At 41.9% G+C, this 53,893-nt stretch overlaps 1 protein-coding gene across 2 annotated transcripts; it reads left to right on the top strand.

The window, feature by feature from the left end:
• The first annotated feature begins 6,723 nt into the window (after window positions 1-6,723).
• Mtmr1 (myotubularin related protein 1) lies at window positions 6,724-40,146 on the top strand. 2 transcript variants are annotated; one of them, XM_032885532.1, is made up of 16 exons: window positions 6,724-7,011; window positions 8,803-8,908; window positions 15,099-15,149; window positions 19,142-19,217; window positions 22,077-22,171; window positions 22,433-22,540; window positions 23,734-23,835; window positions 24,274-24,357; window positions 24,629-24,778; window positions 25,442-25,630; window positions 29,894-30,079; window positions 31,155-31,361; window positions 32,193-32,285; window positions 36,382-36,495; window positions 37,304-37,480; window positions 38,590-40,146. In XM_032885532.1, the coding sequence occupies exons 1-16, from the start codon at window positions 6,869-6,871 to the stop codon at window positions 38,752-38,754; spliced, it is 2,046 nt and encodes a 681-aa protein (XP_032741423.1). In that variant the 5' UTR covers window positions 6,724-6,868; the 3' UTR covers window positions 38,755-40,146. The 2 variants fall into 2 exon arrangements, with proteins under 2 accessions (XP_032741423.1, XP_032741424.1); XM_032885533.1 differs by lacking the exon at window positions 15,099-15,149.
• Window positions 40,147-53,893: the final 13,747 nt, after the last annotated feature.

The raw sequence follows: 53,893 nt of genomic DNA, 5'->3' as shown, positions 1-53,893 counted from the left end.
ATAAGCTAATCTGTACTTTTTTGCTAATACCTTTTACCAGTGAGTACTCACAAAGTCTATAATGTTCAGTCAGAATTTTATAACTCAGAATGTTACTTTCTCATTCCATCCATTTTCCTACAATATACATGATGTTCTCATTTTTGATAGTTGAAGAATATCCCATTGTGTAAATGAGCCACACTACATGTTTGCACTCTCTGGTTGAGGGAAACCTGGGTTGCTTCCATTCCCCTGCCATTATGAATATGGATGCCATGAACATGGTTCAGCGCATGTATTGTAGTGCAGGGTTTTTTTTTTTTTGTTTTTTTGTTTTTTTTTTTTTTTTTTTTTTTTTTTTTTTTTTTGGGCTGGGGACCGAACCCAGGACCTTGTGCTTCCTAGGTAAGTGCTCTACTACTGAGCCAAATCCCCAACCCCAGTGCAGGGTTTTTAAATAAAACTATTTACAATTTTCTGAGGAACTGCCAGATTGATTTTCAGAGCGGTTGTAAATATTTTTAATCCCACTAGCAATATATGAATGTTACTCTGTCACCCGATCTTGTTAGCACCTGCTGTCTGTTACTTGGGATTCTAATGGTTGATTTTATGATTGGTGTAAGGTAGAATTATGGTCATTTTAATTTGCATTTCCCTGGATGATAAGGATGTTGTATATTTCTTTTTTCCCCTCCATCTTTATTAACTTGGGTATTTCTTATTTACATTTTGATTGTTATTCCCTTTCCCGGTTTCCTGGCCAACATCCCCTTAACCCCTCCACCTCCACTACTATACAGATGCTCCCCTCCCCATCCTCCCCCCATTACGGCCCTCCCACCAACAATCACGTTCACTGGGGGTTCAGTCTTGGCAGGACCAAGGGCTTCCCCTTCCACTGGTGTCCTTACTAGGCTATTCATTGCTACCTATGCAGTTGGAGTCCAGGGTCGGTCCATGTATAGTCTTTGGGTAGTGGCTTAGTCCCTGGAAGCTCTGGTTGGTTGGCATTGTTGTTCATATGGGTTCTCAAGCCCCTTCAAGATCTTTCAGTCCTTTCTCTGATTCCTTCAACGGGGGTCCCATTCTCAGTTCTGTGGTTTGCTGCTGGCACTCGCCTATGTATTTGCTGTATTCTATCTGTGTCTCTCAGGAGAGATCTACATCCGATTCCTGTCAGCTGCACTTCTTTGCTTCATCCATCTTATCTAGTTTGGTGGCTGTATATGTATGGGCCACATGTGAGGCAGGCTCTGAATGGGTGTTCCTTCTGCGTCTGTTCTAAACTTTGCCTCCCTATTCCCTGCCAAGGGTATTCTCGTTCCCCTGTTAAAGAAGGAGTGAAGCATTCACATTTTGGTCATCCTTCTTGAGTTTCATGTATTCTGTGCATCTAGGGTAATTCGAGCATTTGGGCTAATATGCACTTATCAGTGAGTGCATACCATGTGTGTTTTTCTGTGATTGGGTTACCTCACTCAGGATGATATTTTCCTGTTCCATCCATTTGCCTATGAATTTCACAAAGTCATTGTTTTTGATAGCTGAGTAATATTCCATTGTGTAAATGTACCACATTTTCTGTATCCATTCCTCTGTTGAAGGGCATCTGTGTTCTTTCCAGCTTCTGGCTATTATAAATAAGGCTGCTATGAACATAGTGGAGCACGTGTCTTTGTTATATGTTGGGGCATCTTTTGGGGTATATGCCCATGAGAGGTATAGCTGGATCCTCAGGTAGTTCACTGTCCCCCATATATTTATTGTTGACATCACCTGAGCCGAACATTTTCTGCTTGGAAAAATTTCCCCTGTGCCAATGAATTCAAGATTATTTCCCACTTATTTTTCTATCAGATTTAGTGTATCTAGATGTATGTTAAGGTCCTTTTGCACTTGGACTTGGACTTGAGCCTTGTACAGGGTGATAATTATGGATCGACTTGCATTCTTCTCCATATAGACCTACAGTTTTACCAGCACTGTTTGCTGAAGATGCCTTTTTTTTCTTTCTATGGATTTGGCTTTAATGTCAAAGATCCATTGACTATAGGTGTAAGAGTTTATTTATTTCTGGGTCTTTGATTCTTTTCCATGGACCTATTGCCTGCCTTTTGCCAGTACCATTTGGTGGTTCTTAGCAGTGCTCTGTTGTCCTATGCTCCCTGTAATATTGACTCTTGATGATCCTCAGTTAAGGCATACCTTAAATGGAGTCGTAGCCATGGAGTCATGGATGTGTTTAGAACGTGTCTCTGTACTCGTTTCAGCATTCCCTTAATGCTAAAGCTACCTAAGAGCTAGGGTACAAATCCATCATGCATGTTAAGATAATTCAGAAGGCCTTTTGTATATCATAGTAAATTCTATCCATAGCATCACATACCATGATATTTATTAGATCATGTTGAGGTCCTGGGAATGTGCATATTTGATAGGATTGGTATACGGCAGAAACTCTTTCTCCTATGTGCACAAGACCAGCACTGTTGGTGGCTCAAAAATTCACAACCTTTAGTCAGGACCTGAGCCCATCCCTGTTCCTGATAATACCTATGGATATTGGACATTTATATGTTGGATTCTTGCATGAAGACTATTCAGGGGCACTGTTCGTGAGACTGCTGTTTGTTATTTTGTTGGGACATCAGAATGATACTGTGAGAAGTAAAATGCAGAGGTGTTAGGTGCCACTCAGGTGCAAGTTTTGAAGGACTCTGCTGACAAGCCAATAAGGGGAGACGAAATGAAGAATAAGGTAGGGTTGCCAGCCCATGTTTCTTTAAGTTAGAAACAGCATGGATTGGTATGGAAGGTGTGGTTATTAAATGCCTGAGTACCCAGGTGTCAGTGGGAACCACAGAGAAGTAATAATATTCCAGGGCACTACAATAATTCTGCAGGTTTGAGCGGGTCTGGCTTAGCTTAGGGTAAGTGCCGAGAGTGCAGAGAGGCCTTCTTCTCACAACTTATGCATGACTGTGTATGATGAAGACTTCCCCTCATCCCCAATCAGTGCAGCAGGCCAAATGAAAAAGATGGTCCCTGCTTCTCCAAAAATGTTATATATGGTGGGGAAGAATGCATCAGTCTTCCTCAGGATGAACACCTGATTAAATATCTTTTACATTAATGAATATTCAGGAATTGAGGCATATTGATTGAATCCTCAGGACCCATCTAGATACATTATTAGCATGAAGAAATCTAGTCTCTATACTATTCGACCTGTTTTCAAGGCCCTCTTAGTCAGATTTAATGGTCACCTGCTCCAGGACATGGGTCCTGTCAAGAGAAGTGAAACCCTGCCATCATCTCTTAGAAGATTGGGTTCAGAACTTTTGCTATACCATATAAGTTCTTCTGCATGGTAGCCTGGTCCACTGCAACACAGGGCAGATTTCATCTGAGCCATTAAAATTGGCATAAATGTGAGTTTCTTCATGAAAAACCTGATATAATTTCTGTTGTGGTTTGCCTTGGAGTTATCTGTATTTTGATGCTAATTCCACTGCCCTAAGGACAGCTGCCTAGTCACATACTCAGGAATCAGGTGACTTCACCAGAACCTTTTCCCCATTGAATTTGTAAAATACAGGTGAGGGGCAGGTACAGGATAGAAGGAGGCCTGTCACTGGAGGAGAAGGAAGGATGGGTGGGAGAGAAGTTTGAAGGAAAGGAGGAGAGGCTAGGGAGAGAGAGAAGCCGTGGCAGGACAATATGGTGGGTGACGTTAAGATTCCACGCTGTACCTTTACAGGTTGTTACAAACATTCTTAAGGGATGGATGTGTACTGGGCTTTGTATGTTTAGGTGGGCAATTATATCTTACCAATTAGGTCAAAGATTATTGTGTTGTGTGTTCTTTTATGTGACGATTTGAGTGTAGCAAAGTGTGTGGTGACAAGAGACACTGGGCCGCCGAGGAGTTGGGATGTGTTTCCACCAAGATATCTAGCAGATATCTTGGGGCACTGAGGTGCTGGACCTAGCAAGGTAAAAGACAACAGTACTTTTTAAATTTTTTATATTTTTACAACAACAAATTTCTTCCCTTTTTTTTTAACCATAATTCACGATACGTTTATTATGAATGACAAGTGGTTGCAGGAGACCTCCTGTGCTACATAGGTAGTTGCCAGAGAAGGCTCACTGTAAAATATGTACAAAAAAAGAAAGAAAGAAAGAAAGAAAGAAAGAAAGAAAGAAAGAAAGAAAGAAAGAAAGAAAAGGACCTTGGGATTCCAAATTCAAGAGCTACTTTTCTGGTAGGGTGTTGTTGTCATTTATAATATATGTTGCTACAAGAACAACAGAAGTTTACCCTTTCTCAATGTAGAGTCCCATCGTCTCTTATGCATTTCCCTAATAGTAACCAGAGGACTGAGAAGCTGCCAAGCAGGGTTGAGCATCTAGAGACATATGTGATTTAATTTTTTCCTCTTCAGAATTTAACACCATACCCACAAAATACCTGGCACTATACTTTAGTCCATCCTTCTTGAAGAGAATATTAAAAACCTGTTTATTGCTGTGTGGACAAAGAGGCATGGCAAGATTCAGAGTTGTTCCAAGTTTATGAAATGGAAGAATTTGTTAAGCTCTTCAAAGAAGTAAGGTGTGTGCAAGTCAAGGTATGGATTTTACTGAGGACCTTTTCGTTAAAGACAGAAGACCAAAAGAGCTATCCTTGGGAGCCAAGGGAAGTGTCCTCTTATCTGTTGGAGAGTAGAAGCCAGTAAGCATTGTCACACACACACACACACACACACACACACACAGATACACACATGCTCATGCACACACACACCACTCACATACCACATACATACATATATAGTCACACACACACACACACACACACACACACACACACACACACACACACACACACACACTGCTTAAGAAAAAAAGCAATAAACACGGGTAGCTTCAGGAAGCCTTCCTTTCTCCCAAGGCTAATATTCCTATTGAGGTATTTATTCTACACACTGGCCAGCAGTGTTGTGAAATGTGAAATGTGATGGTGCTTGTCGGATTTTGAGAGGAATTCCCAAATAGGGTACTTCCTGTTCCACTGTCTGAATTGAGTGAAATAATGAGTGAAGTTCTGTGCTGTACTGCAGAGACAAGCTTTACAGACATGAACATTTTCTCACGAACTCTTGTGCTTGTGTACCTTATATGTTAGATGAAATTGTGGTTTTAATTTTTTATCTATTAGTAATATATTCATTCTTCATGCCACTGCTACATCTTTCTAAAGACTTTTACAGAAATGCTAATGATTTAAACACATTTAAAACATCACCTGCTATAATTTAGTTCATCTCATGGGTACAGAGATGTTTCAATATACAAAGAATTAATTATAAACCAACATATAAAAGAGTGAAAGAAAAAAAAAAGAAATTACATGATCATCTGAATTGATGCCAAAAAAGCCTTTGACTAAAATCTAACACCTCCACATGGTAAAAGCACTAGAGAGATCAGGGACACAAGGTTCATGATGAAGCATAATCATATCCCTAATACAGCAAGCCAATATCTAACATTAAGGTAAGTGGAGAAAAATATAAAGAAATTCCACCAAAATCTGGGATGAGACAAAGCTGCCAACTCTCTCCCTTTGTATTCTTTTTAAATTTTCTGACCAGAGCAATAACACAACTAAACGAGATAAAGGGAATACAAATTGGAAAAGAAGAAGTCAAAGTAACACTACTTGCAATCATAATATAGTATACTTGAGTAAGCAATTTTTTTGCAGATAACCCCAGCAGCTGTTAAACACTTTCATCAAAGTGCAAATTTGATATAAAAGTGACTCAGAACTACACCAATTACCCAATTAACCAAGAAATCAGTTGCCCTCCTTCATACAAATGATATGTGGGCTGAGAAATAAATTAGGGAAACAAAACACTTTACAATATCCACAGATAATACACAAATATGTTGGCAGGGGTGTAACCAAGCAAGTGAGAAATCTGTATGACAATAACTTTAAGTTCCTGAAGAAAGAAATGGCAGAAGATATCAAAGAATGGTAGGATTTACAGATTGAAAATGGCTGTTTTACCAAAAGGCATCCACAGATTCAAATCAATCCCCATAAAAATATCAACACATTTTTTATGTATGTAATTTATGTACATAATGTATTTTTTTAATTACAATTCTTAAATTCATATGGAAAAAGTTAAGGATAGCTAAAACAATCCTAAATAGTAAAAGAACTTTGCAGAAATCACACACAGAGACACACACACACACACACACAGATGCACACACACACACACAACACACACACATACACACACACACACACCACACACACACACACACACACCAGATGCACACAGACACACAGAATACACACACACACACACACACGCACACACACACACACACCCAGATGCACACACACAGAACACACACACACACACACACACACACACACACACACACACACACACACACACACACACACACACACACACACACACAAAGAGGTGGTAACCTGGAGCACACAGTGTGAAATCATCTGACAGCGTCCGGATTCCAATTTGTCTGCAGAGCAAAGTGCACCTTGCACTACCAAACCTTAGAGGCTGCACCGGCCCCATGCTCAGCCACTGCGGGTTCGGGGCGGGGTCTGCCCTGGCTCCGCCCTGTTCCTGGGCCCGCCACGCCCCGCTCTCCCTGAGCGGACCACGCCCCCCACTCCCCCGCGCGCGGCCTTGTGGGTAACGCGGGGCCGCCAGGTGACGGCTCACGGCGGCGGCCGCTTGACGCGGGTGGTCGATCGTCCGAGCGGGGCGGAAGGGGCGCAGTCGGGGAGATCGGGGGTCACCGGAGCCGCCGGACCTGACGCGTGATGGACAGGCCGGGAGCGGCGGCTTCGGGCTGCGAAAGCGCTGCGGGTCCCGGGCCGGGACCGGGCGCCAGCTGGAGACCCGCTCGTGTTGCGGGGGGCGCTTCCGGCAGTTCCCGACACCCCAGCATGGAGACCCTGGACAGGTGAGTGGGGCTCGGGTGATACAGCCTCGCGGTGCCCAGATCGAGGCCCGGCGTCCCCTCCTGGCTCGGCGGCGACTTCTAGGTTTCCCTGTCCCCATCTCGGGCCGCTGCCTGGGACTGGCTGTCCCCTTACTTCCGCCCGACAGTTCTTGGCTTCGGAGCTTACTTTCGCCCACAGTTCTTGGCTTCGAAGTATATTTCCGCCCACAGTTCTTGGCTTCGAAGCTTACTTCCGCCCACAGTTCTTGGTTTCGAAGCTTACTTTCGCCCATTTCTTGGCTTCGGAGCTCCCCCCTCCCCCCAACATTTCTCGGCTTCGGAGCTTCCCTCCGCCCGGCAGTTCTGTTTTCGGAGCCGTCACACCGGCGCCAATGCCTGTTCCCCTTTTGTGCGTCCCTGGCCGGAGCCGAGGGTCGCCGGGGAAAGTCACGTGGCTTTTTTATTGTCACCTTCCTGTGTAAACGGTGTGATTTTTAAGATCCACTTCCGCCGCCGCCGCTGCCGCCGCCGCTCGAGGCGGAAGCTGAGTTCCCCCAGGTAGTGGATTTGTCCCGGATGGCGGTGGAGACACACAGATTTGAACATCTGAGAGGGAGGAGTGCGTGAATGAACTGAAGACCGGGACTCCCTGACAAACCTGTGCAGTTAGAGGAGGAAACTCAGAACAAGAAACGTGGGTTCCTGTTTAAACATCGTGACTTTAGAATTTTTTTTTTTTGCACTTTAACAGAGATGCGCGTTCAAACCTGATGCGACAGAACCCTAAAGTCACGGTGTTAAACACGAACCCATTTTCCTGACGCATACTCCGTGAGTGTCTGTGTGATTGACACTCTGAACGGCACAGTTTTTTTTTTTTTCTTGTTGTTTTGTTTTTCCTTTTAGGGTTTTTAGGTACCCAGAGTCTCCCCACCCCCCATCCCCCTATCCCCCGCTTCCGAGGTAGCTTTAAGTATGTGAGTTCGAAGCCATATCCGATCGGGAGAGGCCGCCCCCCAATCAGGTGATGACAGGAGATGTCCGCGACCTCCGAAGACGGGCAGTGGGGTGACAGGCAGCGCCCTCACCTTTCCACTGAGGCGCCGTCACAGCGCATTGTCATTTATCGATCACGGAAAACTGACTGCAGAATAAATGATCAATAACAAAGACATCTGAACGGCCAGGCCGCAGAGTTTTTCACTTTCCCTGGGGAAGCAGCTGCGGTCCTGGGAGAAGATGTGGCTTTCCGAAGGTCACAGACGAAGCTGTTCAGAGAAGCAGGTCCTGAGCCCGGACCATTATACCCCAGGTTAGCCCAGACCTTTTATACCCCATGTTAGCACAGATCATTATACCCCTGAGCCTATTAAACTCCCGTGTGACTGTCCTGGACCAGGCCATTTCCTGTTGTAGATGAGAAATTCTCTCCAAACAGCACAGTCAGCGCTGAGACACAGAGGAGAATCTGTGGTTTGCAAACAGCTCCAGGGGGGAAGGGTGCAGTCAGGGGTGGTAAATATAGTAAGTTATATAATAATAATAATAAGTTATATAACAATAAGTTATGTAATAATTATAAGTTATATAATAAGTTAAATAGTAAGTTAAATAATAAGTTATATAGTAATAATAATGATAATAAAATAATAATAATAACTTATAATAACAAGTTCCAGGTCAGCCTGGGCTACAGAATAAGGCGGCCTCCGAAAAGAGACACTGTGGAAAGCAACAGGATATATAAACTGTATATTACTATATGTCTTATCTATACATCCGTACCCAGGTCTAACCGCGCCGTCCCCTCAGCCCCGCAGGGTCGCACGTGGAGTGGTGCAAGCAGCTCATCGCGGCCACGATCTCCACACAGATGTCGGGCTCGGTGACGTCAGAAAACGTGTCCAGGGATTACAAGGTGAGCGCCCCGGGGTGATTGATCGCTGTCGGTGTAGAAATTGAGCCTTTGATCCGTTATTGGTATAGAAATTGAGTGATTGATCCGTTATCGGTATGGTGTTTAATCTGAAATGTTGGTGGAAAATACCGCCCGTTTTCTCTCTCTTGCTCATTGATTTGTAATTGAGAGAGAAAAAATTGTCCCAAGGTTTCGATCAAAAAAATTTTTTTTAAACCGAGCTCTGTTTTATGAGAAATGGGTCGTGGGCACAGCGGTGCCGCCTGCTGTGTACATGCCAAGCACAACTCACAAATTATAAACCTCATGCCAGATTTGCAGATTTAGTCATAAAGCATGGATTTTTTGTGTGTGGTGGAATCAGCTCGTCCTAAAACGGTTACCGGGCGCTTTTCTTAGGAAGTGAGATTTTTAGGCCCATTGGAAATCCGGGTCTCAGTCCCGACATTGGATCAAAGGCAAAACCTTCGATGGATCACTCATGTTTCGTAACTAAATCTACAGATTCGGCATTAAATCTATAATTTGCGAGTTGTTCTTCTTTTCAGAGAAATATATTTTAAAGAACAAAAGCATGAAGTCATCCTAAAGCACACAGACTGGTATACGCACAACATGGAAACTTGGAGCGACCATTTTGGGCCTCGGGCATAGAAGCCAAAAGGTCCAGGATCGAAGTTCCAGCCGTTACTAGAAAAGACTTATTTGTAAAATTAATTAATAATTAATAATACTAATTAATTATCGTGTGAATTCCCTCCTCAAGATGCACACAGATGAGATGGAATTGCGGAATGACAGGTACTTGCCAGGCATTGCCGTAGCAGAGTGCGCAGGAGGGTAGGACTAGTTAATCTGTGCTCACTTTATTATTACTTGCTATTAACTACCAACCCATCCTAATATTAACCTGCTAATGAACATCGTTAAAAGAAACGTGAGAATTTTTTTTTTTCCTTTCGCTTACCCTCCCCTCGCCAACTCAGTTGCATTCATTGAACCAGGCCAATGTATAGGAAAAAAAATCTTGGGGTCGTTTTATGAATAAGATCAAAATATGTTGTATGAAGTTCCCGAAGGATTAATAAAGACGTCATTTTTAAAATTCTTGCCCTTGAATTTATTTTTTAAAAATAAGACTGTCGGGCTGGAAAGGTGGTTCAGTGGTTAGAACACTGACTGCTCTCCCAGAGGTCCTGCGTTCAGATCCCAGCAACCACAGTGTGGCTCACGATCATCTGTCATGGGATCCGATGCCCTCTTCTGGTGTGTGAGGACAGCGACGGTGCACATAAATCCATAAATCTTAAGAAAAAAAAAAAGACTGTTATCTTCCTGTATTTTTCATAGATTAGATACAATATTATAGTTAGAAATGACGGCAAAATATTTCCAGTGCCACTATAGAAATGGTACAACCATTATTACACAATACACACATACACACACACATACACATACACACAATGCACACACATACACATGCATATACACATACACACACAGGCACACACACACACACGCATATATACATACACGGGCACACATACATGTGCACACATGTACATACAAACATACACATACACGCATACACTACACACACACAGGCACACACATGCACATGCACACACGCACACATACATACACGGGCACACACACGCACATACACATACATGCATACACAATACACACACACACACACACACACACACATAGTCGCACACACACACGCACGGGTTAAAAAAAACAAGTGCGACTTGACTGGAAGGAGAGATTTTGTAGGGTAGCACACATAGTGCTGGCTGTGTGTGATCGCTGGGGTCACAGGGTTACGGCCGGAGTTTAAATGTTTGCCTGCCTTTGTTTCTAGAATGTTCCACCCAACAGTGTGCTATGGGGACACCTTGCTTCCTCCGACTGTGCAATCATCGCTATGACGTCCCCATCCCCCGTGGCATTTGTTCCCCTTCTCGTTGTGTCTGTGGCCCTGGCTCCATTTCTTCTTTGCAAGGTCCAAACTGAATTTTTCGAAACATTTTCAAAAAAACTTGAATGTCAGCTCCGGCGTTTTCTTCCTTTCTTAGTTTGCATTTTCTATCCGGAGAGGAAATTCTGCTGCTGTCGAACTGAGGATCCACAGAAATTTCCGGAGGAGCTTTTTTTTTATTTTATTTTTTTCAGGATTCACTATCCGACCTGAAAATCTAGGACCATCTATGCCCGAAAGCCCAGCTTTATGGGTGACTCATTATATGTAGACTGCAGACTCGGGCATCTCCATAACAGGGAGGGCAGATATAAGAGAAATGTGCAGAATCGAGGGTCCAATACGCCCCATAAACCCATTTTTACAAATCGGGTTTCCTTTTTCATTGCTGCGCAATATTCCAATCGTTCTGATAAGTATACAGTGCTATCTCAGCATGGCTTTAATTTATGCACGTCTGCGCTTTACCCCTGTTATTCCATGATACTGAAGGACTTTTTGTGATTTCCTCCCTTGCTCTATAGCTTGTCAGCTCTTGGGTATGGAGACCCCCAGCCGCTTTCTCTTCATCACTTCACCCTTCGGGTTGCTCTTATTTTTAGACAGTTTGCAGATATTTTAGCTACTGTCGACATGGAAAAAGTCTGTCTGTTCTACCTTTGCAGAAACAGAGAGAGTGGGTCTCAGTATTTGAAAAAAGTAATTCTTTTTCGTGGAATGTTCATCTCCTCTCACGCATTAAGATATTTTAAACCGGACAGACATTGCTCAAACAGACGGCGATCGGACTTTGTAAAAATGTCTTCCACCAAAGAAGTACACGCAGACGGTGGAGGAAATCACAAAAAAGTCCTTCAGTATCATGGAATAACAGGGATAAAGCGCGGATGTGCATAAATTAAAGCCATGCAGAGATGACACGGGCCGGGGTCGCACAGGGAACTCCACACAGGCCTCATCCCCCAGAAGGGCAACTGCAGCTTGGGTCTTGAGACCATTTGCTCGGAAATAAAGTCAAGAAATTTAAATGAAACAGAGGAGGAATCCAAGATGATTCAGACTTAGGTCCAGATCTCGGATGGACCATGGTGGCCCTGTCAAACATAGGGGTGAGGAAGAGGGGATAGAATATAATATAGTATACAATATAGTATATATAATATAGAATTTATAGAATATAATATCACATATAACATACATAATATATTATATATAATATAGAATACATAGGATATAATACAGCACATAATATAGTATATAGTATTATATAATATAGAATTTATAGAATATGTAGAATATAGTATATAATATGTATAATATACAATATAGTATTTGTAATATAGAATATATAGAATATAATGTATATAGTATATGATATAGTATATAGAATATATGGAATATAATATATGATATATGATATAATATATGGAATATAGAATATATGGAATATAATTAATATATAATATATGATATAGTATATATAGTGTAGAACATGGAATACAGTATGGTATATAATGTATAATGTATAATATATAATATATAATATATAATATATAATATATAATATATATAATAAACAGTAAAAAAAACCACTGACAATGGATTAAAGTTAAGACATCCAGAAACTTTAAACCGTTAGAGACCAGAAGGAGGTTGTAGTCTGTTTGTTTTTGTTTTTTCTATTCTGAAGTTTATTTTCTCATCTGAAAGCACAGGTCACTAAGGAGAAACCGGGTTACGTTTTGTGATTATCTTGCTGTTAGGATACTGAGTCCATACATTGCTGAATTCATACAATACCTCCAGTCTTTTTAAACAGAAACATCACTTACTTTGGAAATGCAGTCCGCTCGCAATCACTCGCGAAAGTGCGTGCTATAAAAGGCGTGTGTTTAGAAAGTTGGGGATGAAGGAGATGCGTTTCTTCAAATCAGACACTTCCCTGGAAATTATGGGACAAATGTGTCAGGCATTGATTTGATATTAAATAAAACTTCAAGAGTAAACCTATGGTGGAGGATTATATTATAATAGTATGTAATATGATATTTCTTTGGGATTAGACTGTTGAATCTAACAGCATCTTTCACAGGTCATCTTTCCGTGATATCATATTATAATAATGTATAATATGTATAATATTTCTTTAGGACTAGACTATTATAGAGGATGATAATATTATAATAATATATAATACATATGATATTTCTTTGGGACCGGAAAATCGAATCTAACGGCATCTTTCGCGGGTCCATAAGAACATTTCCATGACCATGATGATGTTCTGTATTTTAACTGACAGGTTTTCAGGAGACCGGATACCAGGGTAAGGATATTTGGCTTTCGGCAGACGGGCCTCCAGCTCGTATATGTCTGTGTTTTATGCGCACTTGGTTCATACGCGTCCCTCTGATCAGCGTGCTCTGCCGTGTTGCAGCTTTAAGTGCTTACTGGAGATGCTTTGTCTGCTATGGGTTTTTAAATGTGCGATTCTTTAACGCGTTAAGGTGGGGAAAATTGTTACCAGTGTGATATATGGTCTTTCCTCTGACCATATGGATTCTGACCCAAGGGATGGTCACAGCCAGTGCTGTGTTGGCCTCTTTTAAAAAAATATGCTTTTAATGGAAACAAAATTGTATCCCTTTTGTCCCTCTTCTCTAATTATGATTGTTTCACACGTACATAATACATATGTAAGTGTATGTATGGTCTCATGCTTGCTGCATGGTTCACGCTAAAAGAACTCAGCAACTCAAAAAGTGACCGTCTTTTGTCCGTCCAACCCAAGTACGACTTTAAGTCATGCTTGCGTTTGCACGTGCAATGCAAAATAAAAACAAAAAAACAAAAAACAAAAAAAACTTGAAGCACTAATCTTGGAGCAAGATTTACAGAAGTCGGTATTTTTTACAAACGCAGATAGAGCGAATTACAGCTTTTATCTTCCTCATGATTTTCCTTCTGTTTCAGAATTTTCATAAAGCAGGACAAAGATTGATAATTTGCACACATTTAACTCCTGGTGTCAGATGTGGAAAAATTAACTTATTTTTGTTACACGCAGACAATCTGGATTTTCATAGCTCAATCGAATTATTTCAGTGTGAAATCTGTAACCTTCTTGCAAAGCCAGGGACGTGGTATGGAAATGACCAAATTGAGCAAAACTCTTACCTCGTTTCCTTTGGTTCTTGAGATTTATTTTCTTTCATCAATTCACACAGTTCAATATCTGCATTTGGCTCACACTTGTATGGACTTTGAAGCACTGTGAGAATTTGTTCTGAGGAATCACTAGTTTTTCTGTTCTGACATTTTAAAAGTCACACAGTGAGTGATGCTGTTGTTCATGCATGTAAAAATTAGAAATTTAGAATTTTTTCCACTGCCATTGGAACCGATTTCATATTAGTTTTAATATTTTCACGGTTAGAAATCCGATGCCACTTTAAAAGGGGGTTATAATCCTGTCACATCGATTCCGTGAAAGTTAAGAACCGTGTGCCTTTAAACAAAAAGAATGAAATGAATACTGTGAAGCGTTGCGGTCTTTCTTCGAAGCATGTTTTCGATATTATAGTTGGAAATATTTAACGTGATGTCGATTGTAAGTCACAGTGGTTAATTAGTAATAAGTAATAAACTAGTGCACATATGTATTTTTATATATGTGTATGTTATCTATAAAATCTTGAGCATGTGTCATGTGCACGTATGCAATGAAACTTATCCCTGGGTAACATAACAACCCTTTAGGATATGCAAATACTCACTCTGTTTAAAATATCACGTACGGCTTACATGTATTGGCGTGACTCTGCCTTTCATGTGGTTTCCATGATGTGCTTTATGAGCACACAGTGTGACTGTTGGCGTTCTTTGCTGTTTGCTATGGTGTTGCTTAGCCTTATAAACACAATGCATTGTTCAAAATCCACGCTTGCTTTTCATTTTTCCACCCCAACACAAACACGGAAAATAGACAACCGCATTTTAGGCCAAGGATGCTATAGGTGGTACACACGTTATTTCCTTAACCCAAAGGGGGCAGGTGTGGTAGTTTGCAGAGCCGTGGAAGGCGTGTCAGCTTTTCCACGCTCACTGTCTCCCAAGGAAATTCTGTCTGTTCACCTGTGTGTTTGCACCTGTTTCTCTTTCTCTCCTCTGCCCTTCCTCGTCCACGTACCCGGTGCTGTGCAGGAGCTACAGGAAGAACACAATGGCTACCCTTCTGCAGCTGAAGCTGATCAGGTGGCAAGTTCTCCATGTTCATCTGTTCATGGCTGCAGACCGTGTATCTAGATGCCATTTCACACTAGATATCTCGGCCATAAGCAAAGCTTTTTGCCACCATAGTGGTGCTCTCCCATCTGCATCTGGCAGATCCCACTGCAACATTATTTGCAAAAATTGGTTTATCCAACGTTGGTCGACTAGAAATGGGTTTATCCACACCTCCAGGTTACCCAAGATAGGGTTGCATCACCTTCACCACTGTAAGATTACGAAGTGTTTGTAACAGGGACCTAGAGGGGTGAACACACAACGCGACAGGTTCTCTGCAAGGGTGTGAACTTTTCTTTACTCAGAGCTGAGCGGTGGAGCTGAGGTGAAAAGCACCAGCTGCTCTTTAAATTCCACATGGCAGCTCCAGTTCTAGGTAATCTGGTGCCTTTTTTTCTGGCCGTGCAGCCACAAATGTATGCACATGAAGGCAAAACACCCACACGCATGAATTAATGTCATATAAATTTTAAAGTTATGTTGCATGTGCCTAACACGGCACGTGGTCTTTTGCACGTGTGGGATGAGCAAATGCATTTTATTTTTATCAATCAGAGTGCAGAATCCTGCTCTTTGCGTCATACTTCCAGATGTTCTCCAGGTTCACAAAGCGGTGATGTGCTTCCTACTGTTGCTATAGAAACCAAATCATTGACCCCCCAGAAGCATCTTTTAGGACTGTCAGAAAATCACTTCTTGGGCATGCAGCTGTTACGTAAGCTGTCCACCTGGGCATGCAGCTGTGCATGCAGCTGTTACATAAGCTGTCCACCTGGCCATACAGCTGTTACATAAGCTGGAAGTTTGGATCCACGCTTGTAAAAAACCGGAAAGGTCAGAGGTCATTTGGGCAGGTTGGATCCCTCAGGGACAAAGCTGGGTGGGGAGGGTTGTTGATGTTACCTAGACATTCGGAATCGAAGCACCGAGGTTGAGATGAGGTCACGGGGAGTTGTTCAGCCGGAAGAGGCACGTGCTCCGAACAGGTTGGATAAATCAAGGGTTAGATTGTGTCCTGTGCAGCTCAGTGGTCGCAGTCAAAGCTCAGTGCAGCGCAAGTGTGAGTACCATCTCCTGACACACCTGTGTTTAATGATCATTATTGAAAGTCTGTATCGACACACATATAAGTATTTCCTGTGTCTTTATACTTTCAAAATTATTTTCCAATAATCATCAATTTTTCTATGAGTATTTTCTGAGTCTTTAAATCTTGAGGAATATCGTCCACAAATAACTTCAAATTTTTTTCTGAAATATTTTTTCTATTTATTTTTTTAATTTCAGGGTTATTTTCTGAAAAACATTGTGTTTTCTGAAAATGTTTTCAGAATGATTTTATCAGAAACTTGAATTATTTCCCTTAAATACCTCCTGAGTCTTTAATGTTTTGAAATTATTTCGTATTTTCAGAATGATTTTCCACAAAAAAGTCAATATTTTCCTTAAATATTTCCATTCTCTTCAATATTTTGAGAATTATTTTTTTCCGAGGACGATTTTCCTAAAAGAAGGTCAATGTTTTTTCCCTAAATATTTTCTTCATCTTTAAGTTTTGAGGATTATCTTACAAAAGAAATCCAATCAAAAAAATTTTTTAATATCTATTTCTGCGTCTTTTATGTTTTAAGGATGATTTTCCAAAACAGAAAATGTCTCATAAAGGGGTTGGGGATTTAGCTCAGTGGTAGAGCTCTTGCCTAGCAAGGGCAAGGCCCTGGGTTCGGTCCCCAGCTCCGAAAAAAAAAATTAAAAAAAAAGTCTCATAAAACGCACAGATATTTCTAGTCATATTTGACGACCAACAATGGGACAAGAAGGCAACCAGTCGTTCCCTACTGTTTAACTTGAGGTAGCCTAGTGGGTGGTGCTGGGGGGTTTCACTGTCCAGCCCAGGCTGGAAATCTTGAAAACGTTTGATGCAGCTGCTCTGAAGCTGAAAAGGTGTCATCTCTTCCCAAACCCCATCCAGATGCTATGATGAGAGAGGCCTGTTTTCATAAATAGATTCCAGAATAACTCATCCCCAGTTATTTTTTTCTTAAAGATTTATTTATTTATTTCATGTGTGTGAGTGCACTTCACATGTACCAGAAGAGGGCGCCAGATCCCATCACAGACAGTCGTGAGCCACCTTGTGGTTGCTGGGATTTGAACTTGGGACCTCCTGGAGAGCGGTTGGTGCTCTAACCAGCAAGCCACCCTTCCAACCCCCTCAGTATTTTTAAATATAAACTATGGAATCTCGGTCTATACGCTGCGATATTTGCTCAGTCAAGTGAAGCCTCAGATCGAGGATCCTGTTAAGGTCGTTGGTATTTTAGTGTTTGTGAAACAAATTGTTTAAAAGTATGCGTGCCTTATGGAATAAAAAGCACACTTATGCCTTATGGACTGAAAAGCACATTCCCAAGCCAGATATAAGTAAAAGGGAATCTATATATGGGGCTAAGGGTGAAGCTCAGTGATGAACCACGCTTAATTAAGGCCTTGGATTCGTGTATATACACATATATATATATTCGTGTATATACATATATGTATATATAACATATATATACATAAATTTATATATAACATATATACATATATGTATAACATATATGTATATGTGCATATACATATATACATTTATGTATATATATAATGAAATGACTGTAAAATTGGACATTAAGTGGAAAAAGTCAGCCAACTTTGTATGTAAACCTGAGATGTGACGTTAAGATGGGGGCGTGGCTTGGTGACAGCACACCCGCTTGGCACATCCAGTGTCTTAAGCTTGATTCCCCGGCGCTATAAAATCAAAATCTCACAGGTACTTTCAGTTAATTAAAAAGAAATCTGTACCGAAAATTAAAAATTCAAATTGAATGGATTATTTGTCTATGTGATTTTAATTTTTTGATAAGGAAACAGTGGGCCGTATAATCTTCTGCCCCCCTGGTACAAGAGACATGCATACCATACCCTCGATCAGCATTGCACACCCCGTTTTCTGATGGACGTTAACGCTTTCCCAAGTGTGCACAGGTATTTCTTCTGGAAAGGCACTATCACTGTGGCTGATGAGCTTAGTGGCTCCTTAGTTTCCTTGAAGAGTCTGAAGTTAGTTATAGAAATGAATTGACCCTGAGAATCATGATGAACACACCCTATCCTACAGTATACACATGCTATAATGCACAACGTACACATACTATATTGCACAGTGTACATACGCTATCATGCAGGTCCAGTATTCTTTACCTTAAATGTTTGGTCCACGTGTTCCAGATTTTGTGATTTTTCTCATTTTGGAGCATTGGATGGAACCCAAGCCTAAACATGAATTTTGTGTGCCTTCTACATGTCATACACGTAAACTAAGGGGGAGATTCTATATAGTACTTCTTAGTGTGTGTGTGGTGTTGTGATATCTACTAGTATCATCTTGTAGCCTAGGAGAATGAACGTTGGCGTTCCCATTCTTTATGCTCCCTGTCACACACAGACACACACATGCACACGCACACACACACACACACACACACACACACACACACACACACACACTTACTCGCTTGCATGTATCTGGGACTCAGTGCCCAAGTGCAGGACTTTGCTAAGTTGTGCGCTGTTCTGACCCCATTCCCCAGTTCTATTCCCTGGTCTCCTATTCAGAAGGCGACGCCTGAGCTCATTTTCACACTTAATGTCTGTATGGCAGTTGTAGCGATCTGTCCGTCCCGCCATTTCTGCATTCACTCCTTCTACCTGTCCTCCGCACGTGTGTCGCAACCATGTGCTAGAGTGTGCAGCATGGTGTCCTGTGGTGCTGAGCTTTGAGATTATAATTATGTTATTAAGGGGCAGGGCAGATGTCTCTTTTGCATGTCCTTTTTACACGATTCCATGTGTTTCTCGAGAAACCCGAGAGACAGATGGTAAGTGAGACCTGTCTCTGTTTGCTTTCTCGCCAGGCTCTGAGGGATGGAAATAAACTGGCGCAGATGGAGGAAGCTCCTCTTTTCCCGGGGGAGTCCATTAAGGCCATCGGTGAGTTTGACTTGGCTCATGGGAGTCTACGAGACGTGGTTTCTGTGAGCGTGGGTTGTATGTAGTATGTAATGTATATACATATATATACATATACATATATGAATATGTATATGTATATGTATATATAGTACGTGTTTGGGAAGCCATTGCCACTCTCATGGTGATGAAAATCTCCAAACCCTAAAGTAGTTTCTTTTTGTCTCTTCTCCTATTTATTCCTTGATCCCCCAAAACTGTAGACTACTTTGCACTTCCCAGAAGTGAATTCACAGGTTTTGTTTTTGTTTTGTTTTGTTTTTTTTTTTTGCTGTACTTCCAATCAAATAATTGTTTGGATATACCACCAAATTGTGACATCGGTTAGCAACCGTCTTTTTTTCGTTGCTGCATACTATTCCATCGTAAGAGTCCATTCCTATGTGGATGGATGTCTGGGTTGTTTCTGCTGCTTTTTTTTTTTTTTTTTAACTGATTATTGTGCATTTATTTATATCAATCTTGTAACACACATAGAAAGATATACATGAATACAACTGAATCATTCAACCATCAACTATGAAATCCCTTAAGGCCTTTCTTTCCTTTTTTCTTTCTTTCATTCTTTTTTTTTAAAAAAAATTTATTAGACATATTCCTTTACTTACATCTCAATCGTTATTTATTTTATAAATAAAACTTATGAATTTATTCACTGTTTACGATTGGCAATTTACCCACAAAACCCCCTGGACTGGGACATAAGTCACTGACTTGAGATCTCCCTCCAATCATTGCTCTCCACGGCCTCTTGAATTATGATTTCTGTTTCCCTGACATTTGATGCTTTCGATTTCCTTCTTGACCCACACATGACTTAAGGACAGGTTGTTCGTATGCACACTCAGGAGCGGAGGCAGGAGGATGAGGTCTGAGCTCACCTGCAGTGATATAGGTTGAGATCAGCTCACAGTTGATGAGACCTTGTCTGAAAAACAAGCAAAAATGCTAGAAACACAACGTGAATTTCGTGATCTGAATTTACCCCAAGGCTTGTATCATGGCACAGAAGATGGTCTTTTGAGCTCTGTGTATACAGTAGAATTGAACACGTGTTCTGCTATTATTGATTGTAGAATTGAACACGTGCTATGTGCTATTATCGCCTCCTTTATTCCTGGTTATAGACTTTGCTCTGAAAATTTTTGTTTGATTATTATTATGGATATTATAGCTTTTTCCTGATCAGTAGACCTACTTTCAATATTAAAGTATTCATGTCACTCTTAGCTTTGTGAATTTGCCCACAGTTGGCCTCATTCTGCTTCCAGGTCACACACATTCTTTTGCCCTCTTTTTCCCTCTCAACCCCTACTACTTTTTCCCTTCCATGTTATTTCCCCACCTAGTTTCATGGTCTGTCTCCATAGACACGTGAGACACATATGTTAAAGTCTAGGATGTGCGTATAATAGGAAGTATGTGTGTGTTTCTGAGTGTGGCTTAGTTTACATTACTCTCCAGTTGCATTCGTTTTCCTAAAAATATCATGATTCCACCTTCTTTATGGTAAACATGGTACCACGTATGCATGTGCTGTGTTTTTGTTCATTTTCGTATGTAAAGTGGGTTTCTTTCTAGCCACCTATAGTCGAGGTTTTTGTTTTTTTTTGTCTGCAATTTGATAACCTGTGCCTTGTGTTTAGGCTGCTGAGGTCATTCACGTGTTACACTCATATGATTAATTTTAAATTTGTCATCTTGTCTCATTTTTTCTTATGTCTTATTTAGCTCTTGCTCTCTCCTTTGCCTTTTCGGCCATGTTTTAATTTCATTGAGGCCTCTTTTCATCTTGTGTCCCAGCCCTGAGGACCTAACTGAGAGCCTAAACGCTTGTCAGGCGAGTTCCCAGCCACTGTGCTCTCCCTTGATTAACTGAATGTGTTTTACCCCTCCTGTCTGCATGATTCATGTATGATACCTTATGTTATTTTATACTTTTTTTTTTTTTTTTTTTTTGGAGCTGAGGACTGAACCCAAGGCCTTGCGCTTGCTAGGCAATTTATATTTTTTTTGAGACAGGTTCTCATTGCGGGAGTCCTGGCCGGGCCTAAAACTTTCTATTTTGCCTAGACTGTCCCTAAACTCACAGAGATCCCCACCCCCCAACCCCGTGCCTGCTTCCCCAGTACCAGGATTAACTTTGCTGTAAACGCTCTGAATGTTGATTTCATTTTTATCTTTTAAGGATGGCATTACTAATGGCGGCCTGACGTTCTAGACATGCACTTATCGGCACATTCTCTGGCTGGCTCCACGACCCTTTACCCCCACTGCAGCTGTAGGAGCAAACATAAGACAGTCAGCATATCAAATTACAGAAAAATAAGGAGAGTGCTTTGACCACCGAGCCATCCTACCATCACGCCTTACATCTATAACCGTGCATGTTCCGGTCACTCCACACAATCTTTATGATAGATGTGAATCTTTTAACATCAGCAGGAATTAAATATGCTGTGGAGACTCGGTAATGAACAGAAAGTTAGCTCTGATAAGGAATTTTTTTTTTTGTTTTTGTTTAGAGGCAGAGTCTTTTTTTTTTCCACTTCCCAGACAGCTTGCAACTTTTCTATTGCTATAAGGGTTTTTACTTAAGCATCTTTAAGTAGGGAATCAGAGTTTGGAACTATGTCAGGAAACATCTGTGCTATCGTATAGAATATATATATAATAATTGATATAATTCCTTAAAATTTTAAATTCCCAGAAGGCCGGACGGTCCAGGTGTGTTGTGGATATCACGGAAGCACACGCGTGTGAGAGTCACAGAAGCACATGTGTGTGAGAGTCACCGCTGCTCTGGTTTTGTTCTTTCAGTGAAGGACGTCATCTACATCTGCCCGTTCTCGGGAGCCGTGAGTGGGACCCTGACCGTGACGGACTTCAAAATGTTCTTCAAGAACGTGGAGAGGGTGAGTCCTTAACGCGTGCTCGGGTGTTAAGATCTTACCATCAGGTAAATAATTTTACGTCATTGATTTCCTGTTTGCTAAGTTGTCACTGTGATTTGGGTATTGACCTCCTGAGGTCTATGATTACCTCTCAGACGCCAGTTTCTTAAGTGCAAACACAACTGCACTTCACAGTAAACAGACACACAAGTGTGCAGCAATGTAAGACGTAAGAAGTGAAAACGTGAAAAGACGTGATAGGCATTTAATTGTCATCCCCAGGACCCGCATTTCATCCTCGACGTCCCGCTTGGAGTTATCAGCAGAGTGGAGAAGATCGGCGCCCAGAGCCACGGGGACAATTCCTGCGGTATAGAGATTGTGTGCAAGGTAGGCTGCAAACACCAAAGAGCACCGGCGCCAGGCAGACTGTGCTGGACTCTGCTCACTTGTGCCACTTATGGTCTTGCATCGTAGGAGTGATTTGTACTGCTTGCAGGGGGCGTTATTATTATACACACACACACACACACACACACACACACACACACACAGAGACATACATATACACACACATATACACTCACACATATATATACATATACACACACATATACACACACATATATACACACACATATATACACACACATATGTACATACACACACATATATACACACATATATACACACATATATACATACACACATATATACACACATATATATACACATATATAAACATACAGACACACATATACACACACATATATACATATATATAAACATACATACATACACACACATATATACATATATAAACACACATATATACACACACATATATACACACACACACATATATACACACACACACACACACACACACACACACACACACACATGTATATACACACACCATACATACCACACACACACACACACCCCTTGGTGAGTTGATAGAAACATAGATTGATTGGGAAACCATTTTAGGAAATCATTATTAAGAAATAGTGTTTATTCTATTGACACAAAGATTCGCTAAGACGACTCACAGTGAGTGCATAGGGGAAGCACCGTCTGCACACAAGTGCATAGGGGAAGCATCTGTAACATTCCTTTTCACGGACGACTCGTTCAGCAGCTTAACCTGAACAATAAATTCCACTTCGGCCAGGAAGTGCACAGAATGTGGTTGTACATCTTATGTGAACAAACATTATTTTTAACTATCCTGCTGACTCTCCTCCCCAACGTTTATGTCCCCTTTATTCCATTTTTCTTAATTTTTTCTTTTTTCTTTTCTTTTTAATTTTTTCCTTTTTTCTTCTTTTTTTCCTTTTTTATTTTTTTCCTTTTTTTCTCCTTTTTTTTCTTTTTTATTCCCTATTTTTTCCTTTTTTTTCTTAATTTTTAAAAGCTCACTGGGAGTATTCTTGTTGACTTGTCTTCTGTTAGTTGAAAAACTGTAGAGTACGAAACGAGGGATGAATAAAAGTCTTCCGCGTGTGCTGTGTCAGGGCGTCTGGCTAACAAGTGCTCATTCCATGTTGAATAGCTGAGCTTTGTTCATCATTTCCTAGGACATGAGGAACCTGAGACTCGCGTATAAGCAGGAAGAACAGAGAAAACTTGGGATATTTGAGAACCTCAACAAGCACGCTTTTCCTCTTTCTAATGGACAGGTGAGTACAGCGAAGCAAACCTTCCTCGGGTGTCCAGCAATTCCACATTTATACATTTCTTTTGGGTTTAGTCCTTATCTCTTTCTGTGATGTAGCTAAATGCAAAAATTTGGATTTTATATCTCTTGCATAATAACTAAATTCAAATATTTTATCTCTCCTGCATAACGAATGATTAAGAAAAGCTTCTATGAGTTCAAGGCCATCCTGGTCTATAGACCGAGTTCCAGGACAGCCGGGGCTACGCAGACAGACCCTGCCTGGAAAAACAAATTAAAGAAAGAAAAAAAGACAAAGAAAAGAAAGAAGGGGGGGCTCCTAAGTTATTACTTTAAAACGTGCAGATTAAAACAGAACCGGTAGCAGAATGAACGAAGGTTTATAGTTTGTTATGGGATAACAAACACTGACGTGTGTTTTGTGGATTTTCGTCTCCAGGCGCTGTTTGCGTTCAACTATAAAGAGAAGTTTCCAGTTAACGGCTGGAAAGTCTACGACCCAGTGTCTGAATACAAGAGACAGGTAGAGTATGTCACTCGTCACATGGGATGCGGTAGCTTCTGTGTCCGTACTGAAAGGACAGATGTGCAGCCACGGAGAAGCTGTGCTTCCAGATGTTTTTGCATTCCAGGCCTCGTAAAGAATGGATGAATGAGGATCCACGCTGTCGTTAATTTGATTTGAGGCACCGTTATTTTAATAGCAATAAGCAAGTTATAAACGAATAAATGTGATTCATGGTTTATTTATTTGTTTGTTTGTTTCCCGTTCTTCTTCCTCTAACGTCCTACAGGGCCTGCCAAATGAGAGCTGGAAAATATCCAAAATCAACAGTAATTATGAGTTCTGTGATACCTACCCTGCCGTCATCGTTGTGCCAACGAGCGTGAAAGACGATGACCTTCTGAAAGTGTCAGCCTTTCGAGCAAAGGGCAGAGTCCCTGTGAGTAATGAGCTTTGTTGTTCAGAAAGAAACAGGCACAACATCTCTATGTGCACTGCTCACCTGTTCTGCGCCCACCTCTATGTGCACTGCTTACCTGTTCTGCACCTACCTCTATGTGCACTGTTCACCCGTTCTGTACCCACCTCTATGTGCACTGCTCACTTTTGATCTGAAGAAATACCTCATTATACAAACACTCATTTATTTTATTTCTGTAGTTACACGGGAATGAAATAATCATGCCCAGGAGGAAGGGATGGTTTCTTCAAGTTTACAACTGAATTATTTTGTGTCCTTGGACCTCTGTAGAAAAATGGTAGATCTGAGATATATATATATACATACATATATATATATATATATATACACACATATATATGTATATATATGTATGTTTTTGATAAGAGACCTCACTGTGCTATTTATGTTATTATAAAGATATGATGTTTTTATATTAGAAAAATATGGAGCTAGACAGTCAAATAGAAATGGGATTAGATTTTAGTAATAGTTCGATTTAAGTTTTATCTTATTTGGAGTGATAGGATTTCGAAGGAGAAAGGGATTTTTAGAATGTCTCATTGTACTTTTTGTCAACTAATTAGATAACGAATGACACCCCTCAGCGGATATTTATTATTTGTTGCCCTAAAACATCAGGTGTTGTCGTGGATTCATCCAGAGAGTCAGGCCACAATTACACGTTGTGGCCAGCCATTGGTGGGTCCCAACGATAAACGCTGCAAAGAAGATGAGAAATACCTGCAGACCATCATGGATGCCAATGCGCAGTCACATAAACTCACTATCTTCGATGCCCGGCAGAACAGCGTTGCTGATACTAACAAGGTATGTGTTTGGTAGCCTTGGAGAAAACGTGGGGTTTTTGTTTGTTCGCTTGTTAGTTTTTTCATGCTTTCTATAAGTCTTCATCGTTTTAGAATGCACCATTGAATCTTGCCTTTTTCATTACTTTCCCACAGTTTAGTTTGACGACTCGATGAAGCAAAGCCCTAGAGAGAGAACTACGTAAACTAGTGTGTGTTTTAATGAAACCACCACAGGCCCCTTGGAAGTCCCTCTAATAAATTTACTGATTGTTTAACCAATTCATATCTTTAAATAAATATATATATATATATATATATATATTCAGTATCTTTAAATATATATTCTAAATATAAATATATTCAGTATCTTTAAATATATATTCTAAATATAAATATATTCAGTATCTTTAAATATATATTCTAAATATAGATATATTCAGTATCTTTATATATTCTAAATATAGATATATTCAGTATCTTTAAATATATATTCTAAATATATATAAATATATTCAGTATCTTTAAATGTATATATTCTAAGTATATATAGAGAGATGTATTCAGTATCTTTAAATGTATATTTTCTAAATGTATATATCCTGAGAATATCATGATGACCTTTAGGGCCCTCTCGAGGTCATCCAAGGTTACCCCAGAGATCTGGTTCGGTTTTGTTTCTCAGATAAGGTTGTGTTCGCAATCAGCAGGGGTTTATTGTGTTCACCTTTAGTGAGGGCCACTTTTCAGCCTACTTTACAGACTTCTCCTGACTGCTGGGTCTTTGCAAAGAAGGCAACCTTGGGGCCTGGAGGGGTGGCTCAGTGGTTAGAGCACCAACTGCTCTCTCAGAGATCCTGAGTTCAATTCCCAGCAACCACATGGTGGCTTACAACCATCTGTAATGGGATCTGATGCCCTCTTCTGGTGTGTCTGAAGACAGCCACAGTGTACTCATATATAATAAATAAATAAATCTTTAAAATAAAAAAAAGAATGCAACCTTATTTGAAAAATGAAGCTAAACCACTATACTGCTTGTTCCCAGAACTCACAAAATACAAGAAAATTACGTGGAGAAGACAGAGACAGAGACAGAAGAAAGACTGTCCTTTTAATTATTTATAACTTTAAAATATTTACCATACTTTTAATTGACTAGAGTGGCACACAGCCGTAGTGTGTGTGACGTTTTGTTTGCAGACTTGGGCACATATAGGTAGCGTCTGCCCGTGTCACCGGTTTCTCTTAGGAACATTGGTTGGCCCTGACAGACACAGGTCTGTCTAATCAATTTTCGTTTTCTAGAACTCTCTCAACCTCACACCCCGCTCCTTCGAAGGCATCGGTTGGTTTCCTTCCTCGTCGTCTTCCTTTTTGTTTTGTCTTGAGACCCCCAAATGGTGGATCCCTGTGTCCTATTATAGAACTGACATGCGGTGTTCTTTTCGCCCTATAGCCCTGGTGTGATAAATGAGCATCTGTGCTTTGCCATAGGCGACCAATGAACTTTGACCCCCAAGTCCATTCTGATTCTTAGTGTGCACGGGCTGCCTCCGTTCCTCCTCACAGAGTTCCCTCTCCATTGGCCACTGGCTCCCATATGTATGACATATACTACCAATGTATATATCACACTATCAGTGTGTATGTGTACATTATTGTATGTTAATATTTCTACGAATAGAGAAAACATGGCACATCCATACAGTGGTACCGCGTTTAACATAAAGAAGGCAGAATCGTGGTATTTATAGGATACCGAATGCAGCTGGAGAGCATTAGGTAAAGTGAGCCACACTCGGAAACACACACATACCTCACAATTCCTATTATATGCACATCCTAGATTCTCCACAGAGGCCATTTATGACTATCCGAGTATATTCTTTATTCCCCTCCTCTCCTCTGCCTTCCTTAAATATTGGTCTTCTGTAGACTTCTGGTCTATCCTTCTGTCTGTACGTTATCCGCTGTTCTGGAATGCCATGTGCATTTTCCTGTCTTCCCTTGTCACCCATCCCCATGACAGATCCTCCACACTGATATTCCAATTCCCAGTTCACACTTTTTCTGAGTTCCAGACATCTGTGTCCCCTGCCCCATAAATGCAGAGAATCATAGGCTTCACTTCCTTCCCGGATGACCCTGTTCCTCTACCGTCTGGCCCGTCCGCTTGTATATCATTCCTTCCCACGGCTTGGTGCGACTTGTGCAGAATTCATCTTCATTTCAGGAAGCACCGTCCTCACCCACTTTTGCGCCCCGTCTGTCTTCGGGGTTCTTGTCTGTACCCTAACTCGTGTCGTCTTCGCTTTTGGCCGTGCAGGTATCCGGCGCCTCCTGTGCTATCCTAGAGCACGCCACCCTCAACCCTGCGCTGCTCTGGATCCTGTTCTCTTCCGCCAACCCTGGCCAACTTGTGCACTGGATAGTTAGTCGCAGGCTAAATTAATACGGCGTCTTCGTGGTACGGAAGTTTACCTTTTTATGGAGATAAAAATTCAGATAACATAAAGCTCCTTAGTTTGTAACTTGAAGGACTTCCTCTATATTTACAATATATAATATTTATAATTCCTCTATATAATATATAATATTTATAATTCTGCTATATTTATAATACATAATATTTATAATAATTACAATACTGTAAAAGTAGCTCTCCTGTCCCATTCCATCTCCCTAGATGGAACTCGGTATCCATTTGCCATCTCCTTCTCCCCTTTCCCCTGTTCCCCTTGCCCAGCCTCCGGCCCCAAGCCATATGCTTTTATCTGAGTTGGATGATTCGTAAAAATAGAGTCCTCTGTTGAAGAACCCTTTTGTGTCTGTCTTCTCTCCTTCCTTTTCAAAGTCGATCCGTTTTGCAGCACCCGTACCTCGTTCCTTTTTCCAGATGAGTCATGTTCTGTCGTGTGGGAGGATGACATTCTGGTTGCCCACTCGTGTGTTTGTGAACATTTAAGTTGTTTCTCCCCATTGGCTGTGGTGACACAGCTCGTGCACTAATGGGTGTGAGAATCTGGAACAGGCACTCAAATAAAACTTACACACGGATGCTCACAGTCGCTAGAGGAGATGGGAATTCTTCCACCAATTGTTAGTTCTGGGGTGTCAGGTTGCCACCAGTTTCTCTGAACTCTCCTCCTGGTGTGTTTTGAATATTGACCTTTGACCTCTGCAGAGTATAAGCCAGCTGCAGACCAGGTTTTATCCTAAGATCACTTGCGTCCCTTTCTGTCATACTCATTTGCTCTTGTTAAGTTGCTAAGATAAGTTTTGCAGTTTCCGAACCCCACATTGTTTTATTGTGCAGACGTGTTGTGACAGTGTGACATGTTCTTGGTGAATACATGGCACCAGCAGAAGGGACCCTGCGCGAAGGCCACTCGGTCCTGGTTGTAAACCGTCAGTGTAAAAGTGCTCGCTTTTGCGTACAGGTCAGAGGACAACCTTGCAGGATTTGCCTCTCTCCTTTGTCAATTCTCAGTGTCAATCAAATGCAGGTTGTCAGGCTCAGTGGCAAGCGCCTTCCCCACTGAGCCATTCCCTACTGAGCCATTTTGCTGGCCCAGTGAGTACTTTTTATAAGAAAAGCAGAGACGGAGGCACAGACAGGGGAGATAAATGGCAAACATGGAAATAGACATTAACTGATGATTCAGAATCCTTCTAGACACTGCTAAGGAATTCTGACCCCCCCTCCCCCCGACACCCATATTCCAGCCTCCTGGCTTTGAGGTGTGGTGACTGCTGCACTGCAATTAGATGGTGTATTTCTGCCGGTTTGTGCCACCTCTGTGTGCACTGCTCACCTGTTCTCTGCCCACCTCTATGTGCACTGCTCACTTTGTAGAAGGTGAAAATGCCGGCAACAGGGAAGACTGGATAAGCAGGCTTATCAGATGGATGAACAAAAGTGTTGTCGCCCGTGGTATTTTTATAATCCTGTCAGTTAATAAAAAGTCACAGCCTGGCCAATTGAAAGAAGAACAAAAAAATTAACATTTAATTAATAACAAAATAATAGCTATTAATCATTATTAGTAATTAACATCTTAATTAATTAGTATTAGGCCAGCCAGGGCTACATAGTGAAACATATATTTAGTTGTTATAATTAATAATAATTGATTATTATTACAATTCATTATTAATTGTAAATATTTATTAATTATAAATATATTAATTGTAAATAAATTATTGTTATTGCTTTTTTGGTTGTGAGCCTAGCCTTTAACGGCTGAGCCATCTCTCCAGCCCGTTATTGCTTTTTTTACAGGCAAAGGGCGGCGGATATGAATGTGAAAGCGCTTACCCTAACGCGGAGCTCATCTTCCTGGAGATACCCAACATTCACGTGATGAGGGAGTCACTCCGTAAGTTGAAGGAGGTTGTGTACCCTGCCATCGACGAGTCGCACTGGCTGTCCAATGTGGATGGGACGCACTGGCTGGAATACATACGGGTAAACGCGTCCAAACTTTTATCCATTTCCCCAATCACGTATGCAACCAACCGTGTGTCGTAAATATTTCTATTTATAAACGTTTTTTCGACATTGCGCATTAACACATCTTAGCTGTGTAGGAAACCTTTTGGACATTCTGGCGCAGAACAGGTGAGCAGTGCACATAGAGGTGGACAGAGAACAGGTGATCAGTGCACATAGAGGTGGTCTTTGCAGGGGGGGGGCTTTTCTGATAAAAATTTACAGCGTTTTATTTACAGATCAACCGATGAATAAAAGGCAGGGCCACGTAGCCCAGGTTAGCCCCCAGATTTGTTGTGGGGCTGAAGTTGTTTTGATCTTCTGATTCTCCTGACTCCACCCTCCTAGCGGCAGGTTTTCTAAATAGTTGTGTTTTTTTAAAGCTGGGGTTTTGATTTTAATCATATGTGTACATGGAGATTGGTATATATGTGTATATATGAACACCTGGGCCTGCAGAAAGCCTGAGGTTGCTTCCCCGGTGCTGGGGTTACAGGTGTGCAATAGACACAGTGAGTCGGGTTTTTAGTAGAACTTTCTGATCCTTCAATCAATGACCCGATTTATTTAATCATTTTTATAATTTTAAAAATAAATGACCCAATTTATTTTAATTGTTTCTATAATTTTAAGTGACTTTTCCCGTGGCTTTTTTGGGGGGGGACGACGCGGGGTTTCTCCATGTAGTGCTGGCTGTCCTACAACTTGCTCTGTAGGCCAGGCTAGCCTCAAACTTTCTGACCCTTCCATAACTGGCCCTATTTATTTAAATTGTTTTTATAATTAAAAAAAAAAAAAAAACCCAAACCCGATGCTCACATTTCCCAGTGATTCTTAATTTCCTGTTTGTCCTTGTTCCTTTGTCTCGTGTTTCATTTTGTTTGGAGGACACTGGGGCTAGAACTTAGGAACTTACCGAAATCGAGCCTCAGCCCTAGATAGCATCCTTGTGTGGTTCAGTGGTTAGAACGTGCAAACTTTCGCACAGAATTGTCTCGTATAGTGGTTAATGCTCAGTGTAGCCTTGTCCATTTCACCTTCTTTCCCGCAGGTCCTTCTGGCTGGGGCAGTGAGAATTGCGGATAAAATAGAGTCTGGGAAAACGTCCGTGGTCGTCCACTGCAGTGACGGCTGGGACCGCACGCCCCAGCTCACGTCTCTGGCAATGCTCATGTTGGACAGTTACTACCGAACCATCCCAGGGTTCGAGGCCCTCATAGAAAAGGAGTGGATAAGCTTCGGACACAGGTTTGCACTGGTACGTCAGTTGGGTCACATACATGTGTGTGGCATTTGGTGACATACATTTACACACATGCAGCTGTTTTCTTTCATATACGTGTGTGTGGCATTTGGTAACATACATTTACACACATGAGCAACCGTTTTTCTTTGTACTGGATTTAAATTTTCATAATGGAACACCATGGACCTCTGCATTGTATGTTCCCATTAGGCCTTACTTTTGTGTAATTACATGTTTCTGTTGAAATGAGTCAAGTCCACATGACGCAGAATTCATCAACTTAAGGTGCTTAGTGTGCTGTTCTGCATTCACGATGCTGTGTAACCATTACTTCTTTCCAACCCCTAAACCTATTTGCAACCCCAAATGGAAGCCCCATAAACATTAGTCAGTGTATACATTGTCACCCCAAATGGAAGTCCCATGTACATTAGTAAGAGTATACATTGTCACCCCAAATGGAAGCCCCATATACATTAGTCAGTGTATACATTGTCACCCCAAATAGAAGCCCCATATACATTAGTCAGTGTATACATTGTCACCCCAAATGGAAGCCCCATACATTAGTCTGTGTATACACTATTTCCACTCCCTTCAATCCCCAGACTCATAATCTGCAAGACTCACGGGATACCTGCAACCGGTTAATTCCGCACAGCTTCATGGGATCTTCTCACTGGCTTTCCTGCTAGCCCCAGATAATTTAGTCTGTTCTGTCAGCGGCATTGATTCTGTGAACCCCACGTCACTGTCACCTGGGGCCTGTGTGCCATCAGTATCGGCCCCAATCACCAATGCCTTTCCTGGGAAACCCTGTGATCCATGTTGGCTTCTTTCCAGAGAGTGGGCCACGGTGACGACAACCACGCTGACGCTGACCGGTCGCCTATATTTCTCCAGTTCATTGATTGTGTTTGGCAGATGACAAGGCAGGTAAGGGATTTCTTGCCTATCACTATAGTCTGCTTCAGACATGTCTCACAGTGGAAAATTAAATTTCCATCCATGCTTCATGCAAAACATGTGTTACATATGTCCCTTCCATATGTCCTCAGTGTGGTTCGATTCTCATTCACGTGAACAAAAAATTAGAAACACTTTTCTTCCCTGCTTACTGGTTAGCAATGCTCCGCAGCTTGGTTTTAAATAAGGCTGCTTGGGTTTTCCCATGATTTCTAACATGCATGTGTGAGTTTGGAGTCCCTGGGATAGGAGACCGGGCCAGGAACACGGAATCAGGAAGAAAGAGTGAATGCTCCAAGGTCCTGTTTGAGACACAGGAATATGTGTCTGTCAGAGTTTTGCAGAGCTGCCCTTTGTGATGCCATGGGTTCATAGGCTGGGAAGCGCAGTGGTTTGTTTCCGACCTTCCCAGTGCTCCCAACTCTTGAACATGGCTCCTCGTGGTGACCCTGAAACACAAAATCATTTTCATTACTTCTTCACGACTATGAATTTGCTGCTTTTACAGATCGTAATGTAAATGTTTTTGGAGATGTTTGCAAAGGGTTCGTCTTCCAACCAGTGGGTGGGGTAGTGCAATGTGGAGACTATAGATCCGCGGGTGGGGTAGTGCAGTGCGAAGAGTATAGACTGACTTTTAAAAGAGGAACTAGAGCAGAAGATCAAGAAAATAGAGCATGAAACACATTTTAGAAAACTTATCTTGAAAATTAAATGCAAAAAAAAAAAAAAAAAAAAAAAAACCCAAAACAGTCTGGTCGCCGTCTGCAGGACATGCACCAGCTTGCTTTACCCAAACGCTTATGAACACACACGTCGGCGTGCACGTGCGTGTCTTTTGCTTCAAGTTGATTTCCATCCCTCATGCTGACGAGTGCTATTTTGTGCTGCCTGTTGGTTTTTAACAAAGGAAATAAGGGGTTTGGGTGGAATCACTCAGGGGTGTCTCACGACTCTTTGATTCTGTGCATTAAACGTGTGCACAATTTTCCTTAAAATAACATCAGTGTCTGAGCGGGAAAGATCAGTGGCAAGTCTTTGGCTATAAGCTAATAAATTAATTTTATATGTAACGAATCAGTGAAATATAAATATATATATATATATATATATCTGAGTAATGCAATTTGCTCACTTTTCATTTGCACACGGCTGAATTGAGTTCAGTCCGTGTAAAGTCAGAAAAAAAATCCCAGAATGCAATGCGCCATTTCATGCATAGATGGTGCTACGGAAAAAAATCCCAGAATGCAATGAGCGATTTCATGCATAGACGGTGGTGCTACTTTATATAGGGACAAACCACGACGGAAGGAACTGTTGGAAATGCTCGAAAGAATCTTCAGCATCTCAGAAATATTCTAAGGCGTCTGTAGTTTTAACGATGTCACCTCTGATGCTTTTGTTCCTCGGGCAGTGCAGAATCTCAGTGTGCGTCATGACATGTTTTCTGAGACTACGTTTTAGGTAAATTAAAGACAGGCAATCAACTTATAGCTTGTAAGTTTTACCTTCTGCTTGCAATTCCCCGGAAGTAACTGGGAACTCTGCTCAAGTCCTTCCTAAATTAAATTTCCCTGCCACGGTGCTCTGTGCCCAATTGTCATCTTGGTTGTCACACTGAAGATTAGACAAGGTAGTGTGCAAGCATCGTTCTGACTGTATATTAATCAATATTAATATTAATTCTGACTTAGTATTGATCCATGTTAAGAAATTAATATTTTTTTCTTCATATTAAGAATCCGTCCTTGGTATGAACTGACTTCTCGTACTTCTGTTCATTGGCGTTGGTTCCAGTTTTCTTTGCTTCCTTAGCAGAGTGCATCTCAGTTAACACTCCCTCAGTCCACTCCGTCCACGCCAGCTGCTGAGGCCATTATTTCCAGATGTCTCATGGCTGCTTACTGGCTGTGACCGACTGAAACCTGTTGGCGGTGGTGATAATAATAAGCTTCACAGAAATTCGGAAAAAAACGCATCATGTGTTGCCTAAGACAGTGGAGGTGACCATGTTTTTATTCTTTAATCTCTTAATATTTCTTTTTTTATATTTCTTATATATATTTTTTTAATATTTCTTAACATTGTCATTGATTTCTTTTTAACATTGGTTTTTTACTATGAAACCGGCCCTCATCTTTTTTTTTTTTTTTTTTAAAGTCAGAAAGAGAGAGAGCGAGCTTTTTTTTTAAAAGATTTATTTCATTATATATATATATATATATATATATATATATATACTGTATATATATATATAATGTAGCTGTCTTCAGACACACCAGAAGAGGGCATCCGATCTCATTACAGATGGTCCTGAGCCACCATGTGGTTACTGGGATTTGAACTCAGGACCTTTGGAAGAGCAGTCAGTGCTCTTAACCACTGAGCCATCTCTCCAGCCCAAGGCCTCGCATCTTTTTAACATTGATTGATTTTTTTTTTTTTTTTTTTTACTGTTAAACCAGCCTTGCATTCTTATAGAATAAACCAAACTCGGCCACGTTACAATCCCTTTTTCTATGCTGCTAGACTCAGTTCGTTTACGCACAGGTAATATGATTCAGGAGCTCGAGCTCATGGGATTGTGTTTGTGGGACAGTTCTTAAGTGTGAATAATCTGTAATGTGTGCAGAGCCGGTCATGCTCTCTATTCTTAAATCACATCCGGCAAATGCTGAACTTGGAGGGTCCCTTCCCGTTCTCTGGTAAAAATTCATTCATGTTACATTCTGGTTATAGTTGTTGGGGACCCGTATGAAGGCCAAGCTGCCCATGAGCTATATGTGTGCTATGTGGGGCGTGGTAGGTGCAGCACGTGTGCTATATGTGTGTGTGTGTGTGTGTGTCGGGGGGCGGGGCGTGGTATAGGTGCAGCCCACGTATGTGCTCTTTGGTTGGTGGTTCAGTCTCTGGGGGCCCCCAAGGGTCCAGGTTCGTGGACTCTGCGGATCTTCTGGGGTTCTGATCCCCGCTGGGTCCTCTAACTCTTCCACGAGATTCAGGGGCTGGTTCTCACCCATGGGATGGGTCTCAGGTTGGGCTGGTTGTAAGTTCCCTCGACCTCGGCTCCGTCGTTGTCCCTGCACATGTTGTAGTCAGGATCTATTTTGGGTTGGAGATCCCGTGACATCCGGGTCGGTATCCTTATCCCTCCATCCTCCAATGTCCATTTTATTTCCTCCCCTGGGCCTTCCTCGGTATTTTGTTTCCTTGGTTCTTTGCATGGTAGCATGGTACCTGTAATTCACAGCTGATACCCACTCATGAGTACACACCGTATACATCCATCTGGGTCTGCATTGCCTCACTCAGGACGATATTTTCTACTTTTTTTTTTTTTCGGAGCTGGGGACTGAACCTAGGGCCTTGCGCTTGCTAGGCAAGCACTCTACCACTGAGCTAAATCCCCAACCTCTACTTTCATCCATTCGTCTGCAACATTCATGATGTCTTTCTCTTTTTAACGGCTGCATAGTATTCCACTGTGTAGACAAACTGCATTTTCTTTATCCATTCTTCAGTTGAGGGATATCTTGGTCATTCCCAGTTTCTGGCTACTACAAATAAAGCTGCCGTGAACATAGTGGGGCAAATGTCCCTGCGGTACGGTGGGACATCTTTTTGGGTACATGCCCAGGAGTGGTATACCTGGGTCTTGAGGTAGAACCATTCCTAGTTTTCTAAGAAACCGCCAGATCCCAGCGGCAATTTAAAAATATCCCTCCTGCTCCCTGTCCTCAGTAGCCCGTGACATCACTCAAGATTTTTTTTTTTTAAATCTTAGCCATTCTGATTCGTGGGAGGTGGAATCTCAGGGTTGTTTTGATTTGCGTTTCCCCGACAACTGAGGATGTCAAGGTGCTTCTGGGCCATCAGAGAAATAAATCAAAATCTTAAAACACAAAACAAAACAAAACAAAAAACCCAAAACCACACACACACAAAAAAAAAAAAAAAAAAAAAAAAAAAAAAAAAAAAAAAAACAACCCAAAATTGAGCGATATGACTTTGCTTCCGTGATTAAACTTTAAGAATGAACTTTAATTTTTCCTCTCCGTTTCAGTTCCCTTCGGCGTTCGAGTTTAACGAGTTGTTCCTGATCGCGATTTTGGATCACCTGTACAGCTGCCTCTTCGGGACCTTCCTGTGCAACTGCGAGCAGCAGCGTGTCAGAGAGGTGAGCGCGCGTCACAGCGCGCTTCACAGCGCACGTCATAGCTATTCCAGGCATACTGCGAAATCCACGTGTGCGTCCCTCGGTTTGATGAAACTATCAACTTTTAAAAAATATTTTAATTTATTTTATATGAATAAACAGGGTTTTTATTTATTCCTATGAATATTTATTTCTGCTAAGTTTTTAATTTTAAAAGGGAGGATTGAATGGTGGGTGTAATGGCATTGGAATCAAATCTCAACGCAGATGTTTAAATACATCAATCCAGATGTTTAAAGCAGAACAAAACAAACCCACAACAGTGGAGTAAAATCTTTATCAATTTTCGTGACATGAATTAATTCTTCCGCCGACGCAGTGAATGCGCTCATCGGAAGCGCAGTGCAGTCGCTGATGTTCAGTTCCGTGAGGCTTTTACCCATGCCTGTGGGATCCGCACAGTACCAGTGACACCCATTTTTCTGGTACCTCAGACACACACACACAGATACACCCAGACACACATACACATACACCCGCGCACACGCACAGACACACACACACAGGAATTAACAAATATTGGCCATTCATATAGAAAGTTCTCGTCCCTCCTCCCTGCAGGTCCAGTTTCCAGGTGTTGCCTCACTTTGGTGCTGTTTCTGGGGACAGCACATCTGCACATGAGGCTGTGTGCATCCAGATGTCTCAGTGTGTGAACTCAGCTCATTATTTAAAATACGTTTGTGTGAAAATAATAAGATAATAATAATAATCGCCCTCGGGGCTGCGGTGAGGAACTCACTCCCGTGTCCCGGTTGTTTGTTCCCAGGACGTCTGTGCAAAGACCCTGTCGCTGTGGTCCTACATCAACAGCCAACTTGACGAATTCTCCAACCCCTTCTTCGTGAGCTACGACCACCACGTGCTGTATCCCGTCGCGAGTGTTAGCCGTTTGGAATTGTGGGTAAATTACTACGTACGGTGGAACCCGCGGATGAGGCCGCAGGTAATTTTCCGTTTTCTCGTTCTCATAGGGGCATGACCTTTCTTCCTGGGCGAGGATGACGTCATAAGATGTATTCATGGTAAACGCTGACGTACTGAGGGTGCACTGCCCTAGGAGTTAGGGTTCCGTGTTTTGTGTGTTCTAAAAGGTTCTTTGCCGTTACCAACCCCGTTCCGTTTACTGAGTTAAGAGTTCAAACTTTTTTTTTTTAAAGATCTATATATTATATATAAATCGCTGTCTTCAGATACCAGAAGAGGGCATCAGATCCCATGACAAACGGTTGCAACCACCATGTGGGTGCTGGGAATCGAACTCAGGACCTTTAGAAAGAGCAGTCGGTGCTCTGACCACTGAGACATTAATTATTATTAATGATGGCCACACCTGAGTAGTCGGGTTATTATGGCTTCCCCAGGGCCTTTCCGTGCTGACCTTGTCCCTAGCACCCGTGGGGCAGCCTGGGTAGCCGGCAGAAGCTCCGACCCGCAGGGCAGCCTGGGTAGATGTTACTGAAGTCGGTTTACTTCATCTCCGCGGGACACAGACGCCTGCGTAAAACCGACAGTTTAGGTCACCGCGTGGCGAAACTACAATTCCCAGACGCCTCTGCGCTCCGGACTGACATGGGAGGGCAGTGTTGCCCCTGAGCTGATGGCGCTGGGTGACCTAAGCAGCCTCTTACAGCTCTTCACCACGTCACAAGGAGTGAGCCAGTAATCAGCACCACCCCACGGCCTCCTCTTCAGCTCCCACCTCCGGGTTCCTCCGGGTTCTCCCTCGGGGTCGCTGCCGCAATCTTCCCACATGACAGCCACCTGAGAGCTGTGGGGTGAGATCAGTCCTCTCTGCCATGAGCTGCTTTCCGACCTTGTGTCGTTAATCCGTCAGAGATTGTCTTCTACGGTCGGGGTTTCTTTTACTGTGATGTTTATTACACATGGTTTGTGAGACCGGGCAGGTAAGCATCTGGGCAGTGAGAAAGCCATTAAATCCTGAACGCTGCGTTCAGAGCAAACTGTGCTCCAACACTGAGCTAACCATTAGGTTATGCGGCTGAATACTGAAATTCAGAGTGAGCACTGAGTGACAGCCCTGTCTCTGCGCAGATGCCGATCCACCAGAACCTGAAGGAATTGCTGGCCGTCAAGGCCGAGCTGCGGAAGCGGGTGGAGGACTTGCAGCGGGAGGCGGCCGCGCGGATCGTCCAGTCTTCCTCTGAGAGGGGCCCCTCGCCGACCCACTCAGCTCCTCCTGTGCACACCTCGGTCTGATGAACTGAGCCAGCGTCCTGGGCCGTCCTGCTGCTCTCCTATCTTCCGGTGGCTCAGGGACCCAGCCATGGACACCATGGTTCCAGCACCGTCTTAGCTCTTAGGCCCGGAGACCGCAGCACAGCCCATTGTGCAGCCTGTTCCGGCACTGGAGGTGCAGCAGGTTCCCAAAGACGCACTGAACGCCTGGTTTTCCAGCCTCGCTGCAGGTGAACTGAGTACTCTGCGTTTGGCGGCCTCCCGCCATGACACTTCTCTAAAGGGGGAAGACTCGAAGATGGCGCTGGCCTCCCAGCGCCTGTGGAGGTGGCTGGCGCTGACATCAAATCACGTCTTCCCTCGCCTGCTGGACGCCCGGAAGTCTCGTTTCTGTCTGTCGCGGTCTCTTCTCAGTGGGATTACGTCACTTCCTGTCCATCCTTTAAGGCAGTGCAGCCTGGGTGGAAAGCGAGCGTAGCGTGCTCTTCCTCCGTTTCCCCTCGGACCCAGCCTGGGCTAACTCAGGCTTTTCTCCAGTGAACTCTGCTACTTCATCCGTCTGCTTCACCGCCGCCATTTCCATTTCTGGGCGTCGTCAGGTCCGTCCCAGCTGGAGGTGTGTTTGAAGCTGACCGCGTGGCTGAACTTCAATTCCCAGACGCCTCTGCGCCCCGGACTCGGCCAACGGTTTCCCAGCGGCCTCACGGGTGAACGGCTGTGAGAGGCTGCTTAGGTCACCGTGTGGCTGAACTATAATTCCCAGAGGTCACTCAGTCGTGCACATCGACCGCCATTTTCAAAACGTGTTCTTAAAGGTTTTTTTTTTGTTTTTGTTTTTTTTTTACAGCCACGTACATGGTAAATAGATGTTTCAGCCCGGAACCTTCCGGGCAGGACAGGAAACTGCCAGACCGGAAGTTACCGTAGACGTTCGTTCTGGGGAATTTGGTGAGCTGCGCCCGGGTCTCCATTTTTATCAGGATAAACCGCTGTATCCGAGGTCGGAGAAGCTGCGAGTTCGGGGTCGGCTTTGGCTGACTTCCGGTACAGCTGGAACCCGGGCTCAAAAATCAATGCTGGATAGCAAAGAAAACGTGAACCCCGATATTTTTTCTTCGTATGCTTTTTAAGGCTGGGGGCGTTGCCCATCTCTTTCCCCGGAGACGCCGGGTAATTTCCTGGCAACCCCGTGTGTTGCACATAGAGCGGACCGTTGGGGTTGGGACAGAAGCGGAGAAGCCATGGCGGCGGCGGCTACGCGGTGAGGTCGGGTAGCCTGATGGGTGGCTGTGAACGGGGGAACCCAGGTCCCGGTCCAGCCACGTCCCCCAAGCCGCACCCCGAAAAATGTCTCGTCTGAGGTACGGTCCCAACCCGCGAATAAAGCGATGATATTTGCCCCGCCCCCACCCACCCTGGTCTGCTATCTCTGTGTTGTTGTCACTTCAATTGTTTTTTCACCCTGAGGAAAATCGTCCTAAGAAAGGAGCATGCATTGTATGCTCAGGTTACTGTATGGAAAGTGTCCGTGGTTAATGTGTGGAAAGTGTCCTATAGTGGTTGATGTATGGAAAGTGTCCGTGGTTAATGTGTGGAAAGTTAATGTATGGGAAGTGTCCGATAGAGGTTGATTGACTCCCTGAGCTGTCAGTGATTCCTTGTGAGTGTCTGGGCCGGGACGGGGAGGCAACCTCATGTGCCCTCATCCAGGATCTTGCAGAAATGTCGGAAGTAGAAAGGCTTGGGGTCACTGGAAGCAGAAGGGCCTGGGGTCGCTGGAAACGGCGGGTCTTCCTTACAGGCGTGCGCTGCTCCCTTCGGTCCTCGCCAGCTCTGTAGAACTGGGGCCTGACGTCATTCTTTCATCCGGGGACTTCTTCTGGGTTCTAAACGTCAGTGTGACATCATAGCGCCTCCTACGTCACCGTTCCTTAAGGGCCTGACGTCACTCATCCTCCATGCGAGTCAAAGCCGTGTTGGCAGGAAAGCCCAGTGTTGGGCATAAGTAGGCGGGGCTGTCTGCCTTATACGTCATAGTAGATGTCATGAATCCCTGGCTCGCTTCTTAGGATTGAGCAGCATTTTTTTTTTTTCTTTTTTTTAAGATCTATACATTCTATGTAAGTCGCGGTCCGCAGACTCACCGGAAGGGGGCATCGGATCCCGGCACACACGGCTGCGGGTCACCACGTGGGTGCTGGGACCTGAACCCACCACCTCTGGGCGAGCAGTTGCTGCTCTAACCGCTGAGCTTCTGTCATTTCAGATATCTTCTGAGGCATCCTAGTTGTCATAAAATTGAGATTCATCCTGAAAAACCTGGCACAGTTTCTTGTACCTTATTTGTGCCTATTTCATGAGATGCTTCCTATGCATGGCATGTAGCTGCAGGAGAGTTCCTGTGCTACTCCTGCACATAACCTGTATTGCAAGAGCAGCTGTCTGAGGAGGCCGACCGTAAAGTATACAAGGAAACTAAACCACCCTGGGGCTCCAAATGTAAGGACTGGTTTTCTGGAAGCTGCTACCATCTGTCCTCGGCTGCCGCCGTCTGTCCTCAGCTGCTGCTGTGTAACAGACGTTGACAGAAGAAGGTCCCAAGGTCACCGCTTCCCACTGCCCAGTCCAGCCGTCTTTACGCTTTTCCGTAATAGTGAGGAGAGGTGCAAGGGGCCGCTAGGCAGAGACGTCTGTGCTTTTATTTATTTACTTCTCTTCCAAGGTTGACCCCACGCCTTTAAAACCCTTGGCATCGTCTCTTATTTCCCTCACCCTCAAGAGAGCACTGAACACATTTGATCGCTGACTGGAAATGAAAAGCAGGGCACGATCCGGGGCTGTTCGATGATTGGTTAATGAAGAATTTGTTAATCTCTTCAGAGAAGTAAGTGTGTGCGAGCCCAGGTGTGGATTTCACTGAGGACAGAAGACTGACAGGGCTATCCTGGGAACACGGGTTGGGAGCCAAGGGAAGGGTCCTCTTACCTGTTGGAGTAGAATCCAGTAAGCATTGTCTCACACACACACACACACACACACACACACACACACACACACACACAGACATACACACAATCACACACCACACATACACACACCACTCTCACACAATCACACACACCACTCACACATACAGTCACACACAGACACATGCATAATGCATTCATATACTCATACACAGATATATGCATAATCACACATCACTCACACACAGTCACACACAATACATTCACACACTCTACACATTCATACACATACAAACACACACACACACACGTGCCTTAAGAAAAAACAAAACAATTAACACAGGCAGCTGTGGGCACCTTTGCTTTCTCCCAAGGTTAATATTCCTCTCTGGCTTCTACGCATTGGCCAGCAGCGTTGTGACATGTGTTGGTGATTGGCAGGTCATTGGAGGTGTTTCCAAGTGTGGTCCTTCTAATTCCATGGTCTCGTGTGAGTGAAAGGATGAATTCATTTCTGTGATTTGCTGAGGAAAAACGGTCTATAGACGTGAACATGATCTCATGCACTCTTGTGTTCTGTGTATATATATATATATATATATATATATATATATATACACACATTAAAAGCTCATAATACTCTCTTGCTTTGTTTTTCCTTTTTCCCTTTTAGTGTTAAGTTAGGTGATGGAGTTTTGTGTTTATTATGACATGTTTTTATTCTTTCGGCCTTTTCTTACTTAGATTTTTCCAGATACAAACGTTGTTATTTGTGTCTGACACACTTTTAAAATTCAAGAGATTCAGGAAGACCATGGGACATGGAAGAGGAGCACTGTCAAGACTCCTGCTGTGACCAAAACTGTTGATCATGGGGATGGCTTTGGCTACCTCTGCTTTTTGTCCTGAAATGAAAAGGCAGTTTGTGAGGATGGCTTCTCAGAGGAAGTACGAGCAGTTGTGTCATGGTCCCTCTCTCCATGTAGGCCTTACATCCTGATTTGCTTATAAGGAAATATTAGATTAAATTGTAGTTTGGATTTTATATTTATTAGTAATACACTGAGTCTTTATGCCACTTCTGCATCTTTCTGAAGACTTGTACACACGTGCTCTGTGAATGGGTGAGGAATCTCTAACTCTGTAGATGGATGGTGCCTGCAAGCTTCTCCCTTGTGTTAATCATTGATGATGTCCCAGTGTGGTTTTCCATATTTGGATGTGACATGGTACTCCTTGCTGATTATTCTTAATGTTCGAATGAAGGTTACCCTTGAACATCTTTCTATCAAGGTTTTATGGATAAAACACAGGTAGGAAGTGGATATCTCTAGTCTTCAAACAACTTGCTGGGCTGGCTTTCTTCTCTGTCCATTCACAGCTATTGCCAGTTAACATATATGAAATTAAAACACATCACCTTCCCATATAATTGACATTGAAAAGGGCTCAATGGCCAAAATTCCTTGGTTTGGAAGGAAGAGTTGCTCAATGCCTGTGTCCCAGGAGAGTCCTATAAATGGAACACTTCCTCTTACGGTTGGTATAAGGAGAATATTAGCATGGAAATAACAGGAAGAAAGATATGGTTTTGATGAAATAGTGAGTCCTGGGAAAGAGAATTGAAAATTCCTGAAGAAGACATAGTTGAGGCTGGTTTCTAAGGGTCACAAAAACAGAGCCTCTGTGAAGCTAATGAAATTTTGTTTTACCAAAATTCCATAAAGACAGTAATTCCAGCACAGTTGTTTTCCACCCCAAAGCAGGTAGTTGGAAAGAAAAGCTATTTACTGTTAATTCCTGCCTTTTACTCTTACTGGATTTTGACGTCGTAACATGGGAATAAAAGGAGATCATAAGAAATCAGGAAGGAGATAAGATTTGCTTCTTTATAGGAAATCAAACACATTACTCCTAGTTGACATTTTTACAGTCAGTAGCTATTAAGCAGCAGTGACTTGGAATTAAATGTACTTATGCAACTTTATGTTCAGGGTATGCAAACTTATGATTCAACCTCTTTAGACAATCTCACCTTGAGAATAACCCACTTAGCTCTCTGAATCGTATGTTCTGGCTTACAAGCATATCTGTAATGCGGCCAAACAACTAAGAATCAGAAACTGGACACATTTTGCCAGTTCAGGGATGTTTTGGACTTCCACTGGGTGAATGGATCAATCATTTAATGATTGTTTGCCCTTATATGACTTTTTAATTCACAGACATTGGACTCATGTGACATGGTAAGATATCTGTTTATCTCCAAGGATATGAGAGTTGGTGGAATGGGCCATTAATCCCTATCTTCTCTAACCATACAGTTCAGGGTTATGAAGAAAAGTTCCAACTTATGCCATTGCTAACTTCCTTAAATCAATTCTAGATTGCAAAGCCTTTGGTCTGTACACAAATTCCTGTATATTGTGCCTTATATTCTGTGAATACATTCCTTCTTGCATTTGCCCTGTATCTCATTGTGTTCTCACTATTTGCCTCTGTGTGTGTGTGTGTGTGTTTCTTTTTTCTCTTGCTGTCATCTTCTCTTCTTTTTCATTTTTGCATATATATTTGCATACTTATACAACCTAGCAGAATGTGAAAGCCATGATTCTGCACTTTATCCTACACATTTTCCTGTTCAAAGTTTCAAGGTACATCCTGTCCTAAAATATCAGATCCCTGTTATACAGCAGCACTCTTGGCTCATGTTATCACCTAAGAGGGATTTTTTTTAATCCTGTGCAGGATTTAAAGCTCTCCTATATTGGGTCCCATTCCCAGAAAATGTGCAATATCTGACTATTCAGTAATACTTATCCAGGATTCTAAAATCACTGTTGTGATAACTGGAGAAATAAAGTGAAGTTTTGTGTGGGCACAGACCTGTAGCATAAGCTCCTGCCAACAAAAGGGACTGTAATCCTCAGGCCTACTGAATCATCACTTGCTGACAGAGCATCATCTATTTGAACATATACCCTTAGGTGTCCTTCTGTCTGGATAATGAGTTTTATTATGACCAAAATTTCACAGTAAATAGGATCTATTGTAAGGTGTGTTGAGAAGTACTTTTAGTTTATCCCCAGTGCACAGAGAACAGTAGAGGTAAAATATTTCTGGTCGACTGCATGTCTGTACAACTTTGGAGCCTGTGAAGGACAGGTGAACCTCCCCTTTTGCTGGCAAGTCAAGACATTTTAATAGGGTAGAATCCATGCTTCTGCATGGTGGATTGTTTGGTTACTCTCTTGTGTAGGTCACTTTTTTTTTATGAACTGACACTGACACAGAAATTACCATCTATAGACAACACTGAAAACTAAGTGAGACTAGCATTAGGACACAGAATTAAGTAACCCCTATCCTGAATGGGCATCATTTTCCATCTTAATACCTGTAAATAGCCTGGCTCTGGCTATGCCTTACTCAACTGGGGGTCCTCAGCATAGTTTGCATTTGCCTTGGTAAGTCATACCAGACAGATAGAATAAATTATCTTTCTCTACAAACACATCTTCTGGCAGATAATAGTTTAATATTAGTATTTCACAAACTAAACTGTCCTTAGTGGACAGTGTGGTGTGAGACCTATCTATTTTCTATCAGAAAGCTAAACATATATCCCATCTTGAAAATATTATAAACAACTCAATCAAAAAAATTGGTATAGAACTAAACTGAGAATTCACAACAGTGGAATATCAAATGGCTGAGAACCACCAAAATAAATGATCAAAGTCTTAAGTGATCAGAGAAATGTAAATCAAAATTACTCTGAGTTTCCACCTTACACCAGTCAGAATAGCTAAGATAAAAACATCAGGTGATAATACATGTCAGTGAGGATGTGGAGAAAGAAAACACTCCTCCATTGCTTAGGATTGCAAACTAGTACAATCGCTCTGGAAATCAATTTGGAGGTTCCTCAGAAAAGTGGAAATACACCTACCTGAAGAACCAGAAATACAACTCTATGGAATATACTCCAAAGATGCCCCACCATGCCACAGGAGCACATGTTCCATTATGTTCATAGCATACTTGTTTGTTATAGACAGAATCTGAAAACAACCCAGATGTCACATGACAGAAAATGATGTTCATTTACACAATGGCATACAGCTCTGTTTTTTAGAATAAGGACATGCTGAGTTTTTCAGGCAAATGGGTGGAACTGGAAAGGTCATCCTGTGTGAGGTAACTTAGACACAAAATGACATGTCCTCATTAATAAGTAGATATTAACAAATAAGTAGAGAATTCACAACATACAGTCAATAGAAGCAAAATGGTCAATAAGCTGAAATTCACAAGTGAGGATGCCTCAATCTCACTTCAGAGGAAGAAGAAAGCACATGGTGGGATGGGCAACGGAAGGAAAGGGGATTGGGGTCAAGCAAAACAAGAGAAAAAAAAAGAAAAGAAAAGAAGAAAATATCCTCACTCATTCACAAAGGACAAGTTTTGGGATGGCCTTAAGAGCAGCTGAGTGTCTTCGTATCCTTCCCTGTAGCTGTTGTAGAAGATGAATGGGGTTATAGGCCTGAAGTATAACTCAGTGTTATTGTATTTCTCTAGTTTGCACAATGGCCTAGAAACAAACTGAGCCATAGGGACTTTTAGGGAAGAAATATTAAGAACTCAATTACATCTGAGTCAAAGACTACAAAGAAGGAGTGTTGTTGTAAAAGCCTTTATGTCACTCTAAATTGCAGCCACCCTACCTTCCCTCCATGGATTCCGTTGTTTCGTGTGTGTGTGTGTGTGTGTGTGTGTGTGTGTGTGTGTGTTTTCGTGTGTTTGCTAAGGATAACCTTCATCCTTGGGTGGAAACAATCTCTAAAGTATCATTAAAGTGTAAATATATCTATATCTATAAACTATGTCTATTATATACACATACATATATACATAGATATGTATACATACATATATATCTAGAAATATACATACCTGTACAGTTGGAGACAGAGAGGGAGAGACAGAACAACACAGAGAGAACAAGAGACAGATAGAGAAAGAGATAGAGAGTGATGAAAATGTAGCTGTAGGCATTTTTCTAAATGTCATGAATATAGATAAAGAACTATGAAATTCCCTTGGTTTAAGGATTTAGATAATGGGATGTTTCAGTAGATAATGATACATGCGTCCAAGTCTAGAAACATGAGTTAATTCTTAGGAACACACAAGATAGAATGAATAAACTCCCATAAAAATTCTCTAGTCTTCCTCATAACTCAACGAGAATAATCTTCTGTGTATTTCATTGTCAGTTCTGCTGCCTGAGGTCAAATAAGGTTAAGTGCTGTAAGTTGCTATTGGAGACATGTTTGATGTCAGTGATCGTGTCTGCAAACTGAAGCTATGTTGAGGTCAGTGCTGCATGATGTAACCAGAAATCATCATGGGGTCCATTATTCCTAGTTCTAGTGGAGACCCTGTGATTGCTATGAAGTGTGCTACTTCTGGAGAACATGTTAAATTCCAAGATCTATACTGACAAGGGAGGTCATATTGAAGAATGTGTTCTTATCTGGCACTTGAGATCAGATTCATGTCTAAGATACTACTTGTCATGAGAAATTCTCTTAATGTCCCTGATGCATGCATGTAGCACCTATTATCAACCATGAAATGTGCAATATCCTTACTACAACCATAAGGGCTAGTGATGTGAAAGGTCTATCCTATCATTGGAGAAGAGGTTTATGACCATAATTTCTTTTGCCCTCTGAATCAATGCAGAAGTCAGTTACATGTACTTGGAAGCATACACCATGATATTGGCTAAGGTAATTTTTGCCAATGGCAACCTCATTGTGAGTGATCCTAGTTGACACTGGGAACAAAGTTAATTTCATTAATGCAAAGGGGTTGCAGAAACTTGGGTGATGTAAATTCTACATGCTGTCTCTAGTAGCCATGTTGAAATCCATAGTCAGTGTTGCCACTGAAGACATTGTGGATGTTAAGAATCCCTGAGAACATCAGAATCTACAATGAAGCTCATTAAGAATACTTGCTGTTCAAAGAAGTGCAGGCCGACAGGAACTGGATGTAGATCTCTCCTGAGAGACACAGCCAGATACAGTAAATACATAGGCGAATGCCAGCAGCAATCCACTGAACTGAGAACGGGACCCCCGTTGAAGGAATCAGAGAAAGGATTGGAAGAGCTTGAAGGGGCTCGAGACCCCATAAACAACAATGCTAACCAATCAGAGCTTCCAGGAACTAAGCCTCTACCGGAAGACTATACATGGACTGACCCTGGGCTCCAACCTCATAGGTAGCAATGAGTAGCCTAGTAAGAGCACCAGTGGAAGGGGAAGCCCTTGGTCCTGCCAAGACTGAACCTCCAGTGAACGTGATTGTTGGGGGAAGGGTGGTATTGGTGGGAGGATGGGGAAGGGAAGCCCATATAGAAGGGGAAGGGATGTGGGCCCGGAAACCAGGAAGGGGAATAACAATCAAAATGTAAATAAGAAATACTCAAGTTAATAAAGAAAAAAAAGGAGTACTTGCTGTTTAGGATCATGTTGAGTTACATTTTCTGAGATATGATATATATATCTCATAAGACAACTCTGTATGTCCATAATTCTTCAGGCCTGTAGTATCCAATATGTCAGTGATCCCTGTTCTATCTGGTGACCACATTAATATCACTTTCATTAATTGTGAAAGGAATCATTATTGATTTCTGTTATCTATGCTTCTGGACAAAACCTAAGAAGTGTTTTACCATTCATAAGCAATTTGGTGTAGCAATACATCCTGCAACTAGTAAGGAGGTGTGTCTACATGGTCATACCTGCCCTGTGAAAGTAAATGTTCCTTTTACTTGCTGGAAATTGACAACATGTTATCTCACAGGTCCTGCCATAGACAAATAGATAAGGAGTAATTCATACGCCCACTTTGGAACAGATTGATGATGTCTCTGATCCCAACTACTAAGGGGAATGTATTGACATTACCAATCCATGATGTCACTGATAAACATGTTGACACCCACAGTCTGAGTGGTCATTAAAAAGCTGCATGATGTTCAGACTCCCTGCAACTACCAGAATCTACACTGAAGTTCAGTCAATACAGCTGTCTTGAATAATGTTGAGGTACATATTTTATATATATTATGTTGATGTCATATATATATGTATGTATATATATATATATATATATATATTTCCACCAGACACCACTCTATGTTCATGATATTTCAGACCTCTATTTAAATCAAACATAAGAATGTTTTGTGAAGTCTATGGTAGGAATTGTTGCCTAAATTCATAATGAGTTAAATGCTGTGGGTTGCTACTGGAGACGTGTATAATGTCTGAGATCCTAACTGCTACATAAAACTATGTTGATGGCAATGTGGCATGCTGTGACCAATAATCATGATGGACTTCATTATTCCTATTGCTAATAGAAACCCTAGTTGTGACTATGATTTGTGATGCTCCTTGAGAACATGCAGAAATCCAAGCTCCATGCTGGTGCTGGAGGTCTTGTTGATGTAAGTGTTCTGAGATGACAGAGAATATCAGATGGATGACTGAGATGCCATCTTCCACAGAAAATTCTGTTGACTTCCCTGATGTATGCATTTTGTGTCTGCTATCATACATGTAATTTACATGGTTATGACTCTCCTAGAACTGTGCTGTCAAGAATCAATTCTGCCAAGCTGGAAAGAACACAGATGCCTTCAACAGAGGAATGGATACAGAAAATGTGGTACATCTATACAATGGAGTACTACCCAGCTATCAAAAAACAATGACTTTATGAAATTCATAGGCAAATGGATGGAACTGGAAAATATCATCCTGAGTGAGGTAACCCAATCTCAGAAAAAAAAAACCACATGGTATGCACTCATTGATAAGTGGATATTAGCCCAAATGCTTGAATTACCCTAGATGCACAGAACACATGAAACTCAAGGATGACCAAAATGCAGATGCTTCACTCCTTCTTTAAAAGGGGAACAAGAATACCCTTGGGAGGGAATAGGGAGGCAAAGTTTAGAACAGAGGTTGAAGGAACGCCCATTCAGGGCCTGCCCCACATGTGTCCCATACATATACAGCCAAAAAACTAGATAAGGTGGATGAAGCATAGAAGTGCAGGCTGACAGGAACCGGATGTAGATCTCTCCTGAGAGACACAGCCAGAATACAGCAAATACAGAGGCGAATGCCAGCAGCAAACCATGGAACTGAGAACTGGACCCCCGTTGAAGTATTCAGAGAAAGGACTGAAAGAGCTTGAAGGGGTTTGAGACCCCATATGAACAACAATGCCAAGCAACCAGAGCTTCCAGGGACTAAGCCACTACCCAAAGACTATACATGGACTGACCCTGGGTTCCAACTACATAGGTAGCAATGAATAGCCTAGTAAGAGCACCAGTGGAAGGGGAAGCCCTTGGTCCTGCCAAGGCTGGACCCTCAGTGAACATGATTGTTGTGGGGAGGGCAGTAATGGGGGGACGATGTGGAGGGGAACACCCATATAGAAGGGGAGGGGGAGGGATTAGGGTGATGTTGGCCTGGAAACCAGGAAAGGGAATAACATTTGAAATGTAAATAAGAAATACCCAAGTTAATAAAGATGGAAAGAAAAGAAAAAAAAGAATCAGTTCTGCCACTGGAGAACTTTATGACCATAATTTTTTCTACCCTTTTAATCTATGTGGATATCATTGATATATAAGTAACAATAGACACCATGGTATTGCTGAAGATCCCTACAGCCATTGGCCTCCCTGTTGTCAGTGATCCCTGCTACAACTTAGGAATATATCAATGTCACTAATTCAAAGTGTGTCCAAGAACTCTGAGGATATCCGTTATTCAAGCTGCCTCCTGTAGCCATGTTTAAACCCATATTTTATGATGCTTCCAATGATATGGTTAATGTCCAGGATCCCTGAGGCCAGCAAAACATTAGGTGCAGTGTGTTAGGTCATACTGTTCCTTCAGTCCATGTTGAGTTCCACCTTCTATATTATATCGAGGAGATTTTATATATATATATATATATATGTATATATATATTATCCTCAGTACATACATATATATATCCTCTCTCTATATCTATATATCTATATATCTATCTATATATATATCTCAGCATCAGATACCATTGTATGTTCATGATATTTTATTCCTTCAGTAGCTACAATGTAAGTAATTCCCCGTTGCCTCTCTGGATCTCCTTAATATGAGTGTCTCCAACTGCCAATACAATCTATATTGATATCAGTTATCCATTTTTTCACAACAAGAACTTGTTATTTATAAGAAGTCTGCTGTCAGCTGTACAAATTTGATAACAAGGATGCATCCTGTCACTAGAGAAGAGTTTTCTGTACATGGTCATTAATGCCCTCTGATATATCTTGAGGGCTCTGGTACTTTCTGACAATAGACAAGGTGCTATATCCCAGATCCTTGCTTCCATAGGCAACCAGGTCCTCAGTGGTCCCTATTACCCCTTTGGACCACTTAATGACATCAGCGATCCCAACTGCCAAGTTAAGTGTATTGATATTGTATGGATATAATGCAACTGGTAACCATGTTGAGATCCATTGTTAGTGTTGTCTTTGAAGAGTTCTGTGCTGCCTGTGATCCTTTAGTGTATAAAATGTCTGTGATGCATGCATGAAGCCCCTGTTGTTGATTATATTATGTATAAGATCCTCATTGCAACCAGATGAACTGATCAAGATGTCAAGGATCCATCCTGTCAATGGAGATGTTTATGTTAATATTCTTTCTTGCCCTCTGAATCTACACTGATGTCAATTATATTCATAAAATTAGATACCACGATATTGCCCAAGGCGAATATTGACACAGGAAACCTTGAATTCAGTGATCCCTGTTAGAAATGAGGACCATGTTAATATCACAGATTCAAAGTGCCACCAGAACCAATGTTGATGTCCACTTCAATGATGACACTGGCATCTATGTAAAATGCCATAGTCCATGTTGCTTCTGAAGAGACTGTTAATGACAAGAAACCTTCTTTCTACTGGTGTTTAGGGTGAAGTTCCTAGTCAATGCTGCTAACTAAGGTTATGCTGAGTTACCTTTCCTGTGATATCTTGAGGTCAGTGATGCATTGTGGCAACAGACATCATTGTATGTCCGTGAACCCTGATACTACTAGCATCCATATTAGAGATAACTGGTGACACATGAGACTACATTAATCTGAGAGATTCCGTCTGCTACCAGAATCTATACTGATGTCAGTGATCAAATGGACTGCCCTCTGAAACCATGTTATATATGAAATATGTGATGCGTGCTGTACCCTTTTTGATGTCAAGGATCCATTCTGCCATTAGAGAAAATGTTTCTGTTCATGGACTGACCTGGTTTCTGAAACTGTATCAATGTTACTGATATCTCCTGGAAGAAAACACCATGGTCTATCATAGATCTCTGAGGGCTCTGGGCCACCAGCAACAATGATGGTGTTCATTATTCCTATTGAGGTCTTACCTGCCACAGAAAACTATTGTTATGTCTGTGATGTATGGTTATAGTCCCTCTGTAGAGCATGGCATGTATAAGATCCTAACTATCACCAGAATAACTATTGATACAAATGGTCAAACCTTACAAATACCTGTCAGTATAACTATTTTCATGTTGAGGATCCATACTGCAACTAGAGATGATGTTCCAGTCCATGATCTGACCTTCCAGTTAAACTATGGTGTCAATGACAACTCCGTGCTAATAAACTTTTTGGTATATTCCTGATCAATGCTGCCAAAAAACGGTAGGATTTTAATGAACCCAGGTCACACTTTGGACCAGAATGATTCTTTTAGTGATCCAACCCACCAATGGAAGCAATGCTGACCTCAGTACTACCTGTTTCCACAAGCAAACAAGATGATCTCCTTCATTGCTATTGAGATTCCACCTGCCAGAGAAAAATGGTGAGCTCCTTGATGTATGCATATATCCCTTACTATAGACAATATTGTGTAAACTACCATGAGAAGTAGTATTTATGTTAGTAAGCAGTCCTGTGACTAAAAAAATGATGTATGTAAATAACTTCTTTCTCTGGGTATTTTCTGATGTCACTGACATACCTTACAAAATATATGATGTTATAGCCCTAGATGCAGTGTTCTCTCCTGCCTCTGGAAATTATACTAATATCACCAATCTAAACTGCTCTCAAGAATTATGTTAATATCTATCACCCATGCTGCCAAGAGTACATAAGTTAATACACATAGTCCATGTTGCTTCTGAAGTGATTGTTAATATTAATGAGTCTGTGACCACCAGAATTTACTCTGATGTTCATGGTCAATGCTGCTGCTTGAGGTCATGTGAAAAGCTTTGAGATAAGTTATAGTGAAGGGATTGATATATTTTGGGAAAAATACCATTGCATATCTACAATCTCTGATGCCAGGAGCTGTCAGCATGGCACTGTTGTCTGCTGCCAATTGGAATATTAATATGAATTACTCCAATTGCCATCCAAATCTATACCAAACTTTTGCCATCACTAAATGATACAAACTTCTGCCATCTCACACCATGATATGTATTTCTGCTGCCAGTTGTAAAGAATTTCAGGTCAAAGTTTTATCCTGCCACTCGAGAAGAAATTTCTGTCCATGGTATAATATACCTTCTGAAACTTTGCACACATCATTAATGCCTCCTGGCAACAAACATCATTGTTTATCCCTGGTGATGGGTGCTACTAACCACCAGGATATTAGGGATCCCTGCTGCCACTTTATGCCATTATATCATTGACCTCAATTGCAAAAGAAAATATATTGATGTTACTTAATCCTCCTGCCTGTGGTAACTATGTTAATATCCTTAGTCAGTGTTCACTTTGAACACTATTGCCAGAAGAGTTGATCTTCAAGTTCATGGACAATACTGCTGCCTATTTCATGCTAAGTGCTCAGACTGCCATCGGAGAGATATGTGTGATAATACTTGCAAGTGGAAACTATAATGATATCAATGCTGCCTGCTGTGTTTAGCAAACAAGATGGTGTCCATGGATATTATTGAGATCCTACCTGCCACAAGAAACTATGATGATTTCCACGATTCATGCATGTGGACCACAATGTAGAGCATATTAAGTAAAAGATACTTTTTGACATC

This window comes from Rattus rattus, chromosome 15 (genome assembly GCF_011064425.1).
Source record: "Rattus rattus isolate New Zealand chromosome 15, Rrattus_CSIRO_v1, whole genome shotgun sequence".
NCBI classification, from domain to species: domain Eukaryota; kingdom Metazoa; phylum Chordata; class Mammalia; order Rodentia; family Muridae; genus Rattus; species Rattus rattus.
This window is presented reverse-complemented; position numbering and strand designations above follow the sequence as displayed.

Bases quoted from the DNA above. Each gene is read 5' to 3' on its own strand.
- Mtmr1 (XM_032885532.1), top strand. From the start codon at position 6,869: ATGGACAGGCCGGGAGCGGCGGCTTCGGGCTGCGAAAGCGCTGCGGGT. The intron at 24,779-25,441 runs GTGAGTAATGAG...CTAAAACATCAG, and splicing joins GAGCAAAGGGCAGAGTCCCT to GTGTTGTCGTGGATTCATCC. The intron at 37,481-38,589 runs GTAATTTTCCGT...GTCTCTGCGCAG, and splicing joins ACCCGCGGATGAGGCCGCAG to ATGCCGATCCACCAGAACCT.